Source organism: Elgaria multicarinata, chromosome 14 (genome assembly GCF_023053635.1).
Source record: "Elgaria multicarinata webbii isolate HBS135686 ecotype San Diego chromosome 14, rElgMul1.1.pri, whole genome shotgun sequence".
Classification (NCBI taxonomy): domain Eukaryota; kingdom Metazoa; phylum Chordata; class Lepidosauria; order Squamata; family Anguidae; genus Elgaria; species Elgaria multicarinata.
In genome coordinates, this window is record NC_086184.1 from 7,285,295 (window position 1) to 7,348,305 (window position 63,011).

The 63,011-nt window shown below is 45.3% G+C and overlaps 2 protein-coding genes across 4 annotated transcripts; both read right to left on the bottom strand.

Annotated features, from left to right (window-relative positions):
• Positions 1-2,145: 2,145 nt before the first annotated feature.
• Positions 2,146-50,073, bottom strand: LPCAT2 (lysophosphatidylcholine acyltransferase 2). Its single transcript, XM_063141492.1, has 14 exons — positions 49,981-50,073; positions 38,326-38,465; positions 37,665-37,882; positions 33,864-33,976; positions 29,655-29,715; positions 29,041-29,099; positions 28,830-28,864; positions 24,482-24,536; positions 23,000-23,082; positions 20,483-20,608; positions 18,213-18,366; positions 6,070-6,168; positions 5,470-5,611; positions 2,146-2,741 (listed from the first exon to the last, which is right to left on the bottom strand). Exons 2-14 carry the CDS (start codon positions 38,418-38,420, stop codon positions 2,518-2,520), a joined length of 1,464 nt encoding a protein of 487 aa, XP_062997562.1. The 5' UTR covers positions 38,421-38,465; positions 49,981-50,073; the 3' UTR covers positions 2,146-2,517.
• On the bottom strand, positions 16,642-18,051 carry CAPNS2 (calpain small subunit 2). 3 transcript variants are annotated; one of them, XM_063141496.1, is made up of 2 exons: positions 17,577-18,051; positions 16,642-17,540 (listed from the first exon to the last, which is right to left on the bottom strand). In XM_063141496.1, exons 1-2 carry the CDS (start codon positions 17,701-17,703, stop codon positions 16,762-16,764), a joined length of 906 nt encoding a protein of 301 aa, XP_062997566.1. In that variant the 5' UTR covers positions 17,704-18,051; the 3' UTR covers positions 16,642-16,761. The 3 variants fall into 3 exon arrangements, with proteins under 3 accessions (XP_062997566.1, XP_062997564.1, XP_062997563.1); XM_063141494.1 differs by having other exon boundaries at positions 16,644-17,483; positions 17,577-17,589; XM_063141493.1 differs by having other exon boundaries at positions 16,644-17,483; positions 17,535-17,586.
• Positions 50,074-63,011: the final 12,938 nt, after the last annotated feature.

Sequence of the window (63,011 nt, forward strand, 5' to 3'; positions counted from 1 at the left end):
GACAGTTGGTCACCCTAGTTCAATCTATAGCTTTGGTTTAAACATATAAACTACTGGTGGTCACGTACAAAACCTGTAGCAGCATCAGGGGCAAATAAAGACCCCTCTCCAGCATAAAGCCAGCCATAAATCCTACTGTGGCCCCATTCAGAAGACACCTTAAACCAATGGCTTTAACCACGGGCGTTAAGCCAGAAAGCCAGGCCGTGTTCAGAAGACACTTTAAACCACAGCTTTATCTATAGTGAATAATGCAAAAAGCCTTATTCACTATGGTTAAAGCCATGGTTTAAGGTATCTTCTGAACACAGCCAGGCTTTCTGGTTTAACCACCATGGTTTAAGGTGTCTTCTGAACACGGCCTGGCTTTCTGGCTTAACCACCATGGTTAAAGCCATGATTTAAGGTGTCTTCTGAACATGGCCTGGCTTTCTGGCCTAACCACCATGGTTAAAGCCATGGTTTAAGGTGTCTTCTGAATGGGGCCATTGCCAGCATACCCTTCATTTAATACATTATTCATTTGTAAAAATATTTACATCTTTTCTTGCTCAGAGGTTCCCCTTGCCCCAAAAGCCATTAGATAAGGATAAGACAGGGACGGCTATGGTAATATATTAATTTGGGGGTCAGAGTGGGGGGGGGAGAGTGCAAAAATACTGTGCAGTCACTTTTCAGTGTAGCTGTAACATCAACATCGCCTGAGTAAGCTCCCTTTCTCCCTCTCCCTTGCTTCCTTCTTCCAAATGCACCTGACCAGAAAACATGACCAGGTATCTAGAGGTGTAAGGATGGGTGAGAGACCCATTCAAATTTCACACTTTTGAAGCAATACACAAAACCAAACTCAATTATCAAAATTCGTACAACAACAACAAAAGTGCATACAAAAATAGTTAGATCAGGGGGAAAGTGCATATAGCAGTGAAAATCACATTCAACAATATATTAGGAAAATGTTTGCAAAAAACATGTACATTAGGCAAATCTCCATACAAAATGCATTTACTAGGAGAAATGCACAAAAATGAATACAATTTTTCACAAGCACTATCTTTTTCTTTTTTCTTTTAATTCTAAATGTTCAGAATGAACCAAATTAAAGGCTGGAAAAACTCTCAATGTTCTGGGGGGGGGAACAATCTAAAAAAGGGGGGGGACAGAAACTGAAAGAAACTTGAATTGACAGATTTGTCCATCCCAAAACAGGTATCAATAAGTGTTGGCACAAAGTGCATAAAGGTACCAATAGGTACAGGTAGGAATCTCTTGCAGGACACATGATCAAGGTCACTTTGGGTTATTGGTCAGTATCCATGTCCTAGCCATTCCATTCATCCAAATAACTTTGATTGTGAAATCTTCCTTTATCTGTGAACAGTTGGCAAAGAGTCCAGGCTGAACCACCCTGCGAAGTTCCAGAAGCTTTGTCCCAACTTGTTTTGGTAAGTACTTCTTAGCAGTCAGGTCTTGATAAATAAAGTGCGAGCTAGTTCAATCTATTTCATTTGATTTGAAAAGCAACTGATTATAACTGAACTTCGCTTGACTTGAACAATTATTTTTCTTCAACTGGAAACTGGAGTTGATTGGGTTATTTTGCCCAGCCTGAGATTAGCCTTACTCAACCTAACCAGACAACAGGGGCATTTTATCATGGTTTCAACGAGATGGAAGGAAACTCTGGGAAAGAGGGCCATCCTTCTCCATAGGTACAAGCCATGAACCTGGATTCCCACATGCTCCTGCTAAGAGCAGTGGAGGCTGATCATAGAATCATAGAATAGCAGAGTTGGAAGGGGCCTACAAGGCCATCGAGTCCAATCCCCTGTTCAATGCAGGAATCCACCCTAAAGCATCCCTGACAGACGGTTGTCCAGCTGCCTCTTGAATGCCTCTAGTGTGGGAGAGCCCACAACCTCCCTAGGTAATTGATCCCTAGGAGATTTATAGAGGAACGATGATGGGAGGAGGCTTGCAAAAGAAGTGAAACAAGGGAAAGACACATTATTGATGTTGTTCCACTATGAAGACCACCCAGGGGTCACACTCCATCTCTATTCATTTATTATCTCAAGAAGTTTCAGATCCTACCAAGTTACCAAGGAGCTGAGAAAAAATCTATTGGCTACTCCAGAAATAGTTTCTAACTGTTCAGGAACTCAAACCGGAAAGCAAAGAAGTAAAACTATTTGTACTTCTCTGAGAGAGAGAGAGAGAGAGAGAGAGAGAGAGAGAGAGAGAGAGAGAGAGAGAGAGAGAGAGAGACCCTGTGTTGCATTTTGCCCCATTGCAAGCAGCTGGGTAAAACAGGAGCACAATTAATGCACCCCACATGGCAACAATAGAATAATTAATCCATTAAAAATAGTTTTGACATAATTGGGTTAGCAAGTCCATCTTTGTCTTCACCTTCAATAATAAAAAAAGATATTTTTTTAATGAAAATTGATCCTTATGTAGGATAAGTTAAAATAAAATAATAATAAAAACCATAATATTTTCTTCCTTTTCGATTCAGTCTTCCTTTTTATCAGAGACACTTGAATGGTCATCTTCAGTTGTTTCAGGACAGACTTTATTCCTTGGCACTGAGGTCTTCTCTGAAACTGGGTTTTTTGCAGTGGGTATGCAGCCACTAAATTCCGTCTCCGGAAATAACTGGCAACGCTGTAGCTCAAGATACGTTGTAAATATCTTGGCGTATTCCGGATGCTTCAGGGCAAAATCCTTGAACTCTTCTGGAAATTAAGGAAACGCAAGAAATGATATTTAGCATTGGGAAATTTCAGAAGTCATGCTAAACCAGGGTGAGGAATTTCCAGGAGACCCCCAGAACCTATGAGGGGTACAATTCCTCTCCCACCACTGCTAAAATTGCTGCCACTGCTGAATTTGCCCCTGAATTTGCCACAGAGGCAGTGGCAAAAACTAGCTTGGAACCAGAATCACACTCCTGGGAGTGCAAACCAACTTCCTAACAAAGCATGTGTTCTCCATATATCTTGTTTTCAAGCAAAATTGCTGCATTGTTGTGGTTTTGTCACCATTATGGCAGCAAATGTGGTGATGGCAGGACCATGCAGGCTGCATGTGACCTCTAAGCTATGGGTTATCTACCTATGCACTAAATTATGTGATGAGAACTACCACAGTAAACTTGGAACTCCTCAGCTCCCCCCTCATCCTTCAGCATGGCCACAAGAAGGCATTTGGAAGCTTTTGCTTACTGTGTTGTCTGGACTGACAAACCCTGGTTAATGTTAACTACGGTTTCTTTGAAAGAAGTCAACTTCAAATGATAGGTCATGAAGCTGGCATGTTGCAGCAAACCATAGTTAACATCATTCACAGGGAAACAAAGCGAACACTTCCAAGCTTCTTTCTTGTGTCAACACTGCTGTAATGGCAGGGAGAGAGAGCCAGAAACTTGCTGCAGCTCATTCTTATCTTGCCATAGTTGAGCATGAAGGACTAGACAATAATTGTGTGGAACGTAGGGTGACCATATGGAAAGGAGGACCAGGCTCCTGTATCTTTAACAGTTGCATAGAAAAGGGGATTTCATCAGGTGTCATTTGTATATATGGAGAACCTGGTGAAATTCCCTCTTCATCACAACAGTTAAAGCTGCAGGAGCTATACTAGAGTGAGCAGATTGAAAAGAGGACAGCTTTAACTGTTGTGATGAAGAGGGAATTTCACCAGGTTCTCCATATATACAAATGACACCTGCTGAAATTTCCTTTTCAATACAGCTGTTAAAGATGCAGGAGCCCTGTCCTCCTTTTCATACGGTCACCCTAGTGGAATGCCAAGTAGGCCCTGAACACACTATCGGGGAGCAACTTACACAGGGAATTTCTACACTCTATACTTACAGAGGTTTCAGCTCGTTGAACTTTCGTGGTTGCCCTGTGGAACCACAGGAAGCATAGCCCTATGAGGGGGAAACATCTAAGGCCTTAGCTAGACTTACCTGTTATCCCGCGACAGAGGAGGGAAGATCTCGCATTGAGTTTAACATGAGATCCCACCGCTGTTTACATGTGACGCGCAATGTCCTCAGAAGGAGAGGCGTCGCGCCTGCCTTTTTTATTTTTAAAGAGGCAGCAGCGCATGAACGTTCGTGCGCAAAAGGTAAGTGGTTTTTTTAAAATTTAAATTACTTTTCCCGCTCTCCCCACCCTACCCCCGATGGATGCTGCACACTGTGCATGGATCCTGACTCCTCGTAAGGAATTGCGTGAAGCCAGGTCAACCTGGGGCACCCGGCCACACGTTCTGCAGTCTCGGGACAAAGGTGAGGGTGAGATCCTGGGGCAAGGGAGGGATCATCCCTCCCTGATCCCGGGACCCCCTGTGCGTCATGTGGATGCACAGGGACAATCTTGGGATTCGCCCTGGGATAAAGCTTCATCTAGCTATGGCCTAAGAGCACACCCAGATACAATGGGACGCTATGGCCATATCTAAACCAGCCTGGTGTAGAGGGAGGGAGGTGGGAGGATCTCGTGAGATCCTAATCACGAGATCCTCCCCTTAGTCCACATGTGGGCATGGCATCCTTGGAGGAAGGAGGGTGTTGCAACTGCCATTTTTTATTTGACCACAATACCTGACGGAACGCCTCTCCTGACGTGAATATACCCGGTCACTACGTTCAACATCTAAGGTCCTCCTCCAGGTGCCTACTCTGAGAGAGGCTCGGAGGGTGGCAACGAGGGACAGGGCCTTTTCGGTGGTGGCCCCCAGACTGTAGAATGATCTCCCTGACGAGGCTCGCCTGGCACCAACGCTGCTATCTTTCCGGCGCCAGGTTAAGACTTTCCTCTTTGCCCAGGCATATGGCGGCACATCCTAATTACCCACATGTTTAGTTTTTAATCGGTTTTTAATGCTTTAGGTGTGTATGTTCTGTGTTTTAGAGTTTTAAATTTTGTATACTTGTTTTTACTTCAATTTTAGAATTTCTGTAAACCGCCCAGAGAGCCCTGGCTATGGGAGCGGTATATAAATGCAATAAATAAATAAATAAATAAATAAATAAATATTTTTTTTTTTTAAAGGAACGGAACACCTGTGTGCTCCAACGAAATGTGAGTTTTTTTTAAAAAAAAGCCCTGACCCCGCTCCCCCTCACCCCCGATTCCTCCCGGCCGGGCTCCTTCCATCTACTGCTCCCTGCAACTCACGGGGAGGAGGCAAGAAGCCGGGATGGGCGGCCACACACCTCCCGTGGTCTCAGGACAATCCTGAGACAACAGGAAGAATCGGATTTCCCCAGGGATTATTTATCCCTGCGAAAACCCACACTCGTCCCCCCCTGCCCCGGGAGTCCCTGTGCATCCTTTGGACACACAGGGACTCAGCCGTGACCAGCCCGCATTTTTAGGCTGATGTAGAAATGGCCTATGTCAGTCCAGACACAAAAGGAAACTATGACAGTTCAAGCTAAGCCACACTTACCATAGGTGAGCTTGTTAGACTTGTCAGCATCTATTTCCTTGAAGAGGTGAGAAACATCAAGATCAGGAAGTCCAAGTGATGAGCGGATAATTAAGGCAAATTCATCTTCCGTTATGAAGCCGTCTTCATCAATGTCAAAGAGCTAGAGAGAGAGAAAGACGTGTATGAAAGTTTCAGAACACGGGCAATGTATGATTTGACACATCTGTATTGTCTTTAATTTTACTGTAGGTTTAATTCTAACTTTTGTAATTTGTATTTATATCTTTTAATTGTACATGTTTTAATATTGTAAACCACCCTGAGTCCCAGTACTGGGGAAAAGGCAGGATATTATTAATAATAATAATAATAATAATAATAATAATAATAATAATAATAATAAATGTCAAACAGTGCTAGGGTGACCATATGAAAAGGAAGACAGGGCTCCTGTATCTTTAACAGTTGCATAGAAAAAGGAAGTCCAGCAGGTGTCATTTGTATATATGGAGAACCTGGTGAAATCCCCTCTTCATCACCACAGTTAAAGCTGCAGGAGCTATACTAGAGTGACCAGATTTAAAAGAAGGCAGGGCTCTTTTAAACCTCAGGACTTACCTGAAATGCCATTTGAATTGTCTGTTCTGTATTGGCAGGATTGCACAGAACAGACAAACCAATCACATATTCTCTGAAGTCGATGGAACCATCTCCATTCTGTAAGAAACACAAGGGAACAGGTATTATTTGGGGAGAGTGTGTGATGGAATCTCTCTCTCTCACGCACACGCACACGCACACTAGAATTCCATCTACAGTGAGGAACTTCTTTTTTCATGAGGGAGCATTGACCATCTTTGCAAAACCTTCTTATCTTGACCTTTGCAACCCACCACGGCCTGGCCAGCCCATCACCTTGCTCTTATTTTCTGACACATCCCAGCCTGTGACCATAACTTGTCTCACCACCCTCAGCTGCTAAAGGTCTCCAGTTCTTTCATCCATCTCCATTCTTTCTCCCTCACTTTTTCTCATGCTGCTGAGAACTGCCAACTACAGTGCCTCCGAGATGCCACCCACTTACCCGATTAGTTTCAAATTCATCTCCCAAACTCACCTCTTTCATGAAGCTGGAGGACCACCCTCCCAGTCAAAAATACCCTATGGTGGCGGGGGGGGGGGGATGGGGGGCAGAGCTACAAGCCTAGGAGCCAAACCTGGCTTTTCAGGGTTCCCCAGAGTCTCCATCTTGGGTTTCCCACCTTTCACACAACTTTCCTCTCCATTCTAAAAGGCTGATTTCAACTGATTTCAAAATGTCAACCCTGTCCTGTTATTTTTTGTACTTCAGCATCCACATAGACTGCATAAACACCAACAAGTGGGATCCACAGCAAAATATTGCAGTACCAAGTGCTCTTGTTCGAGGTTCCAGCCTATGACCTTTTCTAAGATATTTCATTCTATTCCTCCTCCTCTTTCATTTTCTGTCCCTCTCCGCATGCAAAATCAGTCGTACCCTTTCGCACATTCCTTATTGGGCTGCTTTTGATTCCATTCTCTCCACACCCTGCCGGCATGCACCAACAAAGATGATTTCTACTAAAGTTATTGTGTATTTATGCAACCCTTGGCATTCCCCGCCCCACCGGGACTGTGTGGGTGGCACTGTTTTGACTAGCTGTTTTCATCTACTCAAAGAATAAGTTCTCTATAAGTATACTGGATATCAACAACACAGTTCCGGAAATAACATATCAGGGAATTATCCCAGTTGGGTGTTTGAACTCATTCTTTGTGTAACTCATTTGGTGGTGAGAAAGGGAGGGCCACGCTGCAATATTTGGACATTTTGTTGCATACTGGGGGTTCTCTTGGGAGACAGGAAAACTCTTCTGATCCTGAGCCTCATTCACACAAACAATATTCTCAGATTAACTAAAACACAGCCAAGTCATTATTGACATCCAATTTATCCCCCAACTTTTTTTTCATCCTGCAAGGAATCCTAGATGGCTTACCCGGCCTTCCTCAACTCCATTTTAACCTCACAACAACCCTGTGAGGTAGTTTCGGCTGAGAGTCAGTGACTGGCCCAAAGTCACCCAGTGGGTTTCCATGGCTGAGTGGGGACTAGAACCCAGATCTCCTAAGCCCCAGTCCAACTCTCTAACCACTACATCATTGGCTCTCATCAAGCCGTTAACACACCTCTTCACCATTCACACAGATGTGGCTACTTCTCTCATCTAGGCTTCTATCATTAGGTCTGGCTCCCGTGCAGTTGATGGTCCAGGGGAAGGTGGTTCTGAGCCATCTGCAGCCAGTAAGATTAGGTCTCCCAGTTATTCAAGGAAGCCTGACCCACAAGCTTTTATTGGACGTTGGTGTTGAAATAGCAATGGCAGGGAATCACATCCCAAACGTTGCAAGCTAAGGATCAATTTCTTCTTTTAAGGCAGTTACTATGTGAAAACAGCAAGTTTTCACATAGTAACTGCCTTAAGTTACTATGCTCTGATTGCTCTGATTGACAGCAAGTCAATCAGAGCAATGAGTTAATTAATAGCTCCAGATGCACCAGAGACTGTTGGGTACAAACCGGGGCACTGGGTAGGGGGAGAGATGTTGCCTAGTAATCATGTAGAGCTAAATAAATGTCCTTTTCGGCCTGTGTCTCTTGTGTATCAACAGACTAGCATGTTATGCATGCTGTGTAGAAGTAGTCATTCTGTTGGAAGCCTGCCTTGGTTTGCTCTGCTGTTTTATATTTCTGCCTACCCAGTCAGAGGACTATTTTTTGACTCGGGGAAGTTTGCCAAACCTTTCACATTCTGAACTCAAGGTTACTTTATTCGACCACACCTGCTAACACCTGGAGAGGACTTGTTTCGAGGACACCATTACCTGTAGAGGCCTGTTTGCAAGGCCCATGTGAAAGGGTGTTCTCCTCTGTTGCCCCCAATCCCTGGAATGCCCTCTTTCAAGAATGACGATTACACACACACACACACCCCGCCCCACGTCTTGGCCTTCAGAAAGGGAGTCAACTAGTCCATGATTCTAAAGCACATCTTTTCTATTTGGCCTTTTAAAATGTGCAAATATTTTATTTTTATTATTTTTAAAAAAAACTGTTTTCATGTTCTTGTTTTTACCGTTGCAAGGTTTTATCATTTTAAATTGGTGGGCACTGCCTTGACGTCTTTCTTTCTTTCTTTCTTTCTTTCAAAAAAAATTAAGCAGGTGAGGCAGTATATAAAATATATAAATATTAAAATAATAAATAATGATAGGAGGGAATAATCACCTGGCCCGCTCTAGCCAATTAGTACAAGGAAGTTTCCGTGGCTGGTTTCCCTGCAGGCCCTTTTTTTAGGGTATAGCTGGGGAGGGAGCATGCAGGTCCATTTACTTTCTGACATCTTTCAGGTCACCACTCCAAGACCTGGCCGGATCTACACTATTGCCTTAAAGTGCTTTATAACAGTTTTATAGTGCTTTAAAGCAGCTAAAGCGCTTTATAACTGTTATAAAGCACTTCAAAGCAGTAGTGTAGATCCGGCCCTGCTTCAACCGCATCTATAACATTTGAATGTTGAGCACTAGTGCTTCACTTTGAAGTCATAGATGGCCTGAGAACCTGAGAACTCAAAAGAGCCATCAGCTTTCTCCGAAACACTGCCTCCATCAGAGGGAGTGTGTGTGAGGCCTTTGCTAGACCTACCTGCTATCCCGCGATGGAGGAGGGAAGATCTCGCGTTGTGTTTAATGCGAGATCCCTCCTCTGTTTACATGCGATGCATGACGACCTCAGAAGGAGAGGCGTCACGCCCACCATTTTGTAATTATTATTTTTAAAGGGGCAGCAGTGCATGAACGCTCGTGTGCAAAAGGTAAGTTATTTTTAAAATTTAAATTACTTTCCCCACTCCCCCCACCCTACCCCCAATGGGCACAGCACTCCTGAGGAGCACTGTGCCCCGTGCACGGCTCCTGGCTCCTCACGAGGAATCGCGTGGAGCCGGGTCAAGCCGCAGCACCCGGCCACACATTCCACAGTCTCGGGCTCAGCCCAGGACCGTAGAAAAACCGGGGCCAATGGGGAGGGCGATATCCCGGGGCAAGGGAGGGATCATTCCTTCCTGATCCCGGGATCCCCTGTGCTTCATGTGGATGCACAGGGACAATCCTGGGGATTGCCCCGGGATAAAGCCCCATCTAGCTACGGCCTGAGTCTTTCCTTAATCATGGCATCCCAACTATGAAATGCCCAGACCCCAAACAAGAAACATACCCAGACATTTTAAAACATTTTTCATTATCTCCATTTTTTAAACTCTCTTTCTTTTAATGTTACTTGTTTATGGAGTTATTGTTATTGTATATGGAGTTATTGTTATTGTATATGGAGTTATTGTAATTTCTGAAAGGAAAGGAAAGGAACCTCTTGTGCAAGCACTGAGTCATTACTGAGTCTTGGAGGGATGCCAGCTTTCACTGACGTTTTCTTGGCAGGTCTTATAGCGGGGTGGTTTGCCGTTGCCTTCCCCAGCCATTATTACCTTTCCCCCAGCTAAGTGGGTACTCATTTTACCGACCTCAGGAGGATGGAAGACTGAGTCGACCTGAGCCGGCTGCCTGAGAACCAGCTTCTGCTGGGATCGAACTCAGGCCGTGGGGAGAGTTTCAGCTGTAGAAACTGCTGCTTTACCACTCTGAAAACTGTCTTGAAATCATGGATAAAAATGGTGCATATACAAACTTTGTAAACAATATATAAACAGATAAATAAATGCACCTTATTTAGTCCTGCTTCACCTCCCCGCTACATCCACTGTGTTCAACTTTACACTGTAAACTCCTCAGGGGAGAGATCTGTTATTTGTAAAGGGCTGTGCACACTCCTGACACTATGTATCAGCCCTCTTCAACTTGGTGCCCTTGCTGCCCTGCAGACCGCAACTCCCATCAGCCTCAGCTAGCATGGCCAATGGTTAGGAATGCTCAGAATTGCAGTCTAAACCAACTGGAGGGCACCTGATTGGGGAAGGGTACTACATTATAATAGCCACCAAGCGCAAAGGACAGTGTCGCATTTCAATCCATTGGTAGGCTGTCTCTAAGGGCAAGAGGCTTAAGCACTACCTTCGGGATACTGGCTAATTTCCATGGTTTAGGGCACATGACGGGTGCGGCTCTGTCATAAAGAATGGAATGCAGAATGATCTGGGAGGAGTATTTCAAGACTTAATTGCTTCCCCCCCCCCCCACAGACACACTTTTATTTACAGAGGAGAAAGAAAAGAGAGAGAAAAACACCACACAGTTCTGCTACTAGCAGAACAGATGTGAATATACAAAGCAAGACATATTTTATTCATTATCGCTGCCACGAACACAGGCCTGGCGTTTTATCGTTTGTTCTCCTCCCAAACTGAAAATGTGTTGCAGCCTAATGCAGAAGCATTCAACCGGCCTTAGACAGTTACAGGTAGGTCAGGGAATTCCACAGGGTGGGCGCCAGGGGTGAACATGATTGGGCACGTGCAGATCCCTAGCCCTGTGCTTTTGACATTGCCCAACCCTACTGGCAAAAGAGCAATGAGGTTGAAGAGAAATAGTTGCACACGAGCCAAGCCTTTTCCCCCTGGACAACACCAGTGACTGGCATCAGTGAGAAGAAAGGGGAAGATGTAGCTGGGGTCTACTGGAGGCATCTTACACACACACACACACCCAAAAAAAAACCCCAAGAGGCAACACTAGAGTCCATTTTAAGAAATACCCATACTTGTACCTATGCTGCAATTCCCTGGAGGTACAGGGACACCACAGAAAGCAGCACTGGGCACATAATTTAACTATTAGGGAATTTAAGTGTTCATTTAAACACCAAAGCAAGCACATAGTCCACAGGAATACCAAGATACAGATTAACAGTGAGCAGAAATGCCTGACAAAGTCTAGAGAGCTAACTGAAGCCTGTTGCAAAAGATAGATGTCATGAAGATTGGTAAACTGAAAAATCAATAAACCTTACATTGGGCGGGGTGGGGGGGAAGGTTTCCAGAGGTTTTCTGAGTTTAGCAGCGATGACTTTGCAAGGTGTGTGGGGGAATTGGGAGTCTCTGGATTGGAAGTAAATGGTGAAGAAGAAAGGGTTAAGCAACTGTTTAAAAAATCCCATCCACTTTCACTCTTCCAAATGATGTCCAGATTCCAGCTGGACATCAGGAAAAACTTCCTGACTGTTATTGCTGTACGACAATGGAACCAATGACCTAGGGAGGTTGTGGGCTCTCCCACACTAGAGGCCTTCAAGAGGCAGCTGGACAGCCTTCTGTCAGGGATGCTTTAGGGTGGATTCCTGCATTGAGCAGGGGGTTGGACTCAATGGCCTTGTAGGCCCCTTCCAACTCTGCTATTCTACGATTCTATGAAACCCACCTAAAGCAATCTCTTCACAAAGGCAGCTATTGAAGTAAAGTGATTTGAACACCGATACAAATAACAATGGAACGGCAGGGCGTCCCCATGCTGGGTGGGGAGCAATGAGAGAGAGAGAGAGAGAGAGAGAGGTGTGTTCGGATATTTATTTATTTTAACGTGAGAAAGCACTCGCTTGATTTGCCGAGGCAAGAATGCATGAGATCAGGCTGCACATTCCATCCAGCGAAACACGCCAACACCTTTTTTTGAGGGCTGAGAAAGCAAAGCAGCGAACCTCGATTTGACACAACGAAGAAACAGCTATTAGGCAGAAACCTGAAGATGCGGTTTCTGAAGCGGTGCGAGTCGGGATGGCGGTGGCGGAGACAGCGAGGGAAGGAAAAACAGAAACAGCAGTGGGGCGCAATGTGGTGCTACTGAGTAGTTCCTTTCAGTCGTTCTCACCTCATGCTATTTCTAATTGCATGAGGGGGTGAGTGAGGCTCTGCTCATGCCACCCACCTATACTGAGTTGGGCCTGAAGGTCTGAAATGGCAAGCACATTAAATGCATGCATGTTCCCCATGAGAGCCGCACTATTTCATGTTTACAAAGCAGGCTGCCTGTTTCAGTTCTTCTGCCTCAGTGAATGGAAACACTTGATGGGAAGGAACCCCATCACCTTCACCCTTGGAGAGCTAAGAGTAGACTAGGGCTCGCTAACCTTTTTTGGCTCCATGGTGACAGTTGGGAATTTGAGAAGTTGCCCTGGGCGCCATCACAAAATGACTGCTATCGGAGGTATGGCCTACCGGACAGAAGTGACACCATTCCCTCCCCTCCCCACTTCTTGTTTTCTTGATGGTGGGATGCCATGTGGAAGAAAGCTTCAGCTTGAAGTTGCCCACCATCTTCATTTCTTAAGAACGTTCTTGAGCTGCACTTGCGGCCCAGAGGGGTTCATGGGAAACAAAGATGGCAGCAGTTGCAGGCCCTCACTTCGCTTTGAAGCAATCTCAGCTGGTGGTAAGGGAATCTGTTCATCAGAAAGTGGAAGGGGTAGAGCACCTCACCATTTGCCAAGAAACGTGCACTGGTGACCTGAAACTCTGACCTAGGCTAAGAAAGCTTCTTATGATGGCTGAGGAGCCATCATAAGAACGTAAGAAGTGTCCTGATGCTGGATCAGACCAAGGGTCCATCTAGTCCAGCACTCTGTTCACACAGTGGCCAACCAGCCATTGGCCAGGGATGAATAGGCAGGACATGGTGCAACAGCACCCTCCCACCCATGTTCCCCAGCAACTGGTGCACACAGGCTTATTGCGTCAAATACTGGAGATAGCACACAACCACCACGGCTAGTAGCCATTGATAGCCTTCTCCTCCAGGAATTTATCCAACTCCCTTTTAAAGCAATGCAAATATGTAGCCATCACTACATCTTGTGGTCGTGAGTCCCATAATTTAACTATGCGCCGTGTGAAGAAGTCCTTTCTTTTATATGACCTGAATCTCCCACCAATCAGCTTCATGGGATGTCCCCGGGTTCTAGGATTGTGAGAGAGGGAGGAGAAAGATGTCTCCCTATCCACATTCTATGCATAATTTTGTACACCTCTATCATGTCTCCCCTTAGCCTCCTTTTTTTCCAAGCTAAACAATCCCAGTTGATGTAACCTTCCCTCATAGGGGAGATGCTCCAGCCCCTTAATCATTTTAGCTGTCCTTTTCTGCCCTTTTTCCAGCTCTATAATATCCTTTTTTTTTTAGGTGTGGTGACCTACACATCAGTGTAGGAATGGATGGATGGGGCAACTTTTTTCCCCCCTGCATGTCATTTTTAAAAAAAAATCCTCACATTCTTTCTCTCACTCTTGTGACAAGTCTGAAAGAAATCACTTGCAGAGGGCAGGGGTGAAATGAGGACAAAGGATGCCCCTAGTAAAGGATGCAGTTGTCAAATTTGTCGGTTTGGCTTCTCCCCACATTCATTTTTTAAAAAAAACAAAAACAAAAAAACCCTTCAAGTTTTTTCTGTCTTGAATAAGAAGCTTTGCACTTTTTGGTAATTCGAAACCAAACTGGAATGAAATTCTCACTCATCTGCCCTGGCCAAATTCAATAGATACAACTATTCCCAGCAAGGAGAGGGCCATGATGTCCCTGATAAAGATAAGGAACATGTTAGAGAGAGAGAGAAGGAAGGAAGGAAGGAAGGAAGGAAGGAAGGAAGGAAAGAAAGAAAGAAAGAAAGAAAGAAAGAAAGAAAGAAAGAAAGAAAAGAGAGAGAGAGAGAGAGAGAGAGAGAGGGCACACCTAATTCAGTGCCATAAACACAGATGAATCATTGAAAGAGATTTAAAGCCAGACTTTTCAGAGCCAAGTATTCAAAGCTCTGGGCCTGGAAGGATGCATTGGCCAGTTTCAATTTCTTCCACATTTGTTTTTATTTTGGAATCTCAAGTTCTTTCCACCCTGTTTATGAAGCATTACACGAGTTTGGATATGTTCCGATGAAAATGTGAACCAGCTAAAATCCTCAGCCATCCCTTCAGGAGACCCTCGTGATTCCTGAGCATGTGCTTTGCCTGCAGAAGACCCCAGGTGCAATCCTCTGGGCACCTCTGGTTAAAAGGATCTTGGGTTAAGAAAGCTGGTGGAGACACTGCTGGGCGAAAGAGAGCGTCCTGGGCAAATGCTCAGACAGTTTAAGGCAACTTCATAAACCTACACTGCCCCTGATATCCTCAAAGAGAAATGCTACATGAACAAAGCATGATACAGCCAGGTGGACACACCGCCAAGCTTTCAAGTTCTATTGTGAGTTCTGGGGATCTCTCCCTCCCGGTTAGTGCCCCGCCCCACCTCACCCTGCCCAAAGCCAGCTGTTTTATCATCATCCGAAGCTGTGTCTACAGTTGCACACAAAGCAGAAGTTGGCAGAAGGACGGACCGTACCAATCCAGCCTACAGCAAGGGGTGCCATATTTGAACACTCCCCACTATCAAAGGCGAATAGTATAGCCACATAGCAGGAAGAGATGGTATGATGCAGGCCTTTTTCTGCTGTGCTCGCTTTCTGGCTGTGTGGACTACTTAATGTAAAGGAATATTTGTGGGGGGAGGGACACGTCCCCCCCTTGCAAAGAACCTGGAGTGGTACAGTCCACTTGTCTCTATGCATAGGGTGGGATTCCTTCTGCATTTTCCTCTTCCTCCCAGTTTTCCTGCTATTGCCTTGCTCAGTGCAAACCATGATTTCCCCTCCACCATCCTCCATCCAGCTATCCCAAGTTACAACATTACATAAATAGCAGTAATCACATTGCATTTATCATCAAAGTTTATTCCCCCTTCTTTGCACACATTCACGCTCAGAAACTAGGAGGGGCTCTGCTTTTGCTAGCAATTGCGTGAGATTCAAATCTGCCCTCAGGCAAAGCGGTGCAGAAAGCCAAACAAAAATCTACAATTATAAGGACTGTGCTCAGCTCAAAGCTCACTCTGCTTGCTCTCTTCCAATGTGACGCTCCCCAGATCTGCTACACTACATACTCCATTGCCCGAGGCAGCCCAGACAAAGCTGGGAATGATGGTATTTGTAGTCCTGCACATCCAGAGGGTGTCAGGTTGTGGAAAGGCAGATCTGGTTTAAGCATTCTCTCCAATAAAAAAAAAGTGGGTTGCTGAGTGCCGACCACATTTTGCAAATGAAATGGGACCACCCGGTAGTAAGAGATCCTTTAGGCCTGCAAAAGTATGTAAGTTTGCACGTTAAAGGAAAGTGGCTTTAAGGCAGTGAAGGCTGGTAGCTCAAATTTTGGCGGGAGTGTGAATACATTCTGGGTTACACTCAGAACCAGCCAAAACTCTAAACGAGCTATCCAGGGTGCTTAACCCTGTCCTCAAAATAGATTCTGCTTCTTTAGGCTTCTGGCTGGTTCTGTTCGAAACCTGGAATGGATTTACAGCCCCATGGAAATCGGAAAAGCCTTTCACTGCTTTAGGGAACGAAACAGCCTAACAAGCACTTGTGAGCTTCCAGGAATTACCCAGAATGTCAAGGTGTTGGTTCACCCAGGATGAGGGAGAAAACGTTGGGTTGTATGTGGGAAAAGACCCAACTGGGATGCGCAAGCCCTTAGGATTAAAGTGTGGAGGTGGGGATGGAGTTGAAGGCAGACAAATAATCATGGGACAGAGATGAATTTTGGCCACAGCTAGACCTAAGGTTTATCCCTGGATCGTCCAGGGGTCAAACCTGTTCATCTAGGTGACACACAGGGGATCCAGTGCTCAGGCAGGGGTGAACCCTGGATGATCCCAGGATAAACCTTAGGTCTAGCTGTGGCCTTTGTTGCAGGCTCCGCTTCTACAGTATAATAACTATTGCAGATCACTCAAAAGGGGAGAGGAGAAAAGGGGGTAAGAGAGACACCGCCATGGCCTTCAACACACATTCGACCCTTCTAGCATGCAATCTTTGTCCTACACATCAAGACAGCCCAGCCACACTGAAAAGTATATACGTGTTCTTGAAGCAATAAGCAACTGACTTTAAAAAAAATAGAACAATACAAAATGCACACCCTGACCTTCCCCAATATGCTGAAGTCATTTCCAACAAAAAGGTACATAATCACAGACAGAAAGCTGAAAGGAGAATTCTGAGTACTGCCAGGAATCCTTCGATCCCCCTCCCCTACTTTGCCTATCGCCCAAAAGGTAGCAACGGCAAGAAAGTTGGACTCCTTTCCAAAACAGAAGAAGATCCAGGTATTTTAACTAAATGGACACCCTTGAGGTCCTAAAGTCAGAATGAGGATCGTAGTCTTCGCTGCAGTCATCATCTTCTTTCTGCCAGTCGGGAGGGTTTCAAGAGTACATGGTCAACTGCAGCCACTCCTGGATGGTCATCTGGACGTTGCCATCGTTGTCTCTGTCCAGAGATTTGAAGGCACGGAACATGCCATCCATACGCACCAGGCAACTGATGAAGTTGTTGAAATCCATGCTGCCGTCTTCGTCGGCGTATCGGCGGATCATCAGCGCGTAGAGCTGTTCGTGGAGGTTGAACCCGGCATCCTTGAAAGCAGAGGGCAGCTGGGCCATCTCGACGGTCCCTGCCGGGCTGCAGTGTTGCTTGAAGACCTGCTGCCATTTCTTGAGGTTGGTCCACAGGTAACGGAACTGGTAGAAGTCCAGCTTGCCCGTGGTGTCGCTGTCCATGACCGCCACCATGCTCCGGCACGTGTCCAGGCTGAAGCCGCCCGACTGCAGGTCTTGGTGCCTGGCCATCACCTTGTTCAAGATGTTCATCAGCTCGGTGGGGCACACCTCCATGTCGTCTCCGGCCAGCTGGGCAAAGAGCCGCCGGAACTGGCGTAGCTCGTCGCTCTCGTTGGCTTCCACATTGGCAAAATGGCTGCGGGGGGCCGGCGGAGGCTCCGGGGTGTACTGAGCTGCTGCCTCACTGATGATGTTGACAAGCCCCCCTACCAGCCCCATGATGTTCCCGGTTTTCATCCCACCACCACCGCCACCGCCGCCTGACAGGAGCCCCCCGAGGCCTTTCATGAGGGCTCCACCAGCCCCACCTCCTCCACCTCCACCTCCTAGGCCTTTCAGGAGGGCTCCACCAGCCCCACCTCCACCTCCAAGGCTCTTCAGGAGGGCTCCACCAGCCCCACCTCCACCTCCGAGGCTCTTCAGGAGAGCTCCTCCGACACCGCCGCCGCCGCCACTGCCACTGCCACCACCACCACCACCACCACCACCACCGGTGGCAGCATCCAACAAAGCCTGAGCGAGGAACATGGTGAAGAGTCAGAGAGACCCAGGCGTCTTCCAGAAGCTCCGACGGCGTCTGCAGAGCGCAGGGTTGGGTCTGTGCTACAAGAGCAACGGCATCTGCCAAAAGCAATTACATCACTCCATGCCCAAACAAGTCATCTTGCAGAGCTGGAATGCATCCCAGAAAGGGAACCCCGCCCTCCGCGATGGACGAGCAGCCGTGGAATCTTCCGGTTGTGAATTCAGAGTTGCAGAGGCCCTTGCCGAGCACCTCTGGGCTCACCTTAGGCTCATTTCTGCTGCCTCCGTGCTCGCCTTTACACAACGCCAACCCTCTCCCCCTTCAGCAATGCACAACCCCTGTTCTCGCCTGGTTTAAATTAAGCAGGGAAACTCAATTTTTAAAATATATTTTGTTTACTCCGATACTTTTGGACTGAGACGTTTCTGCCTGCAAACAGGACCAATCTATTTTTATCTTAGCTGTGGAAAGTGACTGGGGGGAGGGGAGGGAGGAGGAGAAGCACGCTTACCCTGTCGAAAAGGGCAAACAGCTCTTCCAGCACGCTGGAGACGGGCAGCTTCAAGTAGCTGGCAAACTCCTCGATTCCGATCCTGCCGCCTTTAGCGGCGCTGGCAATGGCGGCGAACTGATCCAACTGCTCTCTGATGTTGTTCCACTTCAGGCTGTTCAAAGGGGGGAAGGGCACAGGGCTGGGGTTAGCAGCTGCTCCATTTGGAGAAGGAACAGAGTAGGGTGACCCTATGAAAATGAGGACCGGGCTCCTGCATCTTTAACAGTTGTATTGAAAAGGAAATTTCAGCAGGTGTCATTTGTATATATGGAGAACCTGGTGAAATTCCCTCTTCATCACCAAAGTTAAAGCTGCAGGAGCCCTGCCCTCTTTTAAATCTGGTCACTCTAGTATAGCTCCTGCAGCTTTAACTGTGGTGATGAAGAGGGAATTTCGCCAGGTTCTCCATGTATACAAATGATGCCTGCTGAAATTCCCTTTTCAATACAACTGTTAAAGATACAGGAGCCCGGTCCTCCTTTGCATAGGGTCATCCTAGTACAGAGCAGCAGAAACAAGGCCGCAAATTCGTTTGGAAACAACTGAGCCACTTGGTGGTAAGTTCAGCCCAGATTCGGGGCTCCAAGCACAATGAGGATGAGAAACTTGACATATTTTTTTTTCATAAAGCAGCATCCCTTATACACATTGCCTGCATTAAGGGGCAACATAGATGTGACAGAGAGATGGGCAGAGCTAGAAGTGAAGTCCCATGATGATGCACAGCTCCCCGCTAAACCTGCCACACACACACGTTGGTGTGGATGCCTGAGACAGCGACACCTTTGTGCAGTCTTCCTCACTTTAGATATCCAAGGTAATTTGAATAATGTGTGAAAAGAGACAGGGATTCCCAGGATCCAACACTCTATTACCCAGGGCCTCCTCAGTGGTAGCACCTCAAACATGAATGCTCTGCAGTGCTACAGAGCTATTTAACACAGACTGCAGCCTTCAGCAGGAGGTGCACCTGGCTCCTACTTCCAAGTGATTTTTGGTGAAATGTTTTCATTTTCTTTGGCCTTTCAATGCCATTTGATCTGTCCCATCTTGGTTGGTTTTAAATGTATTTTAAACACACACGCATCCTGATCTGGAGCCTCGTGGGGGGGGTAGGGGGGGCCTTTAGCCCTCTTCTCCCTACTACAATCTGGTCTGAGAGGAAACCTCATTAGGCATCCAACTGTCAGCAAGCCTCACATCTCAACAAAAACCAAAGGCTTAACCATGTACGTCTGTTGCTGCAAAAACATCACAAAGTCTTGTGACACAAGATGTAGTGATGGCCACCAAATTGGATGGCTTTAAATGGGGGATGGATAAATTCCTGGAGGAGAAGGCTATCCATGGCTACTAGCCATGATGGTTGTGTGCTACCTCCAGTATTCAAGGCAGTAAGCCTGTGTGCACCAGTTGCTGGGGAACATGGGTGGGAGGGTGCTATTGCACCATGTCCAGCTTGTTCATCCATGGCCGATGGCTGGTGGGCCACTGTGTGAACAGAGTGCTGGACTAGATGGACCCTTGATTTGATCCAGCATCAGGGCACCTCTTATGTTCTTATGTTCCTATGACACTTTCAGGATTAACACTTGTATTGTGCACAAGTGTTTGTGGACACCATCCACTCCCAACAGAGTCACTTTGTTCATGGAAGTGTGTGTCATAATAAATATGTTAGACCAGGGGTCAGCAACTTCTGGAGGCCTGGCATGGGGGACAATTTTGCCTCCCCAGGCAGCTGCTGTGGGCTCCAGTCTGTGTCAAATGGCTCTGTAGCACCGTGATAAAATTTCATAGAATCAGAGAAGAGTAGAGTTGGAAGGGGCCTGTAAGGCCATCAAGTCCAACCCCCTGCTCAATGCAGGGATTCACCTTAAAGCATACCTGGTAGTGGCCCAGCTGCCTCTTGAAGGCCTCTAGTGTGGGAGAGGCCATGACCTCCCTAGGTCATGGGTTCCAGTGCTGTTTCACTTGTTTCCAAGTGAAATGCAGCTTCAGAGCACCAAAAGGGCCAAATTTAGCTAGCAAATCGGCTAAATTCGACCATGAATACCATTTTTTTAATGGGGTGCGTGTGGAATTATTCTGTTAATGTTTTTGTGAGGGGGCAGGTGTGGTTCGGATTGCATGAGACCTGTGGGCTATATGTTGTCCACTCCTGCGTTTGGTTCTAAGGTCCCACAAAGAGCTCTTTGTGGCCACTGAATGAGCAAAACCACACTTACTTCAGCTTCCTGCTGATTTTCGTGAATTCCACCAGACCCGCCTCCATGGGCAGAGTCAGCTGTCCTGCTGAAAGCATCAGCCGGCAGTCTTCGTATGTGTGATCTGTAACCGGTACGTCTAAAATGCTGCGAGTGTAGAAACAAAATTGGGGGACATACAACACCAGTTAGAGAGGTAAATGCTATCTTCTCATTTATTTATTTATTTATTTAATTACTTTTATATACCGCCCCACAGCCGAAGCTCTCTGGGCGGTTTACAACAATTAAAAATAGTAAACATTAAAAGTATACAAAAAATTTTAAAAAATAAAAACAGTATAAAAACAACAACAGTATCCATTTAAAAACAACAATTCTGGGATCCATTGAAAACAAACTTAATGTTGTTAAATGCTGTTAAAATGCCTGGGAGAAGAGAAAAGTCTTGACCTGGCGCCGAAAAGATAACAACGTTGGCGCCCAGCGAGCCTCATCGGGAAGATCATTCCACAGTCGGGGGGCCACCACTGAGAAGGCCCTCTCCCTTGTTGCCATCCTCCAAGCTTCCCTCAGAGCAGGCACTCGGAGGAGGACCTTAGATGTTGAGCGCAGTGTACGGGTAGGTTCATGTCGGGAGAGGCGTTCCATCAGGTATTGTGGTCCCAAGCCATGTAGGGACCACAATTCCAAGAATGGAGAAACGTTCACCATTCACGGAACTTCGTGGCATTTGAAGAAGTGGCATCAGTTTCAGGGCAAAGACTACTGTGTGAGTTGCATTGATAGAGGGATGAGGGGGGACCTTTCATTTTTTTTATTTTATTATTGCATTTAGATCCCGCCTTTTTTCCTGCAAGGAAACCAAGGCAGCATACATAATCCTCCTCTCCACTTTATCCTCACAACAACAACCCTGTGAGGTGGGTTGGGCTGAGAGTCTGTGACTGGCCCAAAGTCACCCAGTGAGCTTCCATGGCCAAGTGGGGACTAGAACCTGGATCTCCCGACTCCCAGTCCGACACTCTAGCTACTACACCACACTGGCCTGAGGATCGAACTTAATTTATGGGGTGCACTTAGGCGGCACATTCCAGTGGTGGTGGTGGGTTCAAATTAAAAAGGATGTGGGGCCAAAATACCACAACCACAGCATGTTTTAACTTAATGTTCTTTCTGCCAATAAATAAGACTTAGAAGAAGTGTTACAATCTTTTAGAATGGGGGGTGTACAAAGTGATGAAACCATTGAATGGACATGGGGGGTGGGCAAAGGTGGCATGGCCGTATGGAAGACCCCAGAGGGCTGGATTGGAAACCCAGGAAGGCTGGACCCCCAGGCTTGACGTTCCCCACCTCTACATTAATAGAAGGACTAAATCCATAACTGATTAACAACAATTCATTTATTATTTTGGTCCTAAGCTCCATATGTGATGGTAAGCAAGAGAAGATGGGGAAAAAAAAACAGGGCTCTAGTGAGTCTTACTAGGGACATTTGCATAGAGGCACTGCACATAGGGAGGAGTGGATCGTGGCTGATGTATAGAATCTAGGGATGTAGGAGGATTTTGGTTATGCTCAAAATACATGCAAGCATGTCCCGTTCAAAGCCCTGGACACAAGCAAGTGGTGAACAAAAATATTTGCAAATGCCGAACACACGCCTGCATTCGTCTCGTTCGCGATTCCCAGTTCAATTTGCGGAAATTCCCTAATTTGCAGAAATTTCCTCTGTAGGCTGAATCAGCCCTGCTTTAGCCTATGGAGGAAAGCTGTGAAAATTATGAAAAGTGCACGAATTCGGGGAAACCTCTCCAATGATAAACTTGCACTTCATTTGTGCAAGTTTATCATTGGAGTAAACAGAGCAGAGATTGCAAAAGCAAACAGGAATCAGGCACTGATGGTTATGTACTACCTCAGGTATCAGAGGCAGTCAGCCTATAGCCACCAGTTGCTGGGGAACATGGGTGGGAGGGCGTTGTTTCACCATATCCTGCTTGTGAATTCCTAGTCGACACCTGGATGGCCACTGTGTGAACAGAATGCTGGATTAGATGTAGGGTGACCATATGGAAAGGAGGACCGGGCTCCTGTATCTTTAACAGTTGTATTGAAAAGGAAATTTCAGCAGGTGTCATTTGTATGCATGTAGAACCTGGTAAAATTCCCTCTTCATCACAACAGTTAAAGCTGCAGGAGCCCTGACCTACTGACCAGATACTCTAGTGACCACATACAAAAGAGGGCAGGGCTCCCGCAGCTTTAACTGTTGTAATGAAGAGGGAATTTCACCAGGTGCTGCATGCATACAAATGACACCTGCTGAAATTCCCTTTTCTATACAACTATTAAAGATATAGGAACCCTGTCCTCCTTTCCATATGGTCACCCTACTAGATGGACCCTTGGTCTGATCCAGCAGGGCTGTCCTTATGTTCTTAACATCACTTGTCCACCCATCCTTAATAGAAGACAGTCATCAACAACTTTAAGATACTTTGCACAAAATAATATCCCCCTGTGAACCATCACCTTGCCATTTTGTTACGGACTCCATTGGCAAAAAGAACTGGATCTCTCTTCTCTTCCTCTGTTGGAATATAGACAGGAAGAAACTGGAGAAAAGAATGCATTTTGATCAGTAATCAGATAGAAGTCAGTAGAATGTCAAGAACAGGGGTATCTGTTCACATAATTTTGTTTTGGTTTGGATTAATTTATCAGCCAGGGAAGATAAACAAATCAGCCACGAGATGGCACCACATCCTTAAAAGAGGAAAAACTACAGGGAATTTTATTTATTTATTTATTGGTTTTGTGCCACTTTAAAGGGGAGAACCCTCTCAATAAATAAGGATGGTTCAATATCGCAGTCTTATCTTCTACAGTAAACAAAATAATAATATTTTAAAAATCACCAATGCCTTCCTAAAATTAAGAATGTTTGCTAATTAAAAAATGAAAATAAAAAAGAAGAAAAGAGGCAATACTTAGGTTTCAATTGATTTCAGCATTTCTTAAACCTTAACGAACCTAGCATCCAACTTTCTGAAGCCCACCTTTGGCTATTAAGATATTGGCAAAGAATGGGAAAAGGATGAAACTAATTTAAGATTGGGTGGGGGGGGAGAATGAGAAATGGAAAGAAATCAAAATTGATAGATTATCTATCCCTAATGTAAATTGGTTTGGGACCACACTACCTGATGTAATGCCTCTCCCGACATGAGCCTACCTGTACACTACACTCAACATCTAAGGTCCTCCTCCGAGTGCCTACTCCGAGGGAAGCTCGGAAGATGGCAAAGAGGGAGAGGGCCTTTTCAGTGGTGGCCCCTCAATTATCGAATGATCTCCCTGATGAGGCTCGCCTGGCGCCAACATCATTATCTTTTCGGCGCCAGGTCAAGACTTTTTTCTTCTCCCAGGCGTTTAACGGCATTTAACAACATATGCTAAGTTTGCTTTTTAAGGGACCCCAGAACTGTTGTTGTTTAAATGGATACTGTTGTTTTATATTGTTGTTTTTATATTTTTGATGATTTAAAATTTTGTATACTTTTTAATGTTCGCTGTGTTTAACTTTTGTAAACAGCCCAGAGAGCTTCAGCTATGGGGTGGTATATAAATTTAATACATAAATAAATAAATAAATAACTTGTCAAGAAACAGGCAAAAATCAGTAACACACACACTTGAAGTGAAATCTAAGAATGGTTTATTGTGGCACAAACTTTCTTTGGCTGTAGCTCACTTCAAACTGTCTGCTAGCCCGGATGCTGCAAGCAAGGTTCCTGTTCACTTTAAGATGCCACGATCCTCGCTTGTGGTTGCCTGCAGCAGCGTAACATGACTACCTCTTGGCAGCTTTTCACAAACATAGACCAAATCAGCATACATTAAAATGTTTGCAAGAAGGCAGTTTCCTCTTTGGGGGGAAAAAGGGGGAACAAAAACCAAGCACAGCATTATCAGCTAATACATGTTTAATATCAACATCCCTCCAGTTCTTACCTCGACTTCAACTTTTGTAAAGAGCTGGCACAAAGTCAGGAGTAACAACTCTTTGCTGGAAAAGAATTAAAAACAATCAAACAAAAATGGTTGCCATTCATTAAATAAAATACAATTGGAAAATCAGTCTATTTGGAGACATTTAAGAGCCGAGGTTTTAAGACGGACACTGTGGCATTACCCCACAATTCATTATATTGTATATGCCAGAATTAGTATGTCTGGGAAGTAGGGAATGTTAGAACTGAGTGGGTGTGATTCATAATGTAATAGGTGTGGGAAGGAGTATATAAGGAGAGTGTTGGGAGTTTGTCAGGTGTGAGTTTGAGTGTGTGTGAGAGAGAGTGGTTTATTTGTGGAGTAAGAAGAGTTTGGATTCTAGGGATTTAGGATTGGCATAAAGAGAGTGAGGTGATTGGTGTGTGTAGGGTGACCCTATGCAAAGGAGGACGGGGCTCCTGTATCTTTAACAGTTGCATAGAAAAGGGAATTTCAGCAGATGTCATTTGTATGTATGGAGAACCTGGTGAAATTTCCTCTTCATCACAGCAGTTAAAGCTGCAGGAGCTATACCAGAGTGACCAGATTTAAAAGAGGGCAGGGCCCCTGCAGCTTTAAGGTTGTGATGAAGAGGAAATTTCACCAGGTTCTCCATATATACAAATGACACCTGCTACAATTCCCTTTTCTATGCAACTGTTAAAGATACAGTAGCCCTGTCCTCCTTTTCATATGGCCACCCTACTTTTAGAAGTCACATGTAATAATCCCAATGTCTTGAATTGATGTGCTTTTCATCTATCTCTTAAATAACAGCAGCATGTTTTAAGCTGCCAATAATGCAACTGTAAGAGAGGGTTTTCAATCTTTTAGAATGGGAGAAAAAAACAGAGCAAGAACCAGGAAAGCACCCAATGATGGGCAGATTGGGCAAAGGAGGCGGAGCTGGGGTGGGTGGGAGGAAGGGGTGTGAGAACTGGCAACTCGGTGGGTTAGATACGGATGCCCAGGAGAGCCAGATTTGGGCCATGGTCCCGATCAACATCCCCTGACTTAAAGTTGGCCAGGCTGCAAAAGAGGCAATTTCTGGTTCTTCAAGTAGGGTGGCCATATGAAAAGGAGGACAGGGCTCCTGTATCTTTAACAGTTGCATAGAAAAGGGAATTTCAGCAGGTGTCATTTGTATATATGAAGAAGCTGGTGAAATTTCCTCTTCATCACAACAGTTAAAGCTGCAGGTGCCCTGCCCTCTTTTAAATCTGGTCACTCTAGTATAGCTCCTGCACCTTTAACTGTGGTGATGAAGAGGGAATTTCACCAGGTTCTCCATATATACAAATGACACCTGCTGAAATTCCCTTTTCTATGCAACTGTTAAAGATACAGGAGCCCTGTCCTCCTTTCCATATGGTCACCCTACTTCAAGAGTTGTAGAAAAGAGGCAATTTCAGCAAATGCAGGTTCTCTCACCACTGCAACTTGATGATGGGACAAACTGCTTTTGCCAAACCGCCTCACCCACCCACCCCACCCATTCTACACAACTACATAAACTACAGGAGTCTTCTCTCATTGAGGATCTCCCCCCAGCCTTAGCTTCAACATGAGGAACAAGCAGAAACTAGTGAGGTGGGGGAACCGGCCAAGGAAGTTTCAGAGAGGAAGCAAACTTGACAGCAATGTGATTTCTACACACTCCCCATGTCGTAACTTGGTGGGGTTTGTATATTTTTTTGCATGTGATTTACAGTCTCCAAGCAATCGCTGTGCTGATTGGTGGGAGATCCAGGGCAAATAAAAGGAAGGACTTCTTCACACAGCGCATAGTTAAATTATGGAACTCACTACCACAAGATGTAGTGATGGCCACCAATTTGGGTGGCTTTAAAAGAGGGTTGGTTAAATTCCTGGAGGTAAAGGTTATCCATGGCTACTAGCCCTGATGGTTGTGTGTTATCTCCAGTATTCGAGGCAGTAAGCCTGTATGCGCCAGTTGCTGGGGAACATGGATGGGAGGGTGATGTTGCACCAGGTCCTGCCTTGTTGGCCCCTGTGAGAACAGAGTGATGGACTAGATGGACCCTTGGTCTGATCCAGCATCAGGGCACTTCTTACATTCTAATGTTCTTAGCCTACCAAAGCTCTACCTCATTCAAATGTTTGGGGCCAGACTGATCTACAGTTTAATCTCTTATGTGAACGGCTCTTTACATGTTCAGAGTTACATTGTTTATTTATTTTTGGTCTGCCTGTGACCTGCGGGTAGTGGTTGTACCCAAACAAGGCAGTTGCTTAGAGAAAAGAGCCATCCATCAAATCAAGAATGTTTAGCAGTTTGGTGTTCTGCCTTTTAACTGAGTACATTTAGATTAGGGGGGAGGGGGAAATGTTACCAAAACCTCATTACAGATGATAGGACAGGTGAATGCTGGGGGAAATCGCGAGCTACCATATAATTTACAGTGAAAACATATGCATGTCTATTGAGAGGTAAATCCAATTGAGTTCAATAGGCGTTTCTCCCCGATAAATGTGTATAGCATTGCACCCTTAATGAACAAAAGTGCCATTCTTTAGGTTGATCTATGAAAACATGCAGGCTGAGGCCAAATGTGCACCAAGCAGGATACAGCACCATGAAAGCAGTATATAAAAGGCAGGAGCCACACGACTGCTTTATAGCGGTATTGAAGTGCACTGACAACTGTCGAGGACCATTGATACACACCATATATCGCTCTCATACCGCTTTCATAGTGTTAGAACCTGCTTGGTGTAGATGTGTCATTAGGGTGACCATATGAAAAGGAGGACAGGGCACCTGTAGCTTTAACTGTTGTAATGAAAAGGGAATTTCAGCAGGTGTCACTTGTATATATGGGGAACCTGGTGAAATTGCCTGTTCATCACAACAGTTAAACCTACAAGTGCCCTGCCCTCTTTTAAATCTGGTCACTCCGGTATAGCTCCTGCAGCTTCAATTGCTGTGATGAAGAGGAAATATCACCAGGTTCTCCATACATATAAATGACACCTGCTAAAATTCCCTTTTCATTACAACTGTTAAAGATACAGGAGCCCTGTCCTCCTTTTAATATGGTCACCCTAGTGTCATAGAATCACAGAATCATAGAACAGTAGAGTTGGAAGGGGCCTATAAGGCCATCGAGTGCAACCCCCAGCTCAATGCAGGAATCCACCCTAAAGCATTTGCCCCAACAGTTGTCAGTGCACTTCAGTACCACTATAAAGCAGTCGTGTAGATCCTTCCTGCGACAAGCATATGCGTTTCCCTCCCCACACATCCCGTGACTATTCCCCCTTTTTCCAAGGACTTTGCAAGTTATCCCTAATACATTTCTACAGATTAACCTCAAGCACAAAATAATGCTTTGTGCAAACCTCATTTCGCTCACAAGCCAGAACCGGAAACCCACTTCAAAAACCTGTGGTTTCCAGGCACGTTATGATTTTCGGCAAGCACATCTGTCAGTTGCAATGGGTTGACACTAAGGTCACATTTGCAAGGGATTATAACCCAGTACTCTGGGGAACCATGGTTTATCATTCACAAGCAAATAACTCACTGCATGCTGCCCGATTCCTCCCACTTGGCTCCTCCCCCCAGGCAGTAACCAGGAACTCACCAGAACTCACCAGAAAGAGAAAAGCTTTAGTGTTATGACTCAACTCTGGATGTCCATCAATAAGAAGTCCAGTTCTTTTCCCCCATTTTTTTGACTCAACAGAGTTCTGTAGTATGTATGACTCAATTTGTGTCTGTGAGCTGAGCTGTGGGGTTTTCCCTCTTCATCCCAACAGTTAAAGCTGCAGGAGCTATACCAGAGCTCCTGCAGCTTTAACAGTTGCATAGAAAAGGGAATTTCAGCAGGTGTCATTGGTATGGAGAACCTGGTGAAATTCCCTCTTCATCACAACAATTAAAGCTGCAGGAGCTATACTAGAGTGACCAGATTTAAAAGAGGGCAGGGCACCTGTAGCTTTAACTGTTGTGATGAAGAGGGAATTTCACCAGGTTCCCCATATATACAAATGACACCTGCTGAAATTCCCTTTTCAATACAACTGTTAAAGTTACAGGAGCCCTGTCCTCCTTTTCATATTGTCACCCTAATCATCTTCCAGAACAAAGTTTGAAGCTCTAATTAGAAACTCCTTTTGGGTCACAGCTGATACCATGCATACGTTTTTAATGACAGTGCCTACCTGAAAGGTGTTGTGATACAGTACAATAAGGTATAATAAGGGCACCCAGTCTGACAAAGTGCCAAAGGGACAGACATCTACCTGGGAGAATTACATTTCGCATTAGGGTGGTGTCACTTACAAGTCATAGCCCTGCCATGTCCACGTCACAGTATCCTAGAATTAAAAAATAAATAATAAAAAAAAAATATTAGATTTTTAAAGAATAGACTCACACAAATCTCCTTGAACACACAACACTTTTTAATCTGATTTCAGGAGTTGATTTGGTGTAGGAAAAGGCTTTTGATAAAATAAGAGGGTGGGGAAAGAAATAACACCAATCAACTTACCAATTTGTTTGGGTATCGGATAATCACTGGCTGAATAGGGACGGCAGGAACAAAGGCCCCTGGAAATACAAGTCATTTGTTAAACCTGTTAGGAAATTCACTATGCGGAGAACTTGCATGGACTGTGGGTTGACCTTAGAGCAGGGGTGTTGAACCTCAGGTCCGTGGAACAAATCCGGCCCACGTGAAGCTCCAAACTGGCCCTCTGGGAGTTGCCCAGAAGGCCAAACTCCCTTCCCTTTCCTCCAACCACCAATCTTTTAGTGGTTTCCAGCTTTTGCACAATCCTGCCCACTTCATTCTAAAAAGCTAAAATGCATCTTCTAAGGCTTAGTTACTGGCAGTAAGAGCTATAACCTAAAGTAAACTGGAATTTTTAGCGTTCTGGATTCAATATACCTGAACTCCGAGAAATGCAGCTTTTAACTTGACAAGCTCCCAAGTGCTCTACATTTTTTTTAAAGAAGCATCAATATTTGTAGCATCCAAAGTAAGTTAACTGTATTTTAGATAAGTATTTCAAGTCTTTATGTCCTCCCCACACACGCACCCATCTCCGCAACTCAACCCACCTCTAGCTTTTCAGAAATAAGACCCAGCCAAGCTTTCCTCACCTTGTTTAAATGTGATAAGACACGAACGGTTTGTGCATGTACCTTCTGGGAAAATCAATACCTGGGATTTAAAAAGAAAAGAAAAATACAAATTGTATTCATTTGTAACTGTTGCACAAATCTGACATTTTTTTCTCCTTGACATACATACATTCATTCATTTATTTATTTATTTATTTATTTATTTATTTATTTATTTATTTTTGCATTTATATCCTGCCTTTTTTCCTCCGAGGAACCCAAGGTGGTGTACATAATCCTCTTCCTCGCCATGTTATCTTGACAACATCAACCCTGTGAGGTGGGTTGGGCTGAGAGGCTGTCACTGGCCCAAAGTCACCCAGTGGGTTTCCATGGCTGAGTGGGGACTAGAACCCGGATCTCTTGGTTGGACTGGGAGAACCCAGTCCAACACTTTAGCCACTACACCGCATGGCATTGTGTCAACAGCAAAAGCAGCATGGATGAACCAATTTCCTGGTTGGAATGTATTTCTGGGATCTGAGTCCATTCCACGAAGCCACGGAATCAAACTTCACCTACTCTGGAGGGTGGTTGTGCAAATTTTTAAACAATTTGTACAAATAACAGCTGTACTTGGGGGGGGTGCATTTCAGTAGTTTTGTTTTTTTTACTACTGAAATGTTTAGTTGGTGGAAGACAGGCAATTGCGGAATGAATGAATAGAGCACTAAGGAAGCAGAATAGGCTTCCACCATGGGGAAAAGATCAGGGTTTGGGTGGGCAGGCTTTGACAATGATCCTTCACTTGAGAATTGGGGTGTTATAAGTGCGCCCCTGTTTTATTCCATCAAGGTATGTATTAAGACAGGGGTGGACTGTCTGAAGGTATATATTACGACATGGGTGGACACCCTGCAACCCTCTACTGTAGTTTCACCCCTATGCAGTGAAAATGTTCCAGAAAATCTTCAAACTGTCCTGACTCAGGCCTCAGCTAGACCTAAGGTTTATCCCGGGATCGTCCTGGGGTCGTCCCTGCCTGCTCCCGGGATCCCCTGTGTGTCATTTACATGAACAGGGATGACCCCGGGACGATCCCGGGATAAACCTTAGGTCTAGCTAAGGCCTCACTGTATATCCAGTCAGGCACTGTAATGGGAACTGTAACAAGGGCCTAATCTAGACCAAGCAGGATATTCCACTATGAAAGTGGTATGAACGTGGTATGTAAAAGGCAGGAGCCACACTGCTGCTTTATAGCGGTACTGAAGTGCACTGACAACTGGTGGGGTCCATTGACACAGACCATACAGTATACTGCTTTCATACCGCTATATCCTGCTTAGTGTGGCTCCTACCTTTTATAGACCACTTTCATAGTGCAATATCCTGCTGGGTCTAGTTTAGGCCAAAGTCCTAATCTCATCAAACTCCTCCCCCTCAAAAAAACCCCAAAAACCTCTAATATCTCTAGCTGTGTTCCCTTCCCAAAGCTGATTAGTGTGAAATAAACTTTTGCAAAAATCCTCACATGGTTATTGCCAGTTTTAAGCAAACTAACTGGCTGATTGATTAAAAACACTGATTGATTACAAAAAAAACCCACTACTATTTGATTAGCAAAATGCAACGCTCAAAGTAAGAAAGTCATCTTCTGTACTCTTTCTACATCACAAATTCACTACCCATGCACCAATTAACCACATATAGCTTGTGCTGACTATTCAATCCTAACAGACTATTTTTTAAAATGGACATGCTGTGTCATATATATATATATATATATATATATATATATATATTTAAAAAAAGTTCAACAGCTTTGATAACTGAGTAAAATCCTAGCTTCAATACACAGTATCACCACCAGAGGGGACTCTAAATGCAGCCTGCCTTTGGCGGAGTGCATCACAAAGAACAAACTACCAGCCCAGTGCTGCCTGGATGTGTTGTACAACAACTCCCATAATCCCCAGCCTAACATGGCCAACACATCTGGAGGGCACCAGCTTGGGGAAGGCTGAAGATCTCCCAGTCTATTCTCTGCCACATTTGAGGATGGATGATGGCAACCGGAAAAAGGCAGAGATGGTTGCAAATCTAAACGATGAATTCTATTTATTCCATTCCCCACTTCTTCATTTGCGGCCTTTCTAGCATCATGACGATGATAACAACGATGACTATTTTAAGGCCCCATCGGGATTTTTTTTAGAGGCTCAAGTTACGGTGATGTCTGTCAATGTGGGTCTGAAAGGGGATTTCGTCACAGTGGGGGAAAGGCGTTGGGAAAAGAAGCCAACGAGACCAAAGGTGAAAAAAGCATTGGGTGGTTGTTTTTTAATTGGTTGGAGGGCAGAGGTAACTAGGTAGTCACAACAGAGGTTCAGAGTGCAATTCTATGGGACTGTTGCCCCAAAGAGGGAAGCCTCAGGGGCTTCCAATCATCCTGTGCTGACCTGCACACTTTTAGCCTCTCTGTCCTCCTTTGCAGTCACACTGCCAAGGAACAGACGTGGGGGCAATCCTTGAGAAGATTTTAGATACGGCAGATCCATCATTCTCCCTCGGCCCTACACACTGGCACAAGTTCATCCCTCCCTCTGCTTCACTTCCCAAAGGCCAGGACTTTAACCTCAAGAAAGAGAGGGGCTTGGAGGGGAAATCCCTACACAGATTTCCCCCTTCAAAGCCACAACTCTTGGAGGGGGAAACCCTTAGCATCCTATGACCTCTCAGATGCCATCTATGGGTCATGGGCCTGAACCCTTTGGATATTAGGAATGGGATAGAGGGAGGTTCCCCACCTCATCTGTTGTAATACAGAACAGAACCAACGGGCAAGAACTTCAGGAAGTAGTGCCATTTCATGCAACGCAAAATTAACTTGTGGAATTCACTGACACAAAGTGTGCAGATAGTCATAAGAAAAGGGTTACACAAATTCACAGGGGACAGATCTATCGGTGGCTATTAACTACACTGGCAAAACACAACCCCCAGGTTCAGCAACAATCTATCTCAGCATACCATATGGTATCCTTGGAATCCACCAGGGGAAGAGCCTTCAGCATGGTTGCGCCCCTCCTGTGGAACTCCCTGCCTCTGGAGGTCAGGCAGGCGCCAACCTTGTACTCCATTCGGCGCCTCCTGAAAACATCCTATTCCAAGAAGCCTTTCTTTAACATGCAGCCTTGGATTTCTGTTACTGCTTCTTTTAAAATTTTGTTTTAACTGTTTTATTCTGTTTTTATTTTCATTTTACCTTGTACCTGAAATTGTACGCTCTGAAATTTTTCAGTGGAGAGCGGTATATAAATATTCTTAATAATAATAATAATAATAATAATAATAATAATAAGAAGAAGAAGAAGAAGAAGAAGAAGAAGAAGAAGAAGAAGAAGCTGAGGAGGAAGAGCAGGGGAAGAGCATTTAATTGATTTTATTTGCTTACATGGCTTTGAAAGAGAATTAGACAATTAACGGAGGACGGGTCTTTTAAGCAGTGGTGCTGAATAGTGGTTGCTGGGTGGAGGGCTGTTGCACTGATGTCCTACATGTCTACTTCCCCATTTGATCTGGCTGACCACTGTTGGAAACAGGAAACTAGACTAGGTATACACTTCATCTGATCCTACAGGGCTCTTTCCTAGGGATGTACAAGAATAGACTTGGATCAATGGACAATGTCATAAGAATATAGCAGAGAGGAGGCTCAAGGGAGCGAGAGATGCTTGAGGTTGCCCAAATTCTCCAGACTTCACTTCAGTGCTGATTTCAGCTTGTTCCCATTCTCATTTGCAACCTGCTTAAAAAATTTTCAAGAGGCAGCTGGACAACCATCTGTCAGGGATGCTTTAAGGTGGATTCCTGCATTGAGCAGGGGGTTGGACTTGATGGCCTTAAAGGCCCCTTCCAACTCTACTATTATCTGAAATAAACAAATCTAAGCATGCAATCTTTCTTCCCATTGACTAAAGTGTGAAAATATGCATTTTGAAAAAGTTAAGTGTGCATTTTTAAAAGCACTTTATTTTAAAAGTGCACATTTTGTGAGTGCAAGTTTGGAAATTGTCAACCTTTTCAGCTCTTGTTTGCGTCTGAGGCTGTGAACAGGTTGAGTGATTTATGCACTGAAATGCAATTCTCTTGAGCTTGCATTGCCCACGTGAAAGATGTGGGAGAGCTATTCCTCAAAAATATGGCTCCACTTTCCAGCAGCCAAATAAAACTTAAATCTCATACCTGGGGCCACTGTTCTCCTGAAGTTGCCCGTCGCATGATTTCGTTGATTGTGTTCCTCCGAGAATCGGGATCAGTACGGGATACCACCACAGGTTGGAGTGCACCTAGGATCCCTGTTTAAAAACACATCCGTAAAGCACCAGCCACTGAGGATGCTGCACTCAGCACCCGTGCTAGCTAAACTGAGTAGATCACAGGGATTGTAGTGGGGGAATGGGAACCTAGCAATAACAGGGTCAACCAACAATCGAAACCAACTAACCAGGTTCGGAGGCCTCCTTTCAGATTTCAAGAAGAAGAATGCTAGATGTTTCATGATGATTTGAATGCTAGATGTTTCATGATGATTTGACTCCATGGAAAGGGTGCAGAAGCTCAGGAACAGGTGAGGACTAATCTCACCCTCCTGGGGGACAAATCTTAATCCTTTTGGGTCCACTAAATTGCCCACCCCCTTCCTCTGATCTGACTCTTTCCCCTCAAATCTTTTAGTGTTTTCCCAGCATTTGTGCATTTCCCTCCATCCTAAAAGGTTGAAATGCCTCTGCTAAGGCCCAGTTCTTAGCAGTAACAGCTTTAACCTAAAGCAGGCTGGTATTATTATTTTTTCCCATCTTCCTTTTGCCTTTGGCCCTGCCAAACACTAAAATGTGGCCTCCTAGAGCTTTTCTGAAATGAATTTCAGCCTTGATCAAGGGGCTGGAGCATCTCCCCTATGGGGGAAGGTTACAACAGCTGGGATTGTTTAGCTCCGAAAAAGGAGGCAGAGGGGAGACATGATAGAAGTGTACAAAATCATGCCTGGTGTGGAGAACATGGGCAGGGAGACATTTTTCTCCCTCTCACAAAATACTAGAACCCGGGGTCATCCCATGAAGCTGATTGGTGGGAGATCCAGGTCAAATTAAAGGAAGTACTTCTTCACACAGCACATCATTAATTTGCAGAATTTACTACCACATGATGTAGTGACGGTCACCAATTTGGATGGCTTTACAAGGGGGTTGGAAAAATTCCTGGAGGAGAAGGCTATCCATGGCTACTAGCCCTGATGGTTATATGTGACCTCCAGTATCCGAGGCAGTAAACCTGTGCGCACCAGTTGCTGGGGAACATGGGTGGGAGGGTGCTGTTGCACCATGTCCTGCTTGTGGGTCCCTGGTCAACAACTGCTTGGTCACTGAGTGAACAGAGTACTGGACTAGCTGGACTCTCAGTCTGAACCAGCATGACACTTCTTATGTTCTGATGGCTACATGCTATCTCCTGCATCAGAGGCAGTAAGACTTTATACACCAGTTGCTGGGGAACCTTCTTCTGCAACCTTCTTCTCTCTGGCCTTCCTTCTTCTCACATCAGTCCGTTGGTTTCTGTCCACCACGCTGCCGCTAAGATCATCTTCTTGGCTCGCTGCTCTGACCATGTCACTCCACTTCTGAAATCTCTTCATTGGCTTCCAATTCACTTCAGAATCCAATATAAACGTCTCTTGTTGACCTTCAAAGCTTTCCACGGTCTAGCTCCACCCTATCTCTCCTCTCTCATCTCACACTATTGCCCCGCTCATGCTCTTCGCTCCTCTGATGCCATGTTCCTCGCCTGCACAAGGGTCTCTACTTCCCTTGCTCGGCTTCGTCCATTCTCTTCTGCTACCCCTTACGCCTGGAATGCTCTCCCAGAACATTTGAGATCTACAACTTCAATCACAGCTTTTAAAGCTCAGCTAAAAACTTTTCTTTTTCCTAAAGCTTTTAAAACTTGATGTTGCTCAGACTTTAGACTGTTAGTTATACTGTTATACTGTTAGCTTTACCCTACCCTGTGCCTGTTTACCCTACCCAGTGCCTGTTTCCATTCTCTTCCCCTCCTTATTGCTTTACTATGATTTTATTAGAATGTAAGCCTATGCGGCAGGGCCTTGCTATTTACTGTTTTACTCTGTACAGCACCATGTGCATTGATGGTGCTATATAAATAAATAAATAATAATAATAATAATAATAATAATAATAATAATAATAATAATAATATGGATGGAGGGTGTGGTTGCACCATGTCCTGCTTGCAGTTTCCTGGTCGACAGCTGTTTGACCACTGGGTGAAGAAAACACTGGACTAGATGGACCCTTGGCCTGATCCAGCATGGCATTTCTTATGTTCTCATGAATGTGATTCGGCACCCCTTCCCTAAGGCAATCACAAGGATTTAACCCAACGTGTCTTTGCAGTGGTGGGATGGGAAGGGACCTTACACTGCCTACTTGGGTCTTAAAGGTGTAAGGCCAGACGAGGCCTTAAGAACAACATGGTCTGGTGGCACCAATGGATTTATATCAGCCTAAGCTTCCATGCACTGCAGAGTCCACTTCATCAGATGCATGACTTGTTATCGAGTTACAGTCCATGTGGCTGGAAGGGAGGGGGAACTAAGTGCAGAGGGAAGTTAAATGAAGGAACTACTGGCGGTGACTGGGCACCAGGATGTTGTCAACAGTGCCACTGAGTTTCGCAACCAGAGTTTTGTGAATGGGCACGATTAATAATATGGTTGTTATTTCAGAAATGATGAGAGCAAGTGTCGTGTGGTGGCTAAAGTGTTGGACTGGGAGTCGGGAGATCTGGGTTCTAGTCCCCACTCGGCCACGGAAACCCACTGGGTGACTTTGGGCCAGTCACAGACTCTCAGCCCAACCTACCTCACAGGGTTGTTGTTGTGAGGATAAAGTGGAGAGGAGGAGGAGGATTATCTATGCCACTTTGGGTTCCTTGGAGAAAAATAGGAGTATAAATGAAACAAACAAATAAACAAAGCATTCAACAATCTCATTCACCCACATACAGTCAAAATTTGATAAACAGAGTATATGTCGCCCTTCCTCCTAGGTAGGGATGTGCAAATCAGTGAAGTTCTCTAAATTGCCTCTCAGAGTTTGTTCTGACTCAAGACCGTATCAGATCGCGAAAGCTTCCCCCCCTCCCCGTGTCACACAAAAATCCAGCCATATTTTTTTTCCCAAATCTACACAAGTGTGTACATTCACATTCTTCTCCCATTGATTAAAGCGTATTTGTGCACATTTTTAATCCACATTTTCATATGCATTTTTTAAATGTACACATGCTGTCAGACACATATGTTTTAGGGCTGTGAATCCCATCGCAAGCTTGGAAGTGTTCGGACTTTCACTGCAAATTTTGCCAAAAGGGACAAAATCCTGATAAATCTTGGGTACATCCCGAGAAAAATGAACTGGGAGAAATTTCTCATATATCCCTACTCCACAGACAGCCTTCCCCAACCCATTGTACCCCAGATATGTTCAAATGCAACTCCCATAATCTCTGACCAGTGCCCATGCTGGCCAGGGTTAATAAAAGCAACAATCCAAAGCAATCAAAAGGCAACAGGTTGCAGAAAGCTGTTCAAGGATCTCATTACAATTTCCGTAGTTCTCTCCACACACCCGATTTTTTATTGTCACAACATCCCTGTGAGGTAGTTTAGGCCAATAGATTGAGTGGCTTTGAGGCTGGCAGTAACTGCATTGTGATTAAATGGGGAGCTGACCTTGAGTTTCCACCATCCTAGTCTGGCATTCTAAACTCTGCATCATGCCGGCTTTTGCGCTACCATCTAAGCACTCGTTGTGCTGCGGGTGTTAGACAAAGCATTATAATAATAATAATAAAACAATAACACAAAATGTAATGACATGATGACAATAATATTGGTTAGAGGCTCAGATCAGAAACCAGGAAAACCCAACCCACATCCCCTCAGGTTTTGCAAAAGTAACTTACGGCCGAGAATGGGCACAGAGAGGTTCTCTTGCCGAGAGACGGTCGACGGCAAGCCGGCCATGACGCAGACAATTCCATCGAAAAAGCTGGAGTGAGGCGCGGCAGCAAGGATGGGCGCTTCCTCAGGACTGGCTACTTCCCCCTTCACTTTGACTCGGAATCCCATCACGAAGAATAAGGCACGACTCAGGAGGGTGAGGGTGGTATACGACACTGTCCTTGAAATAGGGAAAAAAAACAAAAACAGTCATGTACGTGAAGTGGTTTTGTTTTCCTGGCTTCATTCAAGTCCTCCTCAAGAGCCACCATTCCCATGAAGGCTTTGGCTCTACCTCCTGGTTCTCATGTTCTACCGTGTGTAACGGAATCAACAGCCTCTTCTTCCCCTATTTGAACCTGCCTCTGAATGCTGAAAAACACACTGTGCTTTGTTTCAGTCCATGACTGAAAGGGTGTTGCAAATTAGATGCAAACTCTTTACCACCACACAGACAAATTTGTGTGTATTTATAACAAGACAATGCCTCCTTTAAGTGTGAGTGTGTGTGAGAGAGAGTGTATTGTGTGTGTGTGTGTGTGTGTGTGTGTGTGTGTGTGCGCGCGTTGGGTGTGGGGGGAGGGGGCGTCTTTCTTTTTTAGAAGTTTCCAACAGCTAGGTTACCTTTTCCATCCCAGAAGTGGCAATGTCCCCTTCTCTGTGTTGCCGGAAGTCGCCAGAAGAGCAAACGGCCAAGCCATTAGGAAAATTACCAACATGCATAGGACACGCAGCGGGACCAGAATAAGCCCAAACAGGATAGTCTGGGGGGAAAGAAAGAAAGAACATCAACAAATCACCTGCACCACCACTGGTGATGTTTTAGTTCATGTATTTGCTTTCCAAGCACAGGTCAGAAAGACCACGAGGGGATCCGCACGTCGCTCCCAGAGCGCTTCTATGCGACCCCAGTGCACCCCGAAAACGATAGTCTGACTTCCCTGTAAAAGAAACGAGGAAGAGCTGTCCATGCCGCCGCCGCCACCCGCCGAGGAGAGCTCTCCGCCGGCGAGGAGAGCTCGGCAAAAGAAGGCGGGGTAGAGAGCTTCTTCTGCTCTTCACCCCGCCTTCTTTTGCCGAGCTCTCCTCGCCGGCAGAGAGCTCTCCTCGCTGGCGGCGGCATGGACGGCTCTTCCTTGTTTCTTTTACAGGGAAGTCAGACTATCGTTTTCGGGGTGCACTGGGGGCGCATAGAAGCGCTCTGGGAGCGACGTGCGGATCCCCCCCACGTCAGCTCTCAGCAATAAGCCATAGGTCACGCAGTCTCATAAAGCAACTTGAGAAACTCAAACTCAAAGTAAGTCTTACAGGTTCATAATGGGGGAAAAAATCCCAAATCCACCTCTTGCTGATGAAGAGAACTGGGAATTTGGTTTGCCCTGATACAAATATTGTCTGACCACGGATGAGAAATTTGAGTTTATTCCAGCTTTGGCATTTATTGCAAGTTGTGTATGTTCAGGGAACAAGTTCCACTAGAGAATTGGATGCCAAGCATAAACAAAGACAATGGTTCAGTTGGGAGAGTATTGCTCAAGCTGGCGCTGTGTTGCTTTAAAGAACTGTGAACCCTAAGTAAAGATCATGATATGCACTCCCCATATATCCACGCTGAGATGACCTTATATATAGATGTCCCCATATATCCATGAAGTATTACCTAAGGCCATTTCTACACCTGCCTTTTCCCCCGGGATTGTCCCGGGATCATCCCTGTGCATTCAAATGACACACGGGGGATCCCGGGAGGAGGCAGGGATGATCCCTCCATTTGCCTGGGATAATCCTTAGGTGTAGGGCCGTTTCCAACTCCCTGGACCTCCCAAAGTTATCCACCCTTGCTCTATTTCAAAATAGCCAAGTAGCAATTGACACCCCTAACCCACATCATTTTCCTGGAGAAAGGCCCTGAATCCCCAAGTTGCCTTCAGCCAACTCACAGCTTTCTCTACCTCTGAATTTTCCAAAAATTATGATGTCCCTATGTCTCCCTCCCTGTTGCTCCCACCCATCCAGGATCTTGGGTATGGTGGCATCTTCCCCAAATAATGGCCCTTTCATTCAAACACAGAGAGAGATTCTCAGCTACCTCTTTTAGCTCCCCTTGAGGAAACGTTAAGCAACCTGTCCGGGCTATGAAATACAATCTGATGGACAAAAGGAAATGGTCAGCCAGCTGTCATAACAACAAACACTCCACTATTTCCTTTGCACACATTTTTCTCTCTCTGAAGAGGGCTTACAATGCAAGTCAAGAGATGAAGATTTGCTCCTGGTGAAACCCCCAGGTTCACATGATCACTAGCTGTAACAAGGCCTGAGTGAAGTAAACAAACAGCCTGTTTGCAAGTGCATGTTTGACACATGATACGTACAACATCAGCTTATGACTTCCACATGCAAATGGGTCACCGTGGATCAACATTTACCACAGTTGGGGCTCACTGTTATGAACAGTAGAAGATTCAAGCCGGGCAGCAGTGTTAGAACGCATGTTAATGTCCACTCGATTTGAAGGCAGAGGACTAGAAAAATCCATGGGGAAGGAAAGATCTATCGCAGACATTATGGCTACATGGAACCACTGAGGGGTCAGTGAGGCACTGAATACCATTTGTTGGGCAACATAAAACAAGAAAGGGCTATTGCTGTCATTTCTGGCTTCTGGGAAGCAGCTGCTTGGCCACAGTGGGATACAGGAACAGACCAGCCTTCCCCAATCTGGTGTGCTCCAGATGTTATGGAGTACATCTCCCAGCATTCCTTAGCACTGGCAATCTAGAGCTGATAGCAATAGTCCAAAACATCTGGAGGGCACCAGGTTGTAGAAAGCTGGACCAATTGGACCATCATTCTGATCCAGGAGTATTCTTCTAATCATAGAATCATAGAATAGCAGAGTTGGAAGGGGCCTACAAGGCCATCGAGTCCAACCCCCTGCTCAATGCAGGAATCCACCCTAAAGCATCCCCAACAGATGCTTGTCCAGCTGCCTCTTGAAGGCCTCTAGTGCGGGAGAGCCCACAACCTCCCTAGGTAACTGGTTCCATTGTCGTACTGCTCTAACAGTCAGGGAGTTTTTCCTGATGTCCAGCTGGAATCTGGCTTCCTTTAACTTGAGCCCGTTATTCCGTGTCCTGCACTCTGGGAGGATCGAGAAGAGATCCTGGCCCTCCTCTGTGTGACAACCTTTTAAGTATTTACAACCTTTTAAGTATTTAATAATAATCTGGTCCTCCATCTATGTTCAGGACTACATTGTCCTTAAATGTTAAATTGTCGTGTATTTTAAACCTTTGACGTTTTAGTATTTTAGTATTTTAGTATTTTAGTTTATTTTTTATACATTTCTTTTCCTAGGTTTTAAAATGTCTGTGTTTTAAATTTTGTAAGGCCACCTTGAGGCCCAGTATACAAATAAATATAATAATAATATAATAATAATTCACATCACCTCAAAATGTCATAGTTACCAACATGGGGTATGTCCACACATGGAACTACGAGTTACCAAAGGTTGAGCCAGCGAGGAACAAGCAACGTAGATGTGTTACCTGGGCAGATATCCTGTGAAATCAAGCCCTCCCAACAACTCCAGACATGTTGGACTACAACTCCTATCATGCCCAGTCAGAAGTACTGAGATTCCCCCGGTTGTGGTAGATTACAATTCCCATTTTCCCCATCCAGCACAGCCAATTCTCCCCTGCAACCCCCACCATTCCTGCCCATGCCGGCTAGGCATGATGGGATTTGTAGTTCAACACATCTGCAGGGCACATTTGGGGATGGGTGGCTTAGGCACTGCTGCCATTCATTCTTTGGATCGGTTTCTCATCGCTTAGCCATTTCTCAGGGAGGAAAAGAAACACAGAAACACACCCCAAACTTCAGCCATTGATCAACTGCCAAAAGACAAGGAAAGTAAAATTCCTGACCTGCAAAGTTTGCCTAGATATCAGTGCCAGTGAGGTAAAAGAGTTTGGTTATTGTTATTTTAAAGTGAAATCGAATGTAAATATTTGACATTAAAACGATCTCAGGCTTTGTTGTATAACTGGTTTTACAACCGCAGATGGCACACGGACAGATGTAGGATGAAGGAACATAAAAAAAACGTGCTGATCGTCAGTTCGTGCACACAGCTGGCCAGCTCTAAGTACCTTAGAACAAACTTTCCTTGGCAGGCACATCGGTGTAGAAAAGCATTCCATTAAGGACAGAAAGTTGGAGGGGCCAGTGCCTTACAGCTTAAACATTTAGATTATCAGGCAGAGAAAGTACAGAACATGGAGGAAAGGTTTTCCTCCTGTTGTGGTTAGGAAAAAGAAGACTGTCAACAGAAGCAGATTTCACAACCACCAGAATCTGGATTGGGAGACATTTTCCTCCCTGACCTCAGCTAGACCTAAGGTTTATCCCGCGATCATCCCCGGGTCGTCCCTGCCTGCTCCCGGGATATCCTGCGTGTCATTTACATGAACAGGGATGACCTCGGGGCGATCCTAACCCTAAACTTTAGGTCTAGCTAAGGCCTCTCTCTTTTAAAATACTAGAACCAGGGGTCATCCCATTAAGCTGATTGGTGGGAGATTCAGGACAGTTAAAAGCAGAGGGTTCCATATAGTTAAAATATGGAATTCACTAACAATTTGGATGGGTTTAAAAGGGGGTTAGAGGAATTCCTGGAGAAGAAGGTTATCAATGACTACTAGTCCTAATAGCTATGTGCTACCTCCAGTAGTAGAGTCAGTAAACCTACAGTTGCTGGGGAACATGGGTGGGAGGGTGCTGTTGCATCATGTCCTGCTTGTTCATCCCTGGTCGGTGGCTGGTTGACCACTGTGTGAATGGAGTCCTGGACCAGATGAACCCTTGGTTTGACTCAGCATGGCTCCTCTTGTGTTTTTTATATTCAAGCACCTAATAATTCTGGGGTCTACTTGGCAGCTTCTACATTCAACTCATCTCCCACCATGATGCTACATTCCCATTGTCACAGTTCAACCTCTTTCAGCCCATGGCATGAATTCCATTTCAGAGAAGATCTTGGCGGCTACATTCCATTGGTGGCAAATGGGGTGAGGCCAAAAATACTTTTAAAATGCCGGATTGTTTTAGCTTAAAGCTCTTATTACCAGCAACTAAGTCTTTGGAGAGGCCTGCCAACCTTTTAAGAAACTGCACAATAACAGGGAAACCAACAAGCGAACAGTGGTTAGGGAAATGGGGCAGTGATAATCGGGGAATGCTAGAGGGCAAAATTGGGGACCTAAGGGGTTGCGGTGACCATATGGAAAGGAGGACAGGGCTCCTGTATCTTTAACAGTTGTATTGAAAAGAGGATTTCAGAAGGTGTCATTTGTATGACTTCAGCACCGGGTGAAATTCCCTCTTTGTCACAACACTTAAAACTGCAGGAGCCCTGCCCTCTTGACCAGATACAAAAGAAGTCAGGGCTCCTGCAGCTTTAACTGTTGTGATGAAGAGGGAATTTCACCAGGTGCTGCATGCATACAAATGACACCTGGTGAAAGTCCCTTTTCAACACAACTGTTAAAGATACAGGAGGCCTGTCCTCCTTTTCATAAGGTCACCCTACAAGGTGGATGGGTAGGTTTTATGGTTCTGAACTCCTTAAAAGCATCAACTTTATGAAACGGTGATGCCTGGATGCTAAGTTCAACTTTTAAAAAGTCTCAAAAGCAGCCTAATATTCCCCCCCCCCCCATCAAACAGGTGCAAAAGAGGAAGGTCTTGCACAGGTGGGGAAGGCTGACACTTTGCTTTTACGCCAGATCAGATAATAGGCCAATTAGCATCCCTGAAGGGCGTAACTTTACGTATTATATTACTGTTGTAACTTGCAGCTACAGCTACAGCCTTCCGTCACCAAGGTCAGCCTACCTCCTCTGATGCCTGCAAGTCGAATGCACAAAGCTTGCTGGGGAAGTGGTGAAATTTCCTTCCTGGGTGGTTTTCAACATGGGATTCGATGGAAACCCATGAGACAACTTCAGATTTGGGCTGTGGGCCAGAGGACTGGGGGAGAGGAGCCACGGATGTAAAAGGACCACCACTGCCACAACCGCCACGTAGAACTCAATATCTACTGAACTTAGCATTTCCTAGCTGCGCCAAAACCAACTTTTTTAGTAGCGTGGCCTGGCCAAAGTTCAACAAACTTTAGCCGTGCACTTTTGGAGCAGAATGTTTACTTCCTTTTATTTGCTTACTTCCTTTTTGGCATGCCTTTAACCAGCGTTCCTTTGAACAAGTCTGGACATCCACAAGTTGCAAAGGCAACAGCACCCTCAGGTTGCATTCGACCTGTCTTTATATCACCTTGTACATAGCGATGTTCAGGTCTTACTGACTGACCGATGAGGGCTACAAACATTCTTACAGTGCTACCTCAACAGACAGAAACATATTACACATGCAATGACAAATGCAACCCACAATAGCCCAGAGTTCAGAAAATAGAATTAAAACAACCTCCCCCAACCAAGGGCCCTCCCGATGTTTTGGATTTCAACTCCCATCAGCCCCAGCTAGTCACAGTCCTTGCCCTAGGTGGGCATCCTAGACACAAAGTGCTGACCACTATGTTCAACATCTAAGGTCCTCCTCCAGGTGCCTACTCAGAGAGAGGCTCGAAGTGTGGCAACAAGAAACAGGGCCTTTTCGGTGGTGGCCCCCAGACTATGGAACGATCTCCCTGACGAGGCTCGCCTGGCGCCAATGCTGCTATCTTTCCGGTGCCGGGTTAAGACTTTCCTCTTTGCCCAGGCATATGGCGGCACATCTTAATCACCCACATGTTTAGTTTTTTAATGGTTTTTAATGGTTTATGTGTGTATGTTCTGTGTTTTAAAATTTGAAATTTTGTATATTTGTTTTTATCTCAATTTTAGAATTTCTGTAAACCACCCAGAAAGCTCTGGCTATGGGAGCGGTATATAAATGCAATAAATAAATAAATAAATAAATAAATAAATAAATAACCCAGCCATGTCTGGTCGCCTATGGTGGCCAGGAATTCCATATAGGCAAGTGACTGGGCTGGTGGAAGAGAGTCGGAACTCTCTGGCCTCAGCTAAACCTACCTGGTCTAGAGTGATGGAGGGGAGAAGATCTCGCAATATTTTTATCGCAAGATCTCCCCCTCTGTTTACACACAGTGTGCAACGACCTCGGAGGGAGAGGACATTGCGCCCGCCATTTTGGTTTTTTGTTTTTCTTAAAGAGCGCATGAACGCTCCTGCGCAAAAGGTATGCGCTTTTTATATTTTAAATTATTTTTCCCACTCACCCCACCCCCGATGGGTGCAGAGCACCTGAGGATCTCTGCGCCCCGTGCGTGGGTCCCGGCTCCTTGCGAGTAACCACGAGGAGCCAGGACAAACTATGACGCCTGCACACACGTTCCACAGTCTTGGGATCAGCCCGAGAACAGGGAAAAAGTGAGCTCAAAGGCTAGAGCGAGGTCCTGGGGCAAGGGAGGGACCATCCCTTCCTGCTCCCAGGATCCCCTGTGTGTCATGCGGACACACAGGGACGATCCAGGGGATCGCTCCAGGATATCGCCCCGTCTAGCTATGGCCTCTGTCTTCCAACAGTCTAGTTGGTTTCATATTATCCATGGAAGAGGGAAAGACCTTTCACCATGAGCAGCACAGAAACCAATCAGTCTGGAGGAAGGATGGGTGTGGGTCTGGAGAAATCTATTTTATTTTATTTTATCTGGCTTGCTAAGGCTCTAGAAACCTGCAAATCCATTCCGGCTATAGAAGAATTTCCAGGCCCAAGAGGCTGCCAATTTCACCAGAATGCATGAAAGAATGATATGATTGTCTTGGTAAGAATTTACAGATCAATGTAGCAAAGGACTGCAGCATAATGCCTGCTGTCTTCTTTTGTGCTAAGACCTGCTGAATTCGAAAGCAAGAAATCACTGGGGTCCTTTCCCTGTTGGGGAAAACAGATTAAAAATCACAATTTCGATCTATAACAAGTTTCCACCTGATTTTTAAGCGGGGGGCGGGCGGGAAACAGCTCTCGCAAAAACAAAGCAAAACAAGATTTATTTTGTTGGTTTTAGAAATTCCTTTCTCCTAAATATTATTTATTTAGTGTGCAATGCAATGCATGTTTAGACAGAACAAAAGTCACAGCTCCCAGCGTTATCTAGGTAGCATGACCAGTGAATGCTCTCTAAACATGCATAGGATTGCACCCTTAGCTTGACACAAACTAGAATTGAATTACTTTTTTGGGGGGTGGGGGAGGATTTTAGAGTTTAGTTCATTCTGGAACAAGTAGCACAAAACTGCATGTAACCAACTTGAAGCGTCAATGTAGTTCTTCAGCCTAGCAGGTTATACTTGCTGTCTGAGGAAATACACTAGCCCTGAAGCCACAGGCGAAAAAACAACAACCGCACTGTGATCTTGGGCTATAAATAGTAATAACCAATGATTATTTAAAACATGCTTGTTTACCCTGACATTTCCCAACTGCTAACTTGTCTAAATGTTGTTGTGTGTATTTTATGATGCTCCTTTGTTTTATAATTTGTTGTAAACGGCATAAGACTTTGAAAAATGGGAAGCGGTATCGAAACAGTCTAAAATAAATAAATTAAGAAAAAATATATATTGTCCTTGGGAGAGCATCCTAGCACCATAGCATGTCTCAGAGAAGCCATTGCATGTCAACTTATCAGCTGAGCAGCCCCCTGCAAACTGAGACAGAGCATATATACCTGGGACACACACTTTTTTCATGCAAGGTGCTGGTCACTGTCTCAGTGGTGCTGTGCACGAACAGACAGTTAGCTTTGAATTCCCCTTCAGTTCCAAATTTCGGTGTAACCCTAGATTCCCTTGAAATGCCAGTCCTACCACCGTTTTCAGTTGTATTTTAAAACCCAGTGGTGTAAAGCAGTCCACTCACATTGGTTCCAGGTAGGTTTTTCTGGCACTTCTCAATATTTATTATATTTAGATCTTGCTTTTCCTTCCAAGGCAGCATACGTTAACCTCTTTCTCTCCATTTTATCCTCACAACCATCCTGTGAAATAGGTTCAGTTGAGAGTCAGGGACTGGCTCAAAGTCATCCAGTGAGCTCCATGGCTGAGTGAAGACTACAACCAGGGTCTCTGAGTACCAGTCCAACATTCTAACCATGAAATAACACTTGAACTCGTGGTCCAGTGCATGCCCCAAGACCATTTTTATTTATTTATTTATTCATTTATTTAATATACCGCCCCATAGCCGAAACTCTCTGGGCGGTTTACAAAAGTTAAAACAGTGAACATTAAAAAGTATACAAATTTAAAACCATCAAAAATATAAAAACAACAGTGTAAAACAGTATCCATTTTAAACAACGACAGACATCTTGTACTGTCTGCTGGATCAATCTAGTCCAGCACTCTGTTCACATAGTGACCAACCGGCAGTCCACCAGCAGGGCTGGTGCCAGACTATTTTGCGCCCTAGGCAAGGTGAGCTACTTTCACACACACACACATGACCCCCCCAAAAAAATAACAACTTTGATTTTTAAGAACATATGTTTCCTGGAAGAAATAAGAAGCACAAAACTTGAAACTGCTAAATTTATTTTAAAGTGCAAGAAATACGTTGTACCAATTATAACAAACAAATTGCAAAGGAATGTCTATGGGTCTAAAATGCATTAGTTAATAGGAATATCACCTCCAAATCACCCCCCCCCAACTCATGCGCATGCACACACACACACTCAGCATCACTCACTCCAAAGAAACACACGCATGAAGACATGCATTCACTCAAAGACCTCATGCACCCCATTCACCCATACATTCTCTCTCTCTTTCTCTCTCTCTCTTCTGGGCATGTTCCGGAAGTCCGAAGGTGGAGCCGCCCCACCCCCAACCCAGCGTCCCTGGCTTCACAAATATTATTATTATTATTATTATTATTATTATTATTATTATTATTTATATAGCACTATCAATGTACATGGTGCTGTACAGAGTAAAACAGTAAATAGCAAGACCCTGCCGCATAGGCTTACATTCTAAAAGGTTGTCACACAGAGGACGGCCAGGATCTCTTCTCGATCCTCCCAGAGTTCAGGACACGGAATAACGGGCTCAAGTTAAAGGAAGCCAGTTTCCAGCTGGACATCAGGAAAAACTTCCTGACTGTTAGAGCAGTGCGACGGTGCCTGTTTGCATTCTCTTCCCCTCCTTATTGTTTTACTATGATTTTATTAGATTGTAAGCCTATGCGGCAGAGTCTTGCTATTTACTGTTTTACAGCACCATGTACATTGATGGTGCTATATAAATAAATAATAATAATAATAATGAATCCTCAGGCCAGGCTGGCTCACAGCCAACGTGCGTGAGTGCTGCGCTGTGCCTGGCGCCCCTCTTAGCTTGGCGCTCTAGGCGGCCGCCTGAGTGGCCTCTATGGTAGCACCGGCCCTGTCCACCAGGGACCCACAAGCAGGACATGGTGCAACAGCACCCTCCCACCCATGTTCCCCATCGTCTCATGTATATAGGCTTATTGCCTCTGATATTGGAAGAACAACAAAAAGATTCCTCTCCTTGCTTTGCAACGTGTCATATGCTGACTCATTTTGGCAGTCATTTATTTCAGAATCAGGATAGTTAGGAAACTCTATGGAGTCAGACCAGCAAACCCAGTAACAGCTACTGAGCAGTTGCAACTGGCAGTTGCTCTCCAGCGTTTCACACAGGAGGTCTTTCCAAGTCCTATCTGGAGATGCGAGGGATTGAACCTGAGACCTTCAGCATAAAAAACATGTAGTTAACCACTGAACTGCAATCCCTTCCCAGATTTTGCTGTCCTGGAAGTAGCCCTTTCCCATGGTTCTTTATTCATCTGACAAAGTACATTCCAGTCCACAAGAGTGGATAGTCCAAACTAAAAATAGTTCAATTTGAAGGTGGCACAATATTCTTGGTCATTTATGGTGGAACTGACCAACAGGGTAGCCTGCCAGAATCTTTCTGTGGTTACTTTCTTTCTTTCTTTCTTGGTTTAAAGAAGAGAAAATGCTGCACCCAAATACTGGACACCTTTACTGACAAACTGGCATTGGAGAGAAGTGAGCAGAACGTCTTTGAACCAAACTCTTACCACTCCAGAGTTGAAATAGGAAACAGGAAATCCCATTCTACAGAGATTAGAGTCTCTCAGAATCAGACATCAGATAATTCATGGGGCACCATCTAAATCTTATAATTAAAACTGAAACCTAAGCCCAGTGCAAGGCAGGAATCAACCCACCAATTGCATTACAAATTGGGGGATGTAGCTACTGTCGATTTAAACAGGTAGAGGAAATCACATTGGTTTGCATATCTTTAACAGTTGCATAGAAAAGGGCATTTCAGCAGGTGTCATTTATATGCCTGCAGCACCTAGTGAAATTACTTCTTCATCACAATAGTTAAAGCCGTAGGAGTCCTGCCCTCTCGACCCGATACAAAAGAAGTTGGGGCTCATGTAGCTTCAACTGTTGTGATGAAAAGGGAATTTCACCAGGTGCTGCATGCCTCCAAATGACAGCTGCTGAAAAGCCCTTTTCTATGCAACTGTCAAAGATACAGGAACCCTGTCCTCCTTTCCATATGGTCATCCTAGTAGCCAGTATTATTCTTAATTCCCCCACACAGACAGGGACCCCAACATCCATGCAAAAGGAGGGGGAAAGAGACAGCCAGGAGCGGAAAAAGATTTCCACCGTGTCCCTAGGGAAGGCTAGCTTCCGCGATGACCTCTCTGTCTCTGCAGGAACTTGGAACCGGGAGCGCCAGGCAGGTGGGGCTCAGATGACTCCTAACAGAGCGAATGCCTCTCCTGCTGATGCCAGGAGTTGGCCAGGCTCTTCTCAGCTGGGTTCCCTATTGTTGTTGTTGTTGTTATTATGATTATGATTATGATTATTATTTCTCTCCCTAAGCAGGCACCAGAAAAAACCCACGTACAGGATTTAAGCTCTGCCATCTTCGGAGGAGCTTAAATCATGCATTTTCAGCAGCAGCAGCAGGTGCGCCTTTTAAAAAACGCCAGCGAGAGCTGTCCAGCGCCCTTCGGTGGCATCATTGCCCCGGTGGCTTGCTTTGCAATGCGCCCCTTCTCACCCCGCCTATCTCGCTCCCCTTCGCCCCAGATGCCCCCGTAAATCCTCACTCCCCCCCCTCTCTCTCTCCCCCGGGCTTGTTTACCGCGGCTGCCCGTCCGTACCCTGGATTTCTCTTTGGCGTCCAGGCGCGCCTCTTGCACGAACGGGTTGAGCACCAACGGCGAGGCGAGCGACTCCTGGCGAGGCAAGGGGAAGAGCCGGGGGGCTGGTTGCGGCCCCTGCATGCCGCCGGCTGCTGCTTCGGCCGCTGCTGCGCCCAGACTCATCGCTGACAAGTCTCCAAAGCGAACCGGGAGATGCTGCAAAAGCCCTCGCTCCTCCCTGCCTCCAAGGCGCCTGCGCGTCATCCCTCGAGATGGTGGGGAGGAGGGAGGGGGGAGAGGAGGGGGAAGGTTGCCAACTCTTTCAGCACTTCCCTGCTCCTCTGCCTTTCGCAGCAGCTTCCTCTGCAGACTTTAGCATAGCTTAGATTTTAAAAAACCCAATCACACACACACACACACAGAGCAAAGATGATGGCGCCTGAATAATGAAGACTAACGTATTTGTTCTGGTAGAAGACTCTTGGAGGGGAAGTGCTAGGACTCCAGGTTTCTGGGGGAAGGGGAAGGGGTGGAGGAAGAGGAAGAGGAAGGAGACTGGCAGATATTTGAGGGGTCCTTGCTCCTCTGCTTTTAACCCCCATTTCCTTTGCAGAGTTTGGCAGTTAATGGGGGACTGGAATTTCAGAGTAGATAAAGGGAAGTCCTTCACACTGCATAGTTCATTTATGGAATTTGGTAACAGGAGAAGTGGTGATAGCCGCCGACTCCGACTGTCAAGCATTTGAAAAAAGTAGCTTAATTGGAATTACTGGAAGGAGAGAGAGAAAGAGAGAGAAACTAAAAACATTTAATGTTACATAATGAAGAATTTAGAGTTGTAAGTAGGTTATTGTGTTAAAGGGGACACACACACACACAGAGAGAGACCTAAGTAGAGTCACAATGCATTCTGAGAAACATATGGAAACTAGTTGGATGGCATGGAAATAACAGCCCTGACATTTGGGCAAAGTAGCAAGGAAGTGTGAAGCTATATTACTCACCATCGAGGGTGTGTTCAAATGGTTGTATCCAACCTTAGTCCAACTTAAGACCCATTGAAATGAATGAGACTTAAGTTTCTCATGGCAGTTGGACTAACTCTAAGTTGGACTAACATGGGATACAGCTCAGCGTTTTCACTTATCAAGTAATGTGCAGGAGACAGATGAGGTGTAGACCATCCACAAGCTTCCACCAACCTGCCAATGTTGTCAGAAGTCACTAGGTTCCAAAACAGGGGATGATGGATTAGAGACAAACCCCCAAGGATGTCTGTTTCCATGCAGGAGTCCAACGTTCCAGATGTGCCAGATGCCATTGTCGGTCTGCCTTGGGATAGAGAGCACACCTTCTCCAACCGGTGCCCTCCAGATGTCTGGGAGTATAACACCTATTATCCCCACCCAGTGACCATGCTGGCTGGGGGTGATAGTATTTGTAGCCCAAACATACCAAGGGCACCAGGTTGGAGAAGACTACTCTACAGGTTTCATAATAATCACTTCCAAAATTTAGGGCATGTTCCCACATTGCTCTTTTAGAAAAGCAGAATTCCTGCTTTTAGGGCGTTGCATGTGTGTGTGAGTGGGGGGGGAGGGGGTGGTCTTGAATTGAGCACATGCTGGTCTGATGCATGGAATTCTACTCCCCCTTCATGTTTTCAATTGAAAGGGGCTTTGCGTGGAAGGAAACAAGGTTGGCTAGTTGGTTTACCAGAGACATCCCACCAGCAATGCCCACCGATTGGTGCCTTTGCTGCGGGAATGGATATCACAGGATATTCACTGGAAAGACCTCACAATGGGACACCTTTGTGGAACCCAAAGCAATATATCTGCCTCAACTTGATTGTGGAAGATCTGCGACTGAGCAAAGCCAAAGGACTCTTACACAGCGGCTTCCCCTCAAATCAGCAGGGGGCACATGCTTTGAATCGACCAGTTCCGTTTTGTTTTGGCAGGAAATGGGTAGAGAGGCAATAGCTACACTGGTTCAAACTCTACATCTTAGATGGATTTTGGTACAGGGAGAAAGTGGGCTGCCTTTGATTGCTTTGATGGTTGCCATGATGAGACAAGCCAGGGTCATTTCATCAACAATATGCATTTGTTTGTTCATTATTATTTGTATTGTACAGAGTGGTGACAAATTATTTGAACTCCAGACATACCTCTCTGTGTAGCTCTGCTGTTGTACCCAATGCATGTGAAGGCTCTTTGGTCCATTGTTGTTGTTGTTGTTGGTCTGGGTCAGATTCCTGGGTCTGAATCTCCATCTTTTGGGGATGAAGCCATGGGTTTGGAGGAGGTTTCAGTTCTTCAGAGGGAACTGGTTTCAGAGTCAGCCATTAATGTTCCTCCTAACCTGAGGGGCTTGTTTGGCCATCACTTCTCTGGCTGAGAAGGTCATTTTATCTCCCTCTGACTCTCAGGACTCCAGCACAGAAGGTCCCATGGGACCCTGTTCTCCCCTGCTCCATTGAAGCCACTGGCTGTTAAAGCAGGAGAAATCCCTTTAACCTAAAATGCTCTTCTCAATGAAGGCAGAGCTATCCAGACACTTTGAGTTGCTTCTCTCTCTAATGCTCAGTTTGGGTTCCTGGTACTGATGCAATGATTGAGCACTGCCCTTGAGACATCTAAGAACATAAGAAGAGCCATGCTGGATCAGACCAAGGGTTCATCTAGTCTAGTTCACACACTGGCCAACAGCCTGAACTCCACACGGAGCTATCCAGGGTGCTGTCCAGAACTTGCCAGGATCTAGAGGCCTACTCTGGAGCCTGCACAACTGGCCATGACCATGGACTCAAAATCTGCCCATGCATCCCCCATGCCTAATTCCTCCACAATCTGGCCAATTCTTCTCAGCCCAGCTGTTTCCACACACACAGCCTTCCTTTGCCATACCTTCTGGAGGCCAGTCAGAAGAGACAAACAGTGAGCAAGTGATGGAAGGCTGTCCTTCTCCTCACATCATTCTCTTGATAAAGCTTCCCTTATGTACCGTATGACACAGACCCAGGGTCAGTCAGGGGTGCCCGCTGGCCATGGAGCAGCTACTGCTTAGGAGTGTTGCAGTGGGCCTACAGTCAACCCCTAGCACTTCCTGGCCCTGCTGCTCTTCATCCCTACCATACTGCCTGCTCACCTAACCAGAGCGAAGAAATAGACCAGAAGCCTTTGTCTTGCGCGCTGCCCTTCAGGTGGTTCCACAGTTCAAGCCCAGAGGGAAGTCGCCTAAACCCTTCTCTGGCCAAGCACCACCACTTGAAAACCTGAGGGAGGGTTAACCTTTCCCCTAGCTATGAGGAAACATGAGCCTCATGTGGTGCAGAGCAGTAAAGCAGCAGTTTCTGCAGCTGAAACTCTCCCCACGGCCTGAGTTCGATCCCAGCGGAAGCTGGTTTCAGGCAGCCGGCTCAGGTCGACTCAGCCTTCCATCCGCCCGAGGTCGATAAAATGAGTACCCAGTTAGCTGGGGGAAAGGGAATAACGGCCGGGGAAGGCAACGGCAAACCACCCCGCTATAAGGCCTGCCAAGAAAATGTCAGCGAAAGCTGGCGTCCCTCCAAGAGTCAGTGCTTGCACGAGAGGTTCCTTTCCTTTCCATGCTCTAAATATACTGTGGGTATAATCTGGGGTGGGTAAGGCAGGTAAATAATGCCAAGCGGACATGTGGTATTTGGTAGCCAACAAAATAATAAAAAGTTTATTGTTATTTAAGGACTTTAAATAAAAACATAATACTTTCAGTCCTGCCTAATCTAAAATCTCCACACACCAACCACCTCTCTCTCTTTACACCAATCCTAAGTCCATAGAATCTAAACTCTTCTTACTTTACAAATAATGAAATCACAAGAAAAACAAAACCTAAAAACTCCCACGAACTCCCAACACACTCCTTATATACTCCTTCCCCCCTGCCTATTACATCATAAACCACACACACTCAGTTCTAACATTCCCTACTTATCAGACATACTAACCCAGACATATGGAATATAATCAATTGTGGGGTAATGCCACAGTGGCCCACTGGAAGTATGTTGCCCAATTCTGCAGCTGCACCCTGGGGCAAGAAGAAAAAGGAGTGAGTGACCGCCAGGTGCACTCTTCCTTCCTCATTCCTTTCTTTCTGTGTGACTTGTCTTTTTAGATTGTAAGCCCAAAGGTAGTGACAGGCTTGTTCTATTGGCATTATGTAAGTTTCCCCAGGAGCCTTTCTTCTTTGGCTGAGGAGTGGGATAAAAAATACATTAAACAAAGGAAGAACATAGGGATGGATACTTTGGAGATTCTTTGAGGTGCCATATCTTTGAAATGCCTACATGTTGTTCAATAAAGCTCACATTAATAGTGCACGTATACAGAAGCCCATTTCCTCTAATGGTTTGGAAAATAGTACTATCTGCAAACGAAAGCATTCTGAGTTCTCTATGTCTTGTTCTCTGCCACGCCTCACATTGACCTGTTGCTATCAATGAGGCTGTTAACCACAGCCTTCAGATCTTTCCTAATTAGTCATAACTGTTTCCACCCCTGCGTATGTGCGATTTTTACCAACTTATGTCAAAGGCTTAAGTCCCATGAGCTATGACCCACTCTCAATATGATGGTATGAGGAGAAGAAGAAATGAAGAAGAACTCTAAAAGGTGGAGATCTTTAAGCTAGGATGACCCTATGAAAAGGAGGACAGGGCTCCTGTATCTTTAACAGTTGTATTGAAAAGGGAATTTCAGCAGGAGTCATTTGTATATAGAATCATAGAATAGCAGAGTTGGAAGGGCCTACAAGGCCACCCCTTGCTCAATGCAGGAATCCACCCTAAAGCATCCCCAACAGATGCTTGTCCAGCTGCCTCTTGAAGGCCTCTTGTGTGGGAGAGCCCACAACCTCCCTAGGTAACTGATTCCACCGTCGCACTGCTCTAACAGTCAGGAAGTTTTTCCTGATGTCCAGCTGGAATCTGGCTTCCTTTAACTTGAGCCCGTTATTCCGTGTCCTGCACTCTGGGAGGATCGAGAAGAGATCCTGGCCGTCCTCTGTGTGACAACCTTTTAGAATGTAAGCCTATGCGGCAGGGTCTTGCTATTTACTGTTTTACTCTGTACAGCACCATGTACATTGATAGTGCTATATAAATAATAATAATAATAATAATAATAATAATAATAATAATAATAATATTTGAAGAGTGCTATCATGTCTCCCCTCAATCTTCTCTTCTCCAGGCTAAACATGCCCAGTTCTTTCAGTCTCTCTTCATAGGGCTTTGTTTCCAGACCCCTGATCATCCTGGTTGCCCTCCTCTGAATATATGGAGAACCTGGTGAAATTCCCTCTTCATCACAACAGTTAAAGCTGCAGGTGCCCTGCCCTCTTTTAAATCAGGTCACTCTAGTATGGCTTCTGCAGCTTTATCTGTTGTGATGAAGAGGGAATTTCACCAGGTTATCCATATATACAAACAACACCTGCTGAAATTCCTTTTTCTATGCAACTGTTAAAGATACAGGAGCCCGGTCCTCCTTTCCATAGGGTCACCCTATTTAAACAAAAGCAAACAAACAAACCAATACAATACAAAGGGGGAGGCTAAAAAACAAAGCAAAATAAAATAAAAAGCTTGACCAGAAAACCTAGAAAGAGAATATCTTCATATAAACCATTTCCTACTTCTTTCCTCCATGTCTGCAAAGAAACTAATAATAATGATAACAACACATTTAAATTGGGCCATCCAAGCCAGGTGCTGGAGCATCTACACATGAAAAGCACCAATCACCATTTAGCGATGGGATTCCAGTGTTTCTGGCTATACTGGCCGTGTTTCCACCCCTCTCCTGCAAATGATCTTTTGTTAGGGTCAAGAGGAAAAAAAACTAACAAACCCTTTAGTAACACAATCATTATCCATCATCAAGTTTTTCCGTTCAGCTCTGGGCCATTAAAAAAAGAAACTTAAGATGCCTCAGTAAAACAAGCAGTTAACCCAACACACCACCATAGTAGCAATGATTATTTTATTTGAAACAACAATCTCAGCCTCCGCAGCGTTGATGCTGTCATATGACAAGCAAGGTAGCCTCTTGTAACAGTTGTGTCTTTTCTACCAAGAAGGAACTCATGTTTCTAAAGAGCAGCCTGGTAGAGTGTTGGGCTAGGGCTAGGACACCCAACTTCAAATCCCTGCTCTGCTCACCAGGTGACCTTGGATCAACCACTATTTTTCATCCTAGCCCGCCTCACAGGGTTGCTGTGAGGATAAGAACATAAGAAGGGCCCTGATGCTGGATCAGACCATGGGTCCATCTAATCCAGCACTCTGTTCACACAGAGGCCAACCAGCCGTCGGCCAGGGACGAACAAGCAAGACATGGGCAACAGCGCCTTCCCACCCATGTTCCCCAGCAACTGGTGCACACAGGCTTACTGCCTCAAATACTGAAGGTAGCACACAACCATCAGGGCTAGTAGCCATGGATAGCCTTCTCCAGGAATTTATCCAACCCCCTTTTGAAGCCATCCAGATTGGTGGCCATCACTACATCTTATGGTAGTGAGTTCCATAATTTAACTATGTGCTGTGTGAAGAAGTACTTCCTTTTATTTTCCCTGGATCTTCCACCGATCAGAAAAAACAGAAGGGCAACTGTGTATGCCACCCTTACCCTTTTTTCGGCTAGACAGGACAAAAATGCCAATGAATGAATTCCTTATCATCATGGTCATCGTTACTTCATTGAAATGAGACAGCAATTTCTAAATAACGACCTGCAATGTGGGTCAAATACAAGTCAAATAGTAACACGCAGAGTCACCATTTTCTTTCAGCGATGAACTTAGCCCATGTAGGTCTGTTCAGGGCTAATATGCCATCCTATACAAACCTGATGCTTAATCTTGGTATATATGTCAGCAGAGTGTTCATAAGGGCTGGCATTTATGTACCTCCTCCGTGCAGTGCAAACTAACCCTGAAACATACATTGACGGCAGCCTTCTATTTTGAAAATGGATCCCCATCTAGTGTTGATAATGAAGTAGTACAGTTTTAGTCAACAAGGAGATAGAGGCCTTAGCTAGACCTACCTTCTATCCCACGATGGAGGAGGGAAGGTTTCACGTTGTGATCAACGCGAGATCCCTCCTCTGTTTACACGTAAGCTGCGACGACCTCAGGAGGAGAGGCATCGCACCTGCCATTTTAAAAAATATTTTTAAAGAAGATGGAGTGCACAAATGGTTGTGCGCAAAGGTAAGGGTTTTTTTAAAATTAAATTAATGTCCCTGCTCCCCCCACCCTACCCATGATGGGCACTGCGCTCCTGCGCGGCTCCCGGTTCTGCGTGAATAATCGCGTGGAGCTGGGTCAAGCCGCGGCAATGGGCCACACATTCCACAGTCTCAGGCTCAGCCTGGTATCGCAGAAAAAGTGGGCCCAAAGTGGAGGACGAGATCCCGGGGCAAGGGAGGGATCATGGCTCCCTGATACTAGGATCCCCTGTGCATCATGTGGATGCACAGGGATGATCCTTGGGTTCCCCCTGGATTTCGCCCTGTCTAGCTAAGGCCAGAATGGTAGGGAGAGAGAGAGAGAGAGAGAGAGAGAGAGAGAGAGAGAGAGAGAGATTGCCTTGTGATGCTGTTTTATTGCTGTTGTCAGGAGTCCTGGTCGTCGTCATCATCATCATCATCATTATTATTACTATTATTACTGCATTTATATCCCACCTAACCCAAGGCGGCGTACATAATCCTCCTCCTCCTCTCCATTTTATCCTCACAACAACAACCCTGTGAGGTAGGTTGGGCTGAGACTCTGTGACTGGCCCAAAGTCACCCAGTGGGTTTCCATGGCCAAGTGGGGACTAGAACCCGGATCTCCCGACTCCCAGTCCGATACTCTAGCCACTGCTCCACCCTGGCTTTCTTTGCTTGCACCCAGCTAGCCTATATCTTGGATTGCCTCGTAATCCTGCGCTTGCAACTTACCTCTCCTGAACCAAGAGAGATCGATTTGTACCCAGTCAGGAGAGAGAATAAAGCTGAACGCATAAATACTATACAAGACCAAATAGAGCTGCATTCCACTGTAAATAATCAGAATGGGGTGGGGCAGGATTGCCACAATTTCCCTACACACACTGACCGCTATATCTCAATAATCGTTAAGAACTATTGGGAAAGGGAGAAGATTGATCCTGACAAGCTATGGATTTGGACAACATGGCTGGCAAAGGAGACCAAACTATCAAGTTTTTACTACTCTTGGACAGGAGGGGAGAGTGATCAAAATAGGAGGTCTGGCAGACTCTGATAATGAATCAGCAACAGAGGTTGCCCAGAAGGGCAAAGCTGCCGTCTTCCATCTGGCCTGGAGATGGCAATGTTTGTTCACTTTACTTGACTGAGCCAACATATTTATTTATTTTAAAAATGCTAACTTTCAACTCTAAAAAGCACTATCCTATATCCTAATTTCTGGATTTATCCATAAGACAGCTTCATCAAAAGGGAAACACGGGGGGTGGTGGGGGTGGACATATTCACGATCTAAAATTGTATAATCCTCTTCCTGAAACGGAATTCTACAAATAAGGTTCCGAGTAATATCGCAGGCACATCTTACACTTACAGTCACATAACGCTTCCCATTTTACAGATGGGTCAATTTGAGGCAAAAGAGAAAGGAGTTGGCACGTGTCAGTCCACTGTGACCCCAGCAGAGTTAGGAGCTGAATTCACATTTGTGAATGTGTGTGTGTTTTTGTGTGTGTATGTGTTTGTGTGTGTGTGTTTGTGTGTGTGTGAATGTCCTCTGAATGTATATTTTCTTTCCCTGTCTTGTAACTGATTTTCACAGTGCTGTAGAAATTGTGCGCCTCTCCTTTTGTCTCCAGCCGTTCGAGAGCTTCAACACGCCTGACTCCAAGAATGTCTGGGAAATTATCAACATCCACTTCGTCAGAGGGGGAAAAAAATCCTTTTTGAGCAAATTTATTTCAGCTCCAGTCCTTACATAGTCAACTGTGCTTCATATACCTACTTTGCTGGATATGGCATGAAATGTATACACACGAAGTAATGTCACTGTGGGTGTGATCCAGTTGACAGATTCAGGCCTTCTTTGGCAGTTCCAGTTGACTTATGGCTGACGGTCCCATTTTCCTTGTCTTCCTTAACTGTCATGACGGCAAAGCCAGCAATTGGCTCCATGGGATGGAAACACGGAGATATATTGGATGATCTGCAAGATTCGAAATGCCTGCTTTGCAAAAGGAGCAGACCTTCTAAGTTAGAACAACCACTTTGTCACCTCGCCAAATTCCAGGCCTGCACACATTCTTTTAAAGTTGAGGTTTGCTTTGGCTCCGCCGATGGAGTCTTCGTAGTCAAACAGGTTAGTCACTGTCTGGAACAAGTCCGTCTCTTCCCTCCGAAGATGGCCCCGAGGCATGGAATTGAACAACTGCGTGTTGGCTGAGAATTCCTGGAAGGGCTGTCGCTCCATGCAAGTGGATGGTTTGTTCAGATCTCCTGCCCTTCTCTGTTCTGCTACCTATGTATGCTCTAGGTTGGCTGGCATTAGGGACGTGGAAACAAGGTATGACCTAGAGCACAGAAGTTTTGGACTGGGTACTGGAAACATCCAAATCCTGGCTCTGCTTTGAACTCCCTGTGTAGGCTTGACCAAGGTTCTTTATCCCAGCCTCATTTTTCTCTCTTAAAAATATAATAAAATAAAATATGACCATTACAGAGCAAAACTATGTTTTTTGGGAGAGATCCCGCTCCCTCCTGAGGCTGTAGATATCACTATGATCTCGGGACAAGGAATCGGAGTTTCAATTGTTCTCCCTTCAACTCACAGCCACCACTGTAGGGAAACTGAGATCATTGGAGGGAGTTTTCTGAATAATCCAGCAGGCCCTGTTCATTTTGTGTCTCATTCCTCCTCCTCCCTTTTCCTCGTGTGTTGGGCCTTTTTTTAGATTGCAATCCTGCAGGCAGGGGACATCTTTTACTGATTGCATGTCGGCTGATCCAGGAGGCTTTTTTATTTCAGGGGGCTGTAAAGCAGGAAAAATATTCCTTTAAATCAATAATAAAGAATTGTTGTAGAAGGCTAAAAAAGCTCTCAGGACTCTGTTCTGGTGGGGTGGATATTGCAGGCAAAAATAGTATTTCAGCATATTTCAGCTTAAGGCTCTTACTACCGGAAGCCAAACTGTAGGAGCGGCATTTCAACCTTTTAGGGTTTTTCTGCTTGAGTTCACCCCACCTCTTTACTAAGGCCATAGCTAGACCTAAGGTTTATCCCTGGATCATCCAGGGGTCAAACCTGTTCATCTAGGTGACACACAGGGGATCCAGTGCTCAGGCAGGGGCGAACCCTGAATGATCCCTGGATAAACCTTAGGTCTACCTGTGGCCTAAGTCTTCTGTTTCTGGATTCTTTGCAGATTGGCTCCATTACATGTCTACCCCCCCCCCCGGATTTCCCCCCTCTTCCTTTCCTTATGTTCCATTACACAAGCACTAGGAGGTGCTATGATATAGCAGTATTGTGCAATTATACTAGATTTTATCCTGCCATTCACAAATAATACCAGGCTTTCCGTGTTGCGATGGAGGACAATAATAATTTAAAAAACACTGCTAAAATGAGTGCAAAGGATGCAAGAGGTCTTGGAGGATGACTGTGTCATGCAAGGGACCCTCAAGCTACCATAAGTGAGGAATCACAAGCACACAATAAATGTCTCGTGTAGAAAGACTCTTAGAAGGGGAAAAAGAACTTCACAAAAACCAAACAATCAGTAGTTGGAGAAACTGGGTGGGGCTAACAGAAGGGGCAAGCTATCTGGCAAACCCAGGAGAGCTGCGTTTGGTCTGTGGGCTTGTAAATCAACAACCCAGCAGTGGACTTATGTCAAAGCTGTAACCAGCAAGGGCCAGTGAGGCAGTTTGCTGATAAGAAACATTACCAGCAGGTAGTGGTTCTGATGTCAGTGGGCAGTGAATCTACTCTGAGTTTCAGTCAAAGGGATGGCTGGGAGCCAGTCGTGCTCAGTTGAATGATTGCTGATTGGCTAGCAGCCCTTAGTGACGTCAGAAGCTGGCATCCACACCAAGAGGTGCTAGCCAATCAGCCACTCAGCTGCTAGATCAGTTCCTTTCTACACCTAAGGATTATCCCAGGACAATGGAGGGGTCATCAGCTTGCTCCCGGTATCCCCTGTGTGTCATTTGGATGCACAGGGATGATCCCAGGACAATCCCTGGGGAAAAAGGCAGTTGTAGAAACAGCCTCTGTCTTCACATCTGAGATGCTCCCTGCCTCCTCCTCCCAATCATTTCAAGTATGCTCAGCATTTTGCCGTTGTCTTCAGTTGCCACCTCATTGGCTACCATTTACTACACTGCTTTAGAATCATGAGGCCGAATGCTGCAATATAATAAATCAATTTCTTGGACACAGCTTTCCAAATGGCAAGGAGAAGTGTTCTAATCTAGCCTTCCCTGACAAGCTAGCTTTCGGTGTACAGGGGACTGTTGTATATGGAGACGTGTTCCACCACTTACCAGGCAACAAACTTCGTGCTGCTCTGTTTCCCTGAACCTATAAATCCTTTCAGAAATTGACCAGAGACAAGGACCAAGGTGGTTATTTTTCTTTCTTTATTTATACCACTGGCATTTCACATATGCACTTTTATTTTCCCTTAAAAATTCTGTGTGTGAACATAAACATTCCATCAGGTTGTACAGCGAAAACCTTGCATTGCCTGAGGCTTAAAATCTAAAAAGAGAAAGAGAGAGAGAGAGAGAGAGAGAGAGAGAGAGAGAGAGAGAGAGAGAGAGAGAGAGAAACAAAAAGAAAGAAGAAACCACCTAGATATAATAAAAAACAGAAAAATAAAACAAAGTTCAATGGCCAGACTTGGCATTTCTGTGTGATACATCAGGAAGAATCCAGCAGGGCACCTAATTTAATGCACCCCACAGGAATCTCCTAAACCAGAAGAAACCCTCTGGATGGGGGCAAGTCAGCTCCCTTATGTAAACTCCACCTTCCTGCCCCGTTCCAGAAATGAGTGCTTTAACTCTCTTCCAGTAGTTCCCAGAAGCATTAAATCTCTGTTCTGCAAGCAATTGTTGCTGGCTTCAGATGGGAATTGATGGGGTACAAGAGAATCAATCAAGCAATATCCACCCCATAGGTTTCTGCCCATCAACTTCAAATGTCTGAGCTAGTCTGTCCATAAAAAGGGGGCGGGGAGTTGTGGTGAGCAACAAAGTGCATAAAGCAAATTGCTAATTTTAAGTCAAAGCATCCAAATAACCCAAAAACAAGTACTTTAAAACAATAACTTTCAGATGAGTTTATTCCCATGATTCCATCATGTTTCAACACTTAAGGCAAAATGCCCAGGAAACCTGTGCTTCCTTTGTCAGCCTTTCCACATTGGCATTGAGTAGAAGAAAACAGGAACAATGGATGGATCTACCAGGGAATGAGAAGGATGTTGCTACTCACAGGAAGAAGAAAGTCTGGTTTGATTTGGCAAAGCGGAACCGAAGCTGATAAAGCCCTCAGCTGAAACTTGGGAAACTACATATTAAATCCAGAAATCGGACGGGCGGTTCTGAGGGTACTACGTGAGCTGAAACAGTGGTGCAGTTAGGGCTGGACCACAGGGGCCGAAGTCCAGCTGGGAGAAGGGCAGTAAATGATTACTCAGAGAGTGGCAGGTTATGAGGGCATCAGGTAATAGAAGTAAGCCCCACTTTATTGCCAAAATCACGATGGTGCTGTATTTTGAACTTAAATTCAAAATGCCCAGAGTATTATAATTTTTAATCAGGATTGGCAGCCTCTTTTGAGGTGGTAATCATGGCCGGGGAAGGCAATGGCAAACCACCCCGCTATAAGGCCTGCCAAGAAAACGTCAGCAAAAGCTGGCGTCCCTCCAAGAGTCAGTAATGACTCAGTGCTTGCACGAGAGGTTCCTTTCCTTCCTTTCCTTTGAGGTG

Bases quoted from the DNA above. Each gene is read 5' to 3' on its own strand.
- LPCAT2 (XM_063141492.1), bottom strand. From the start codon at position 38,420: ATGTTGGTAATTTTCCTAATGGCTTGGCCGTTTGCTCTTCTGGCGACT. The intron at 6,169-18,212 runs GTAAGCGTGCTT...TGTTTCTTACAG, and splicing joins TGTTTGCCCTTTTCGACAGG to AATGGAGATGGTTCCATCGA. The intron at 5,612-6,069 runs GTAAGTCCTGAG...CTCTCTCTCTAG, and splicing joins CAATTCAAATGGCATTTCAG to CTCTTTGACATTGATGAAGA.
- CAPNS2 (XM_063141496.1), bottom strand. From the start codon at position 17,703: ATGTTCCTCGCTCAGGCTTTGTTGGATGCTGCCACCGGTGGTGGTGGT. The intron at 17,541-17,576 runs GTGGGGCTGGTG...AGAGCCTTGGAG, and splicing joins GAAGAGCCTCGGAGGTGGAG to GTGGAGGTGGGGCTGGTGGA.